Source organism: Durio zibethinus, chromosome 12 (assembly GCF_047325235.1).
Source record: "Durio zibethinus cultivar Kanyao isolate XHJ-2024 chromosome 12, ASM4732523v1, whole genome shotgun sequence".
Taxonomy (NCBI): Eukaryota; Viridiplantae; Streptophyta; class Magnoliopsida; order Malvales; family Malvaceae; genus Durio; species Durio zibethinus.
Genome location: NC_143173.1, coordinates 1,676,889 through 1,748,977, shown reverse-complemented (window position 1 = coordinate 1,748,977; position 72,089 = coordinate 1,676,889). Strand labels below are relative to the sequence as shown.

The window sequence follows — 72,089 nt, the reverse complement described above, 5'->3', positions numbered from 1 at the left end:
GAAGAAATCCAAACAAGGAAATTGTAACCGCTCTCATGGTTGCATATCGATCCTTGCTACCGACACCGAATATATAAAGTTAAAGAAAAATATTTTCCACCACATCAAGTGCTAGGAATTTTCTTCAAAGGCCTCCAATTTAAAATTCCAGCTTGAATTTTCCTCAAAAGCAATCATACGTATAAATTCGACAAGTGTAGAAAGAATATAAAAAGAACTTGACAAGAACTTTAAGTCAACCAAGTCTATGGAGCAAGTCTCACGGCCAGCTAATTAACTCTTTAGGTTTTAGAAAACAGGAAAAAATGAAATAAAAAATGAAAAGTTTAGAAAAAAAATAAAATTACATCAACTTTAGAAAAAAGTTAAATACTCTTTATCTTTATTTTTTTCTATAGTTATTGCTTTTTTTTGTTAAATCAAATTTTGCTAATATTTTTAGCTAAAATTAAGCAAAATTGTTGAAAAAAGATAATTCAAGTACAACACTGGTTTTATATAAAAATAAAGTTATAATAATTTATGTACATGACTTTAAACATTTAATTTTGTAAATTTTTAATATATCTTTTATAGTTAACACAGTTATTATTTTTTTATTAATTTTTAATATAATTTTAATCACCGTTCATTAGCATCATTTTCTCAATTCATGGCTAAATCTTAAACACGTAAATGATAAGACGAATGCATAAAAAAGTAACGAACACGGAGCACAAATAAGCCAGCTGATCTAACCCTTGAGGAAGAAAACTTGTGACCGTTGCTTTCAACTTTTGATAGTAGGCTAACCACCATGATTTGACGAAACACAAAGAAAGCTTGTGACCTCCAATTTCCCACTTGAATTTTCCACAAAAAGCATTTTATAGTCCATTAAAATTCAACAATTGTAGAAAGAACAAAAGACTTGATAAAGTAGTCAAGTCCACCAAGTCTATGGAGTAAGTTGCACGGCCCAGCAATTAACTCTTTAGGTCTTAGAAAAGAGAAAAAATAAATAAAAAATAAAAATTGAGAAAAAAATAAACTTACAAAAAATTTAGAGAAGTAAAACTCTTTTTCTTTATTATTTTTTTGCTATAGGCTTTTTTTTTAAATCAAAATTTGCTATATATGTTTAGCTAAAATTAATGTAAAATAAGTGATGATGGTAATAATTAATGGTTAAAATAAGATATGATAATGTAAACTATATATATTTTTTTTGGTCAGTAAAAGTAAAATTAATGGTTAATAAGTGATGATGTTTATAATTAATTTAATATTATCAAGTTCAACTAATTTAAAAATAATATTTTTATGAATTATAATAAAGAAATTAAAATTTATATTTCGTGTTATCAGGGAGAACTGAAAACCTCCCACTACTAACCCAATCAACACGCACACGTTCTTCATCCTTACCACCTTCATTTGTAACAACTTTTCTGTTGTAGTTTACACTGACCGGAGGTCCACAAAGTTGATTGCCAATGTAAGAGAACTCGTCAAAAGTTTGGAGTTAGGTACTTGATGGGATTCTTCCCCTCAAAATCAAGAGATTTTAGTATCCTCATTGTCACGCTCCAAACCTGAAGATTTAGAGCTTAATAATGCCGCATAATTATGAGACGAATCTTATAAGCGTATAAGACAACAGATATCTAACTAAATTAAAATCTTCAATAATCTTCAAAATAATACTTTACAGAATCTCAAGTCTATAAAATTATACTCTTTGTAAATTAGTCGAATATACTAAAATTCTTACTAATAAATCTTTTAGAATCAATAATAAAATACTCACTTCAAAAGTAATACCAAATTAAAGATAGATTCTAATCTTGCTAATCAAAGTAGTTGTCAAGATTAAGTCTCCTATGACGCAAACATTGAAATTTGAAAAAGTAAAGAAAAATAAAGGAATGAGTACGATGACTCGGCAAGTAACTGATATCCCCTCAGTTGGATTAAGCATGTCATAAAACATTTAGGCCAAAACATTAACTAAGTGATTCAAAAATATTTTGGGTAATCTTGTGTTCAAACACATTTTCACAAATCATATTCTCAAAATCAAATTCTCAGATTACAAAATGAAATAAATATCACAAAATTATAAAATTTATTAGTCTCCCGTAACATACTACGATCACCTTAACCCTTGTAGTGTAGGTTAGAATCATAATTTTTCCTTTAGTGCAATGAGACAAAAATATATCAGAAACAACTAAATTGTTGCACTGACAATCATAATTAACCCGTTAGTGCAATAGGATAGAACAAAATTCATAGTAACCCCTTTAATGCAATGGGATAAAAGCATATCACTGATGGTACGATGAACAAAAACTACTATTCTCAACCGATGACACGGTGAACAAAAATCACTATTCTTAATCGGTTGCATGGTTTGAAACCAATATCAATATCACAAAATACATGTCGACATGGCCAACAATTAACCCTTATTGGCAGAGTTAGAACATAGTCATACTATGAGACAAAAACCACAATATATTTTCAGATTAGCTAAAATATACAAATTCAATATTTATAAATTTTTGCAAAACATAATCCATACATATTAAATTCCATAATCATTCCAAAGCAACATTTCATATCCCAACAAACAATAGTTATATAAATATATTATTACGAAATCATATTTGAAAATCAAAACAATGTCAAACCATATTCCAAACTCATAACAAAGAAATCATATATATATTTTGCATACTCAACCTGATTTACAAAATAAACAAACAAAACTATATATATTATATATTTCAACTCTAAATATATTGAATTCAAAGGGATATCAAGTCACTTACCTGATGTACTAAACCAAAACTTAAGCTGTAAATCACTCAATTCTTTTAATATCCTAATAATTCAAAAAATATTCAAAAATCAAAATTTAACCCAAAAACATAAATTTAACAAGGTAAACCTTTCGCATGTTATTCTAAGCAAATTGGGTTATGTGGCAACCTTTTCAACAATTCGAAACTATTTGAAAATATTTTTTTTAGCATATAAAACAAATTTTCTTTTAATATAGCAAAATGCCTAAAATTGAGTATAAATATGAAATTAAGGATTAAAACAAAAAAAAATCAGTAGGAATTTAAATTTTTACAAATATTTAATTTTTAACATTTAATAGTAATCATTTTTTTATAAATCTGAATATAATTTAATAGTTCTTTAACAATGCTAATAACATGAAATTAATACAATAAAAATATATTAAAATAAGTAAAAATTCATTAAAAATAATATAACTAAAATTCAAGTAATTTATAACTAAGTACATCAAATATTGGCTAAAAATAATTTTTAAAATAATTAAAAATGAGACTTTCTAAATTCTAAAATTTTCACATTCCATGATCATTTGATTTATTTTGAGCCACAAAATCTTAAATATACTACAGTTTTTAGTGACAAAGAAAAGCATTAATTTAAAGAAAAAATGTAATACTACAACTTAGAATTTCGTTTTGGCAAAAATGATTTTTAGAAGCCTAAGTTTTGAAGTCTAAAACTTGACAAATTATCACAAACAGCCAAGATTTTTTGAGTTTTTTATTTATGAAACCTATTTTGGGGCTTTGATTCTCTTAGCCTATAAATAATTTGAACAAACTAGTTATATCACTAGAAAGTTCACATTTCGTACTATCAAAAGCACCTAAATTTTGACCAAATCGGCCATTGGAGTAAGGAGTTTTTGTGGCTCAAAATTAGGCATTTGTAATTACAAGAAACCCCAAAAATCAGAAACTTGAAACATTAAATTCTCCTAAATTACTCAACTAAGGGAAGTGCCACACATACAATTAGAAAGATCTTGAAGAGACATTTCCATTGGTACCATAATTTTGTCAGATTGTCACCAAAAAATTGTCGGAATATTTTTGAAATTGAAAAAATATAAAAATATAAGTTGGAGTTTGTAGAAAATTACATAAAACATGAAAATTCTAAAAATTTTAAGCAAAATCTTACCTAAATCAGTGATTTCTAAGATTGATTTGCCCTATCTCTTCCTCTATTCTTCTTCTCAAGTATTTCTTAAAGTTTTCCCTTTTTTTCTATCAGAGAAAACTATCAACAAAAGTTGTTGATAAGTTTTCTTTTTATTTTCTTCTCCTTTATTTTTTTTAACCAATGATACTTATGGGTTGGGTCACTGATATAATAACATGGGCTTGGGTATTGCACTTATGTTGTCAATGTGGTCAGGTATCTTTCCTCCCAAGGAATTTCTTGATAAATTTAACGATTGTAATCCTGTGAGACTAGCTTGTTCTTTAGGGATCTCTCCAACGAGACTGTTGTACCCAAAAAAGAGTAATGTCATAAAAAAATAGTACTAGGGAAAAAAACACAAAAGGTGAGTTTGGTGCAAATTTCATATGAAATGATCCTCTTATATATATAAGTAGACCTATTCAAGGATCGAGTTATCTGTCCAAACTCGAAGGTTTGCTCAAGTTTTGAAAGGGTTTGGACAAAAAATTAAAACCTGTTAAACATGGTTTGGACATAATTTTTAGATCCGCTTAAATTTTGAATTGAATTTTAGACAAAAGATTTAAAACCCAAGTCCAGCCCGATCGAATTCACATAAATAGAAATTTTTTATTTTTATATATATGTAAATTATATATAAATTAATTTACATATGTATAAAAATTATAAATATTTTATTAAACTTAATTGTTACTTTTATATAATTTTTATTTTTAATTTTTATAAATATAAATATATATTTTAATTTATATATATATGTGAATTAAATATAATTTCATTGAACTTAATTTAATCACATTTTTTTTTCAAATTTTTGTTATAAAAAAAAGTTTAATGAGTGTATTTGGGATTTATTTTCTTAATTTAAGTCAGGTTTGAAAAAATTTTGAGATTCGAATTTCTAGTCTACTAGGTCTAGACAAGCATATAAGCTATTAATATCGAACTTGACCTAAAACCAAACCGGTCTGACCCATGAACACCTTTATACATGAGTCTTGGATATTGTGTAAAAAAAACACAATAGTAGGGGTTAGTTTTATCTAAATTAAAGCATAAAAGATGTCATCTTGTGCAAATAACTAAAAAGAAAAAAGATCATATAACAAATTAATTGGATATTCAAATTTATAAGGTATTAGCTAATATTATTTCAATTTCAGTAATCAAAATTAAAATTCCAACAAACTCAAATAAAAAATATTATCTTAAATTGGCAATATTTTAATTTGTGGAGATAAATTTCAAGGATAAATTTGCTATGTGATTTTGGACTAGTTATAGATTATTATTTGGTTTGAATCATATAACATTTCTGGTAATTATAATGTATGGTCTTACTTAACTCCTAAGAAGAGATTTAAACATTCCACCATAGAATGTCTACGTTTTCCAATTCTTTATCAAAGCAACTCCTTTCTTTATCAATTATTTGTTAGACAAAAATAAATAAGCAAAAAAAAAAAAATAGAAAAGAATTTTGGCTTTGAGGCATGGAGAACACTTTTTTAAAGTCAATTATACCTTTAGGATACAACAAAGCCTCAAACTCTCCAATAAGAAGTAGTTAAAATAGTCATACTAAAAGATTTATTTATAATGAATGAACAGACATAAACTTATATTCAGATAGTTACGACCTTTTGTATAATCATGACCTTTATGAATAATAATCTATTCATATTCAAATAGTTATGACCATTTGTCATATGATATTTGTTTCTGTTCAAACATAATTATTTAAAATATGAAAAAAATTAATACAAAAATTAATTTTATTCATCAATAATTAAATCTTTCTATCCAATATGAAATGTACCATATTCTAAACTACCAACAATCCCCCACTAGTTTGGAATGTGGTGTTTAATTTTTACCTTTCACATAAATAAATATTATGAATACAAGAAGATATCTCTCGATTTAAACCTTCAATTAGCATATATATCTTACAATGCTAACAAAGCTGATAGTGTCCGCAGATTAAACCTTAACTTCTAGTGTTAGAATTGAAAATGTAATACACATAATATTTATTTATTCTTCTGTTAGAGGTTTATAACTGCTTTTAGCACTATTATGGTCATGTGCTTATCCTATTTATAAATATTTACAAAAGAAACCCCAATTCTTCTTGTTAAAGTGGCACCACTTCTATGTTTATATAGGTAGAGTTTCCATTATGTCTCAATTGCTTTAGACATTTAAAACTCCATTAAGAGTATAAAAACTCATCCTCCCCACGCAATAGATCACACTAGTTTCTAAAATTTGAATGGATTTTATTAATGTTTAATAGATACATAACAATAACTTGTTTTTATCTATTAAACTTTGTAATTAGAGGTTACTAATTCAAAGTTGGGTTCCTATTATTGGTGTCTAATAATAAGGGTTTAAATCCATTCTACTTGTAGTACTACTAACCAAATATCTTGGAATTTAATTTTTTTTTATGGTAATTACCCCAAATTGAGATTGAATCTTTAATATAATCACTTCAAGCTAATATGTCCAAATTTTTCATTTTGCATATCATTTATATGCTCCAAACATTATTACCTCATTCTTATCATTTTAAGAAATAGTTAGTTTTGGTTGTGGCCACAACTCTATATTCATAACTTTCAACCATTTTATCTCCATACTTTTATACATCCTTAATACAATTATAATTCTAGTACAATTCCTTTTAATATATTTTTTAAGGACCTTTTTATGACTTTAATTTAATAAGTGTTTAAACTTATTAGCTTGTACAATTTGCTCATAAAATTATACTAAAATCTTATAACACGGTGGTAATTTTTTTTATTTCTTTTGATTCTTATCACCCCCACCATATGCAAGTATGCATTCCTTTATTAAAGAATATCTCATTCAACTATCAAGATATCATATATATACTTAATCAATTTGCCATTTCATTTATCTTTTTACTATTTAGTGGTTTTTTTTTTTTTTTAAGTAGGAGGCCTCCAAATCCACCCTTAATGAAAGATAACTAGCCGATATCTTAATATTTCAATAAAAGTTTCAAAACTTTTATATTTTAACTCATTATAAGAGTTTACATCAATAAGCTGATTTTAAATATAATCATGCTTCTATAGTTTCTTTTTAAGACTTTTATGTCAATTCATCTTATATGAATCTATTTCATCATGGACAAAATTTTTTTTTATTACCATGAACAAAACCATTTCCATCAACCAAATGGATTAAATAGCATTCCTTTTGCTATTATAAAAGTTTTCAAAATTAAAAGATTTTTGAATCACTCATGGCTTCCAAAGTAAATATACTTCGAAATTTTCACTATATAAAACCATAGATGATAAATCATTTCTACAATCTATGAATTAGACCATATACATAACAAAAAATTACCACAATGTGATCAAGATTGTGGCATCAATTTTGGCTTATGGCTTTTCTAAGCCAACCATAATAATCTACCTCATACCTACAAATCATTTAGATTTGGCTATTAAAATTATCTCATTTATAATGATAACTTTTAATGAAAACCAACTATCTCAAATGTTATCATGAGTTTTCAATGCATATAGTAATGGTCCAATGGCCAATTCCAAGTTCATGATTATTGAAACCTCTAAACTTGACTTTAAACTTTTATGAGAACTTTATTTCTCCACCATTGTGCAACTTATATATCTCTGTTATTTACCACTTTTAATTGGTTATAACATTTTTTCGATATATAATGAATTCAAACTTTACTCATAGAACCAATATACCTATGTAAAATAAGAGTCCATAATATATTTAATTCCAATTTTAATTACTTTCACAATCATTTTGTGATTAATACGTTCATATCGAGATCACCACTCTCAACAATAGTAGGAATTTTGATAGAACTTGGAGGTGAGCCAATATTTAAAGATGCTGAATTCTTGGACTCCTCCACAGAACTTCCTTTGGGATTAGAGTTACCACTGCGATGTCTGTAATGCCTGGAACACGATGACGTTCCAGATACAGAGTCATTATCCTTCTCAACAGAAAATGCTTGAACAGGAGTGGTATTTTGATTACCAATTAAGACAAGTTGGTCCACAGCATGAACCACACCCTCTCTAACAAACATTTTGGAGAAGGTTCCAGGAAGCTTCTCCATAAGGATCTCAGCAATTTGGAGGGAAAGAACCAGGACATATGGATCTTTCCATGCTATAACACCAGCCAAGAAACTTGATATGTTTGTCCCACTCAACAGCTTCTGAAGCATCTTTGCACTGCTGAAGTACATCAGTTTTCCAATAACTGAAAGACATTTGTAGCGAACAGTGCTATTGACACTACAACTATAGTTATGTATGAGAACAGGAAAGAGATCCATTCCAAACTGCTGAAGAAGTTTGGGTTGATCATTCAACAATTTTCACTTGGGCTGAAACCTCAGTAGCGTTTCCATTGGTGTCTTCTTGCTTGCCAGAGCTACTAGCAGAAGACTTCTTCACAATAGATCCTTTCAAAAATATATTTAAGCTGGCAGGGAGGGAGATGGTTCCTTGTGGCAATGGAGGAAGAAGCTCATTTACTAGATTGTCAATCTAAAAAATCTTCTCTGCTGGTCTACTTAAAACTGGCGGAACAGATGAGTTAGAGGAAACGCCAGAACCTCATAGTATATCTTTAAGTATGCCACTGATCCCAAGCAAAAGTAAAGTTTTTTGTTTTTTAGAGGAGACCCGCTTGCACATGTTGAAAAAAGTCAAATTAAGCCCGTATATGTTGGTGTGCTCAGCGATCCCTGTCCACCTCCAGAATTACTTGTGGAAATGAGAGATGCAGCCTGAGTAACAAGTCCATGATTGCACAACTCATCTAATTTATCAGGGGAAGATGCAAAGGTTTCAGCAATGCGAGTCAAAAACATAAGTGTTTCTTTTGTAGAGAATCAATCCGTGAAGCCACATTAACTTAGAAATCTCTCCAGTAGCCACACTAGCAAGCAAATTCATTCCAGCATCATTCCTAACGGGTACGCATGCATTTGCTTCAGAGTACTTGACACAACTTTCAATTAAAGCATTAATGGAGCTGAAAGAAGCCTCCAGCAGTTTCCCTGATTTAAGTTCATTTCCAAAGATGGGGAAGCCATTTTTGTAACTTCAGTTGTTTTCCTGGCATCTTCTCCAGTTTTACAATTTTTATTTTATTTTATATGGAACAGCCGTGGGTGAACCATCTCCCTCATCAGACCCAATCAGCATATCTTTGAAGTTATTGTTCTGCCAAGATTCAGTATTCACATCAGCGATAATATTTGTCCAGGAAGTATCACTTTTCTCCTTCATGTTACAATCTAATTGTTCAGACTTCTCTGAAAGCATAGGAGAAGAAGCTCTGCTCTGACAGAATGATCTTCAAGAGATCCTCCACTGGCACTTTGTGCCGGACTTCTACCTCGATTTGGGATGTCAACAATGAACTTATGACTATTACCCTCAGCCATAAGAGCATCCATGGCCTTTTCACATGTTAAACCAGACTGATATTTTATGCAAAAGCAGACTTGCTTGCGGTCTCTCCTTGAGCAAGCTTAACCGAACCAGTTTTAGAAACAGAAAGTTAAGTTACTGAACTCTTCATGGCAACCTCAGATGACCCAGAGTGCTTGCTTTCACTGTGAGAAACTTCAGTAAAACAAGGTCTTGCAGACCAGGTAACAGCCTGATTTGAACCAGACTTAGCATCCATCTCAGCATCAACTCATTTTTTTTTATATATATCAACTAAACTCGCTTTCTTCTGTATTTTTATATTCTTGTGACTACGCAAATGATTCACAGACTTACCAATGTTACACATCTGTAGAGCTGTAAGATTTATAGGTAGCTTATCTAGTGCTCTTAGTAAGGTTAAAAGAAAATCGTCAACTGATCTATCACCCTTGGCCTCATAGGTTGTTCTGTTTCCATTACCGTGGATAATGCCTTACAAGGAGACGCTCCACCATATGGTTCATGACCTTCACTACCTTCTAAACTCTCCACGTGCTCACCTTTCTTTGGGGCAGTGACAGTTTCCCACATTATGACTGGCATGACTACGTGCATCAGTCTCAACATCCTTTTCATCTTTCACTGCATCAACATTTTCCAAAACCATATCTTTAGCAGAAGCATGCTTCAGCACCTTTGACACATTTAGCCTTTTCTAATATTAATCTCCAAATCATGCCAATTTCTTTTCTTTATATCTTCCTTAGGCAAAATTAAATTTTCTTATATAATTGCCTTTAAATTGTTAGACAAAAATACATAAGAGAAAAAAAATAATAGAAAAGAATTTTGGCTTTGAGATATAAAGAACATTTTCTTAAAGACAATTATACCTTTAGGATACAACAAAGCCTCAAACTCTCCAATCAAAAATAGTAAAAATGATCATACTGAAAGATTTGTTTATAATGAATAAATAGACATAAACTTATATTCAAATAGTTATGACCTTCTGTATAATCATTACCTTTATGAATAATAATTTATTTATATTCAAATAGTTATGACCATTTATCATATGATATTTATTTTTGTTCAAACATGATTATTTAAAATATGAATAAAATTAATACAAAAATTAATTTTATTCATAAATAATTAAATCTTTCTATTCAATGTGAAATGTACCATATTCTAAACTACCGACGTTATTCCTTTCGTCTATATCTGGTTATCTCCATATGTTTAGAGTCTCCATAAACTGAAGCCTTTATTTTCTACGATAAACAATCCTTATGAATTTGATTAATATGTAAATGTTACATATTATAATTATTTATCATTCAAAAACAAAAGAATAAATAAATAAATAACAAAAATAGTCAAGAATGATTCGGTTCTTTTTATTTGTTCAATATGAAATCATGGATTTGTATGCAAAATTATTATTGACCAATATTTTCCAGGCCTGAAAATTTTGCAACAATCATGTTCCATTTGGACGGCCTCTTGGACGTCAAAATGAATAGTTTCAATGTGATTCGATGAAAATCTTTATTATTATTCATTCAAATGAAGCATTATTTTATGATGGTTTAATTGGTACAGGTCAACTATTTTCTACATTTGGTCTTGTAAAATTATAGTAGGGCATTCAGTTACCCCTAAAGGTTTCCAAATTTCAAGTTTCAACCTATCAATTACCAGATAAGCAAGCAAATTAATCAGTGAATCTTCTATTTCTATAGTTTCTGGTTTCAGAAAAGCTCGTCAAAAAATGATTAATATAACAGGGCTTTAAAGTTTAAACTTCACCCCCCCCCCCCCCCCCCACAAAAAAAAAAAAAAAACTTGGTCAAAAGTTTTAAGTGAGAGTTCTTAAGTATTCAATTTTAATAAAATGCTACTTGCTTTTTCTACTGTGTAGAGTTTAAGGTAGTGTGTAATTTGAACCTTTATTCTAAAATCTTGTTATTGTTCATAATTTTTGGATAAAAGTAATGATCGGTGAAAATTTATCCATTAATTTGTAAATAATATATATAATTCTTATAACTTTTATAACAAATTCAAATACAAATTTATTCTTTTAAATTTATTTTTCAAAACAATTAAAAATAATAAAAATGATTTAAAATATGCTAAAAAAAAAGAAATAAAAATGCATAAGCAAAAGGATAAAAATGAAAATAGCCAAATAGGGATAGCACATAAAGACCTCCACTTAAAGACGGCAAAGGCTCGAGTAAAGACTAGTTTATATTCGTTTTAACTTTGATCATATTATTATTTTTTATACTCGATGCCAACCTGATATATATATATATATATAATCTGTATTAGGTTTACCTTGACCAAGAATCAATTCAATAATATAACATTAATAATTATAATTTTTAATATAAATTATATCTTAATTATTAACATAAATTATTAATATAACAAATAAAAATAAAATAAAATAATATATATTCTTATATATATATACCTTGAGAGAGGTAGAATAAAGTATCTTAAACCTGGTTTCGACTCGATTTTGATCTTCAAAAAAAAAAAAAAAATCATCCTACTTCGATCCGATTTTGATTTTAAAAATTGTCCCTATTATATTGATGGATTGAAACCAATCAAATATGTGTTATTTTGACATCTCAACCTCCAATGACTTCATTTTTTACAAAATTTATTTTATTAAAAAAAGAAAAAATAATAAAATAAAACAAAGGAAAGGAAAGGAAAGGGCTGAAAAAAAAAGAAAAAAAAAAACTAAATGGGATGCCACATGAACACTTCTACTGCCAATTTAGTTCTCCAAACATAGATAAAAAAAATAGATAATTAAAAACAAAAAAAAAAGCCAAAACTTAAAAAAACAACCCAAAAAAAAAAAAAAACAAATTAATAGGGGTGCCTAATGAATACATCCATTTAAGGATGACAACTTGTCATGACATGTTTTTATTCACCCTGACTTTGATTTATCTTTTTAATAATTCAATCCAACTAAAAGGATTTATAAAAAAAATTGTACCTTCCACCCAATTTAAATAAAACTTGAATACACATCTATGAGTCAAATACATTAACACACATAATTTTATTTCATTTCAATAAATTATAACATAGAATACCACATCCAAACCCGAATACATGGATTAAGTAAAGAGCATACAAATAAAATTATTATATTACCAAACACACCAAAATGAGCTACCATTTCAAATAATTACATACCAATAGTAGCCCAAAACACGTATAGCTTGTCACCAATTTGCTCCAATTTTTGATAATAAGCAAACCTCCAAGACCTGATGAAAAACAAGGGAGCCACTACTCCCCAAAACCCTATCACAAATCCAAGCACTATGCTTACATAAAGCCAATTCAACTTAGACCTTTTCTTTCCTCCACTGCTACCTCCATTTGTGACATCAGGTGTTTCACCATTTCTGCTACAAGTTTTAGTGACAGGAGGTCCGCAAAGATGATTGCCAATGTAAGAAAACTTGTCAAAGCTTTGGAGTTGGGTGCTTAATGGGATTTGTCCTGTCAAGTTGTTGTAGGACAAGTTGAAGTGATTTAAGAAATTCAAATTGGAGAAACTTGAAGGGATTTCACCATGGAATCGGTTCATGGACAAGTCAAGAGTTTCCAAAACCTCCATACTGTTGGGATTTGCCTTGAATCTCAAAATCTCACATTGAAAGTTAAGTGAGTTTGATTTTGTCTTGTATCCCACATCGAGAGTTTAGTAAAGGTATAAAGGGTTTTACCCTTATAAATAAGATGTTTTGGTTTTAGTTTGGTAATCCCAGAGAGTTAGACACCAAGAGAATAGCTAAGTGAGTAGGCTATTAAAGGGTGTAATTGGGTTTTGGGTTAAGTTTTGAGTAAGGAGTTTTAGGAGACTTTTCTCATTCTAAAAGTCTCACAATTGTAAAGATTTATTTGATAGTGGATTAGGTTTGGAGTAGCCATTTTGAGTTGGGCCTAACCAAATATATTTATGTGTTTTTATTCTTGATTTGAGCTTGTTATTTTGTGTGTGGTTGTTGCGCGTGGGTGTTGTTTTTCCCAACAAGTGGTATCAGAGCAAGGTTCGAGGTTCGACGTTTAAGGTTCGCGGGTTCAAGAGATCGTGAAGCAGTGTTTGAAGATGTCTGAAGAAGGTATGTCTGGTATGTCTATGCCTAAGTTTGAGATTCCGTTATTTGATGGAAAAAGTAATTTTATGTTATGGCAAAGTACGATTCAAGATCTATTAGTACAACAAGGGTTGGATCAGGCATTAGAGAGTAGTAAGCCTGAGGGAATGTCTGATGCTAATTGGAATAGGATTCAGAAGAAGGCTGTTAGTACTATTAGATTGACGTTAGCTCCAGAAGTAAAGTACAGTGTGTTGACTGAGAGTACTCCGAAGAGTTTGTGGGATAAACTTGAAGGTATTTATGCTTCGAAGTCGTTGACTAATAGATTATGTTTGAAGATGGATCTGTATTCTTTCAAGATGAAAGAAGGTATGAGTCTTCATAATCACCTGAATGAGTTTAATAGATTGGTTTCTCAATTGCTAGCGATTTCTGTTGATGAGTTAAAAGATGAAGAAAAGGCTTTAATTTTGCTGGCATCTTTGCCCAAGTCTTATAGGCTTTTAGTTCAGACTGTGTTGGTAGGTAGGTCTACTTTAAAGTTGGATGATGTGACTGCTCTATTGCGTGAGAACGAAAGGTTTATGGGAGCTCAGAACTCATCACCTGGGGGAGTACACTAGCTGTAGAGGGTTTTGATCAAGGGAGGACTCAAAAGAGGATTGATGGATCGAGATGGAGATCCAAGTCAAGAGACAGAGATTACAGTGATGTAGAATGTTATTATTATGGTGAGAAGGGACATATCCAAGTGCGCTGCAGGAAGCTGAGAAGGGATATGGCTGTTTTCAAAAGGGCGAATAATGAGAAGAAATCAAATGAAGAAAAGAGTGATACTGTTGCTGTCGTGTCTGATGATGATGATGTTGTTTTGACAACTTGTGTGGATGAGACTCAGACTTTGAAAAGTGATAAAGGTTGGGTTTTAGATTCAGCTGCTACAGTTCATGTTTGCAATGATAGGAGCTGCTTTGTGGAGTTGAATGAGAATGAAAAGTATAGGGATATTGTGGTTGCTAACAAAGAAAAGGTACAGATTCAAGGCATTGGGAGTGTTCGCCTTAGATCTCATAATGGTGTTATTAGGACACTTCGTCATGTAAGGTATGTACCAAATTGTCACTACAATTTGATTACTTTGGGTGAGTTAGCTTCTCGGGGGTACACATTTTATGATAGTAATGATTGGTTGAAAGTGTATAAGAATGATAGTGTGATTCTACAAGGGAATAGGGTCAATCACTTGTACATGTTTGATGGAGGCTCAGTTGCTGGAATGCCTGTGATGAAAGAAAAGAAGAAAGGTAAGCATGTTAGCTTTACAGATACTGTTGAAGTGTTTGGAGATTCAAGTCAAGGGAGGATTTGTTGGGATTTACCTTGAATCTCAGAATCTCACATTGAAAGTTAAGTGAGTTTGATTTTGTCTTGTATCCCACATCGAGAGTTTAGTAAAGGTATAAAGGGTTTTACCCTTATAAATAAGATGTTTTGGTTTTAGTTTAGTAATCCCAGAAAGTTATGTCATAACGTCTAGATCCGGGGATCTATCGCTAGATATTGACTTTAGGGAGTCGCCACCAATCTTTTTTTATCTAGGTGCGATTGGCCACCTAAGGAATCTGCCCTTTTAGGGAACACCTAAGTTTAAGGGTCCCTAAAAGAATAGGTTCGGGTCTGCTAACCAGAACAGGGTTCGAGAGTTCGGTTACGTGTGAGGAAGGTTATAGCACCCTCACAACGCCCATCAAAAGATGGTACCAGCTTAAATTTGTGTTATCCAAAAGCCTTAAAATTTTACCGAGTAATTAATTATTGAAAATCATTCTCAATTGACTCTAATACTTTTAGCAGAAAATTGAGAAAATTCCCTCACCTCAAGAGTATGCAAGAAAAACTACTGTTTCACTTGCAGAGGCTCCGTCGTCGGATTATTTAAAGAAAAAAAATCAAAATCAAAATAAAAAGAAAGAAAAAAATGATTTTTTTTTGTGTAGGGAAAATTGATACTTTCAACTTTTCCCCAGAAAATATTTTTTTGGAAATTTATTTTTAAGGAAAATTGATACTTTCAACTTTTCCCCAAAACATTTTTTTGGAAATTTATTTTTAAGGAAAATTGATACTTTCAACTTTTCCTCAAAACATTTTTTGGAAACTTATTTTCAAGGAAAATTGATACTTTCAACTTTTCCTCAAAAAAACCTTTTTTTGAAATTTTATTTTTCGAGGAAAATTGATACTTTCAACTTTTCCCTAAAAATATTTTTTTTTTGGAAATTTTGATTTTCAAGGAAAATTGGTACTTTCAACTTTTCCTCAAAAATCCTTTTTTGAAAATTTATTTTTAAGGAAAATTGATACTTTCAACTTTTCCCTAAAAATATTTTTTTTTTGGAAATTTTGATTTTCAAGGAAAATTGGTACTTTCAACTTTTCCTCAAAAATCCTTTTTTGAAAATTTATTTTTAAGGAAAATTGATACTTTCAACTTTTCCTCAAAAATATCTTTTTTGAAAATTTTGATTTTCTTATTTAAAAAAAATAGAATAATAAAAAAGTGAAAATAAATAAAGATAAAAAATAAAGGAAAGTAAAACCAAAATAAAGATAAAAAGAATATTAAATAAACCTAATCTAATAAATAAAAAAATAAAAAAACAAATAAATGAAAATAAAAAAAAATTCAAAAAAATTCAAAAAAAAAACCCGGAGCGGCTCGGATCGCGGCTCGGCTCGGCTCGGCTCAAGGAAGAGAAAACGGCTCGGAGAAGCGGCTCGGGAAGAACTGCTCGGCTCGGCTCGGCTCGGAAAGGGCTGGGCACGCGCGGGTCAGAATCGGGTCGACGCTCGGGTCGGGTCGGGTTCGGCAAAACGCGCGGATCCTCTGATTAACTTAAAGCCAAAACGACGTCGTTTTGGGAGGGTATAAAAGGCACCTTCCTCCATTTTTCGACAGAACACTCCTCCCCCTCTCTCTCTTCTTCCCTTTTTCTCTCCCTTCTCTCTAGAAAATGAAGAACACCGGTGCCGGATTCTGGAAAAATTCATCAGAATCTGGAAATTTCACCGGAAGTTCACCGGAAGTGGGCCGGAAGATCACCGGTTTCTGGGATTTTTCGTCGAAAACTGGGCTGGTCACCGGAAACTTCAAGGTTCGCCGGAATTGTTGCCGAAAAATTCAAATTTTTCGGAATTTTCGCCGGGGAAATTTCCAGAAAATTTTTTTTGCCAAAATTTTCTAAAAATTTTTTCTCACTCCCAGAACACTCCTAAACTTTTTCTTAGCTCTCTATACGCCCGTATTCTCTCAATCAGTAGCTTTTGCTTCTGTTTTCTATGTGTTTTCTCTGTTCCAGGGGGTCCCTTTTATAGGGATTGATCAGGAGTTCCTGATCAATCCCAATTCCTCCTTGGACGGGAATTCAGTCTTTGAATCCAACTGGACTCTTCTGATTGAATTCCCCTCCAGAGTGAGATTCTTCAACTTTGAATCTTAGCCATCCAGAATTAAAATCAAAATAAATAAAAAAAATACTAGATAATCAAAAGATATGATAGTATAAAAATAAAAAAATAATATCAGATAATTCGAAAAAAAAATCAGATAAAATTAACAGATAATAATAAAAAAAAATAACATAAGATAAACCCAAAAATATATTACAAAAAAAAAGATAATAATAATAATAAATATATAACTATATACATACAATACATATAAATCTAATCTAAATAAAAATAAATAAACAAAGATATACATAATAATAATAATAATAAAATACATAAAATACAAAAGAAGAAAAAGAAAAGAAAAAAAAATACAGGATTGAAATGGGCCTTACCCATTTGGGCCAGGCCCAATTGATTTGGGCCCGGACCCAATTGGGTGTCTACAGCTGCCCCTCTTTGCACATTTTCTGTGAAACAGAAATTGCGCAAAGACGTAGACACCCAATCAAGACTCAACTCAACATTTTTTGATTTTTTTTTTTTGATTTTTTTTATTTTTGTTTTTATTTTTTGATTTTTTTTTATTTTTTTTTGATTTTTTTTTTTTTGATTTTTTTGATTTTTTTTTGTTTTTTTTGTTTTTTTTGTTTTTTTGTTTTTTTTGTTTTTTGTTTTTTGTTTTTTTTTTTTGCCGAAGCTCCTCTAAACAGAGACTCAACGACTTTTGAAAGTAAATTGCTCCTCTAAACAGAGGCAACGGACTTTGGAAAGTAAATTGCTCCTCTCAACAGAGGCACCACGACTTTGAAAAAATAAATTGCTCCTCTCAACAGAGGCACCACGACTTTGAAAAGTAAATTGCTCCTCTCAACAGAGGCACCACGACTTTGAAAAAATAGGTGACTTTGAAAAAATAAATTGCTCCTCTCAACAGAGGCACCACGACTTTGGAAAGTAAATTGCTCCTCTAAACAGAAGCAACGAAACTTTGAAAAATAAATTGCTCCTCTCAACAGAGGCACCACGACTTTGGAAAAATAAATTACTCCTTGACAATCATGTCCAAAGGAGTTAAAAGTTGTGTTTGAAGGTATTTCAGGAGATTATGCCCAAAGGTCTTATAAATCAACCCTGATACCAAAAGACATCCTATTTCAAGGATTAGGAAACTTACCTGACAAGCTTTCTTTTTTTCAGTTTTGCAAAATATCTTCATATTTGTCTTCTCCATGTGGGATGTTGGAACACCCCTGCTTTTTGAATTTATACACTATACTTTCCTGAAAGTAGTGTATGCTGTGCAAATGCATATGAATTTCAATGCATGCTATGCAAATGTTGACCAATTAATTCATGTTCAATGTATGGTACTCAAGTTTCTCAAGCTCTTTTTTTCTTGGGTGTCAAGCCCTTTGATTCTTCAGAGATCTAATTACACTGCTCTTCTAAGATCGAACCAGTGTAGCTCTCAATTTGTCTTTTTTCCACTCACATTCTTCCTTGTTCAGTTTCTCAATACTTTGGAATAAGCTTCATCAATTGATCATCACTTGACCATCATTCAATGAATTTCTCAACACTGACAAATTTTAAAACAAGTTTTATCCACCATTCCTGGGTCATTGTCTCAGCATTTACCATTCCAAAACAGACTTTGTCCACTGATCGTTCTCATCATTCAATCATAACTTGCAAGTCATATCGATCAATTCATCACTTTTCAAGATTTGCCCCATTATATCATATACCTTTTCAAATCATCTCCTTTAGGTTTCTACCATTTCTTCATCATCTTAGATTTTTTTTCAAATGAATGCAGACTCTTTTAAGCACATATTCATTCATTTATTATCATTTCAATTTTTGACAAATACAATGCAACCAAGCATTTTCTCAATTCATTCTAGGGGTGAAACAATAAGAGAATGCAAGGTGAATTATGGTGAAGATAATCAATGAAGATCTGTTTTAGTACAAAGCAAATGGGAAAGGAAATGAATTGGATATATGTCATTGGGATGGATGGTACGTCCAAATGATGAATATTCAGACAATTCTCAACATTAATCTAGGATTCTTTTTCAAAAACTCATTCCATTTACAGTGGAAGTCATCTTGAGTTTGGTAAACTTTGCCCCAGTCTTTGAGGGATCTTCAGATGTCTTTGATCTTCCATTCATGTGAGCCATTTGACCTGGATATTTTTTTTTGTCTATCAAAATCACCCTTTCAGGTTTTCAATTTGAATCTCTTTTTTTTATTTTCTCATTTTTTCCTTTTTCCTTCCTTTTTCTTTCTTTTTTTTTTCTTTTTTTCTTTTTTCATCATCTTCTTTTTTTTTCTCATTTTTCATCCATTGTTGATATCTTTCATACATCCAACTTTAGAGCAATATAGCATGATTCCATTGCTTCATCATGAGCATACATTCGCTCAACATATGATCATTCAAGTTGAGTATTCACACTTGATCCAAATAGACTTTTCAAGGTTATAATGTAGGCCAAGGTGAAGGGTCATAAAAAAAATAGATATAATAGGCTCAAAACATGTGTTAAAAAGGTTCAAAACCAAAGGATCATTCGATACAACTTGGCATTTTGCCCCACATCGTTTCATTATTTTTTCTTTCTTCACACAAAAGATTCTCATTACTTTGCCCCAAGTCATGTGTGGCATTATTTTTTCTTTTCTTTTTTTTTCATTTTTGAGACCTTTTGTGGTGTTTTTTTTTTTTTTTTTTCAAAAATTACCCTCCAGTGTAGAGGGTGATCCTTGGTTGGGGTTCTTCAAAAAAAAAAAATCATGATTGGCTCAAAGGGGTAGCAATAAATGGTTTTTTCAATGGTAAAAAAAAGATGGCCATTTTTCATCTCAATTGTGAATACCTTTCTTGAACATCATCTATTGAACAAAGCTCATGATCCTGTATAAAAGATTGCACATCTTCAAGACATATCTCTTTCACCTCTGGTAATGGCTTACCCTCTTTTTTGCTTAAATCATTTCCTCATATTAATGTGGATGAGTTCTCAAAATTAAATCTCAGAATTACTGTTATCATTGTCTAAATATTCATCATCTGAAATTTAAGAATGAGAATGTGAAGTTATGAAAGGTAACAGGGCATGGAATAATGGTCAAGTGAAAGAGAAAATGTAATGAAATGCATTAACTTGCCCTTATTAAGATGATCACAAGTGAAGTCATATTGCAAAAAAGAAATCTAACATTACTTGAAAAGAAATCTTAAAATGACAAAAAAACCTTCAACTCGCCTAATCTCCATTAAAAATTAGCCCCCTATATGATCAGGTGAAGAAATCCCCATTGACGTCTTGCCCCTCAATTCATTGTGACTCTCCGGACCCTTTCTGTTCTTGACTTTCACTCAGGGCGCTAACATTGGATGTTGTTGCTTTTCCCTGATCAAAACTTACCATTCCATCATTGATCAACCGTTGCACCTTATGCTTTAAAGCAGTACAATTTTCAGTAGAATGGCCAGTAATTCCATAATGGTAGTCACAACGGGCTGTAGGATCATACCACTTTGGATAGGGTGATTTAAGAGGTTCCACATGGCTAGGGGCAATCAAGTGGCTATTATAGAGTTCTCGATATAACTCTGTATAAGTCATAGGGATTGGATCAAATACAGGTTTTTCTCGAGTAGTCCGTTGTTCTCGCGAGCCACTGGTTGGGTTAGTAGGGCGGATTTGGGTTCTTACAGGAGCTTGAATGTTAAGGCGATAAGTGGATGAATAAGATTGTTGAGGAGCTAGCTGGTATGGGTAGGATGAGGCATTATTCACAGCGGGATAGTATGGAGAGTAGCCTTGGGATGGATAGGGTTGATAACCCCTGAATTGTTGTCTATCAAAGCTCACAGCTTGAGCTTCAGCTTCTTTCTTTTCTGATGCCTTCTTGGTTTCTCCTCCTTTCAACTTGCCATTTTTTATGGCACTTTCAATAATTTCTCCAGAGATCACCATGTCAGCAAAATTTTTTGTTGCATTTCCTATCATCTTTTCATAATAGGGAGGTTTCAAAGTGCTAACAAACAGCACTGTGGTCTCTTTTTCTGTCAGAGGAGGTTGTACCTGTGAAGCTATATCTCTCCATCTCTGGGCGTACTCTTTAAAAGACTCGTTTGCCTTTTTCTCCAGGTTCTATAAAGACAAACGATCTGGGGCCAAATCGATGATATGTCGATATTGACTGATAAAGGTATGTGCCATATCGCTCCAAGAGCGAATACGAGTCCTATCCAACTGAACATACCATCTGGCGGCAGAGCCAGTAAGACTGTCCTGGAAAACATGCATCAAGAGTTTTTCATCATGAGCATGAGCTGCCATCTTCCTGCAATACATGGTGATGTGGGTTTTGGGGCACTTGGTACCATCATATTTTTCAAATTTTGGTACTTTGAACTTATAAGGAATAATCACATCAGGGACTAGACAGAGCCCAGTAGCATCTACTGACCCATAAAAGCTAAATCCTTCCACAGCCCTTAGCCTCTGCTCTAGCATACTAATCTTGGAACTTTCTTCAGCTTCCACTCTCATCTTTTCCTTCTCTTTTTCTTTTAAATCATCTAGATCAGGAATTGGTTCTGCTACCTTTTCAGTGAAGACAGGATTTATGTAGCTATTATACTGTCCCGGGTTGAAAGCTGATGGCATTCCAGGATATATTGGTTGTAGCGAGACCTCTTGGGCAGACTGGGCTTGAGGTGGGCCAAAACCTGGAGGGTATAAAGGGTCAGCCACTTCTTGCTGGCTTGTATTTCCTTCAACTCCTTTTCCTTTGTTCATGTTATTAAGAGCCTCCAGAATCTTGCTTAGTTCACTTTCAGTCTTCTCCTGAGCTTTTTCTAGCTTTTCAAATCTATGAGAACTTTCTTCCTCCATTTGCCTTGCTATGGATCTTGTGTTGTATGGATGAGCAGGGTTTTCGCTAGATGGAGCTATTCTGGGACCTTGAGTACCATACTTATGATTAGAAATGTTATGCTGTGCCTTATGTATGATGCTTTGATACACAAATGAAATGTACATTTCTCTGAATGAAATCTAGTATGAAATGGGTGCAAATGATTATGTTAGAACATGGTCATGAAAGTAATGTGGATGCATACAATCAGACAAACAACATAGTTAGTTTCATGAATGAAATAAAAGTGATGCTGATGCATAACGTTACATATGATAAAAATATTACACAAAGTTAAGCAATCAAAATGATTAGATAAACACCCTTTTGTGTCCTAATTTCTGGGTATATCTATCATTGGGTAGAAAGGGCTCTATCCTAGGTGTAGGCACTCTTAAGGTTCACTACATGCGGTTTTAAGGTCAGAGTCTAAAGGTCCTCAAATCGTTCCTTACATCTTTGTCCATCACAGACTAGTAAGGCACCCTAATCCTCACCCATTACAGGTTACAAGCGGAAAAGGTTCAATTTGAGTGGGAGTATTTCGCTAGCCACTGCGGAGGCATTAGACCTCACGAAAGCAATAGGTACTTTACTCCCTCCTAGAGGGACGGAGCTCGGGTATAGAGCTCATGTTATGCACATGCATATGAATGACATAATTAACAAGGTAAATATACATGAATGAATAACAACACATATATACAACAAGGTTCAATTTTATTAAGCTTTTGGATAACACAAATTATTTGCTGGCCTGACTCTCAAAGTCCCCAGCGGAGTCGCCAAGCTGTCATAACGTCTAGATCCGGGGATCTATCGCTAGACATTGACTTTAGGGAGTCGCCACCAATCTTTTTTTATCTAGGTGCGATTGGCCACCTAAGGAATCTGCCCTTTTAGGGAACACCTAAGTTTAAGGGTCCCTAAAAGAATAGGTTCGGGTCTGCTAACCAGAACAGAGTTCGAGAGTTCGGTTACGTGTGGGGAAAGTTATAGCACCCTCACAACGCCCATCAAAAGATGGTACCAGCTTAAATTTGTGTTATCCAAAAGCCTTAAAATTTTACCGAGTAATTAATTATTGAAAATCATTCTCAATTGACTCTAATACTTTTATCAGAAAATTGAAAAAATTCCCTCACCTCAAGAGTATGCAAGAAAAACTACTGTTTCACTTGCAGAGGCTCCGTCGTCGGATTATTTAAAGAAAAAAAAATCAAAATCAAAATAAAAAGAAAGAAAAGAATGATTTTTTTTTTGTGTGGGGAAAATTGATACTTTCAACTTTTCCCCAGAAAATATTTTTTTGGAAATTTATTTTTAAGGAAAATTGATACTTTCAACTTTTCCCCAAAACATTTTTTTGGAAATTTATTTTTAAGGAAAATTGATACTTTCAACTTTTCCTCAAAACATTTTTTGGAAACTTATTTTCAAGGAAAATTGATACTTTCAACTTTTCCTCAAAAAAACCTTTTTTTGAAATTTTATTTTTCGAAGAAAATTGATACTTTCAACTTTTCCCCAAAGACTTTTTTTTGAAAATTTATTTTTAAGGAAAATTGATACTTTCAACTTTTCCCTAAAAATATTTTTTTTTGGAAATTTTGATTTTCAAGGAAAATTGGTACTTTCAACTTTTCCTCAAAAATCCTTTTTTGAAAATTTATTTTTAAGGAAAATTGATACTTTCAACTTTTCCCTAAAAATATTTTTTTTTTGGAAATTTTGATTTTCAAGGAAAATTGGTACTTTCAACTTTTCCTCAAAAATCCTTTTTTGAAAATTTATTTTTAAGGAAAATTGATACTTTCAACTTTTCCTCAAAAATATCTTTTTTGAAAATTTTGATTTTCTTATTTAAAAAAAATAGAATAATAAAAAAGTGAAAATAAATAAAGATAAAAAATAAAGGAAAGTAAAACCAAAATAAAGATAAAAAGAATATTAAATAAACCTAATCTAATAAATAAAAAAACAAAAAAACAAATAAATGAAAATAAAAAAAAATTCAAAAAAATTCAAAAAAAAAACCTGGAGCGGCTCGGATCGCGGCTCGGCTCGGCTCGGCTCAAGGAAGAGAAAACGGCTCGGAGAAGCGGCTCGGGAAGAACGGCTCGGCTCGGCTCAGAAAGGGCTGGGCACGCGCAGGTCAGAATCGGGTCGACGCTCGGGTCGGGTCGGGTTCGGCAAAATGCGCGGATCCTCTGATTAACTTAAAGCCAAAACGACGTCGTTTTGGAAGGGTATAAAAGGCACCTTCCTCCGTTTTTCGGCAGAACACTCCTCCCCCTCTCTCTCTTCTTCCCTTTTTCTCTCTCTTCTCTCTAGAAAATGAAGAACACCGGTGCCGGATTCTGGAAAAATTCGCCGGAATCTGGAAATTTCGTCGGAAGTTCACCGGAAGTGGGCCGGAAGATCATCGGTTTCTGGGATTTTTCGTCGAAAACTGGGCTGGTCACCGGAAACTTCAAGGTTCGCCGGAATTGTTGCCGGAAAATTCAAATTTTTCGGAATTTTCGCCGGGGAAATTTCCAGAAAATTTTTTTCGCCAAAATTTTTTAAAAATTTTTTCTCACTCCCAGAACACTCCTAAACTTTTTCTTAGCTCTCTATACGCCCGTATTCTCTCAATCAGTAGCTTTTGCTTCTGTTTTCTGTGTGTTTTCTCTGTTCCAGGGGGGTCCCTTTTATAGGGATTGATCAGGAGTTCCTGATCAATCCCAATTCCTCCTTGGACGGGAATTCAGTCTTTGAATCCAACTGGACTCTTCTGATTGAATTCCCCTCCAGAGTGGGATTCTTTAACTTTGAATCTTAGCCATCCAGAATTAAAATCAAAATAAATAAAAAAAATACTAGATAATCAAAAGATATGATAGTATAAAAATAAAAAAATAATATCAGATAATTCAGAAAAAAAATCAGATAAAATTAACAGATAATAATAAAAAAAAATAACATAAGATAAACCCAAAAATATATTACAAAAAAAAAAGATAATAATAATAATAAATATATAACTATATACATACAATACATATAAATCTAATCTAAATAAAAATAAATAAACAAAGATATACATAATAATAATAATAATAAAATACATAAAATACAAAAGAAGAAAAAGAAAAGAAAAAAAAATACAGGATTGAAATGGGCCTTACCCATTTGGGCCAGGCCCAATTGATCTGGGCCCGGACCCAATTGGGTGTCTACAAGTTAGACACCAAGAGAATAGCTAAGTGAGTAGGCTATTAAAGGGTGTAATTGGGTTTTGGGTTAAGTTTTGAGTAAGGAGTTTTAGGAGATTTTTCTCATTCTAAAAGTCTCACAATTGTAAAGATTTATTTGATAGTGGATTAGGTTTAGAGTAGGCCATTTTGAGTTGGGCCTAACCAAATATATTTGTGTTTTTATTCTTGATTTGAGCTTGTTATTTTGTGTGTGGTTGTTGCGCGTGGGTGTTGTTTTTCCCAACAAATACTGCCAATGTTCTCTGGTATTTTTCTTGTTAGAAAATTCCCCGACAAATTTAATGACCGCAGCCCCATAAGACTACCAAGTTCTTTGGGGATCTCTCCTGTGAGATTGTTAACTGAAAGGTCTATGATGGTAACAAGTCCTAGTGTGTTACTGTATGCATCTTCTCTTCCTTTCATCACCAATAATGCAGCCAAAGGAATCAAGTTAATACGGTCGAGTTCCCAGGCGAAGTTACCCACATATTGGTAGAGGGTTTTTGTGGCCATGGCACTTAGGTTACTAAAACATTTTGGAATAACTCCTGAAATGTTGTTATAACCAAGATCCAAAACTTGAAGAGAATTAATAGCACAAATTTGATCAGGAATATAGGCTTGAAAGTTATTTGAACGAAGGTTTAGAACCACAAGGTTTAAAAGCTTGTCTCCAATCCATGCTGAAATACTTCCCGTTAATTGATTTTCACTAAGATCAAGAATAATCACCTCAACTAAATGCTACAATGTGGATGGTACTTCTCCAAACAGGTTATCGTTTCGAAGGTTTAATGACCTAATGCTACGCATAGATCCCAAAGATCTATGAATTTTCCCAGTTAGATTATTGTTTCCTAAATTTAAGACTTGCAACATTTGCCAATTTTCCCAACAATTTGGAATTTCACCTGACAGAAGATTTGATTCAATGTCAAGAATGGTCAAAGCTTCCAGTTTAGTTGAGGAATTACAAAGAAAATTGGAAAGTGATCCTGAAAATAGGTTCTTAGACAAAAATAAAAACCTCAAATATGAGATTGTCAGTGGCAATGGACCTATGAATAGGTTGGAACTCAAGTCAACCGTCCTCTTCATCGGTAAATATGAAATCTCTCCAATTAGTTGGTTATGGGAAAGGTTTAGATATTCCAACTGAGTCGAAATGTTCCAAAACCAAATGGGAATGACGACTGAAATTTCAGCATGGGAGATATCCAAACGAGACAAGTTTTTTTGGAATTGTAGCCACTGAGGAAATTGCGGACCAAGATGCCAGTTACGTAATTCAATACTTTCACAGTGGAAAGGAGGAATCCAACTTGGATTTGGTTTAAACGTTAACATGTTGTTAGATGCCCTAAAAAATCTCAACCTCGTGAGATTAGAAAAGTGCATTTCTGATATATGTCCTTCCAACATATTGTTGCAAACATCTAAATGTTCCAAATTCCCAAGTTGTCCTAAACTTTGAGGAAGAGTTGCATTCAATCGATTGTTTAAAACATCAAGAAATTTCAATGATGACAACTTCCCTATTGAGAATGGAATGGGACCAGAAATGAAGTTTCCAGAAAGGGAAAGGTATGCCAAATTTTTAAATTGGCCAAGTTTATCAGGTAAATGGCCAGAAAGTTTGTTAAATCCCATGTTTAATGACTCTAATCGATCCAAACTACATCTAGACAAACTTTCTATGATTTCTGATACCTCATGAACAATTCCATTATTTGACAAATCCAACTCCCTCAGATTGCAAAGACTTTCCAAATATTTTGGTACTATAATTTCAAGCAAGTTACCTGAAAGATCAAGATGAGTAAGAGAGCTCAAGTTTCCAATGGCACTTGAAAAATTACCTTGCAGACCGACGCTACGAAGACCAAGAAATTGAAACTGGTTTAAATTAGACAGCCAGTTGAGTGTCGATGATGAAGAGAATGAATTCCAACTAAGATCAAGAAATTTGAGAGAAGACATGTTTTGAAAACCATTGGGAATCACACCTTCAACTCCATTAAGGGTAAGATCAATGGACACAAGACTACGAAGACTGAATATCCATGTAGGCACCAAAGACAACTTGTTGGCAGACAGATCGAGAACAGCAAGAGATGTGTAATTAACACTGATTGGAGATGGATCATTATATAGATAGCATCCTGACAAGTGTAACTCTGCCAATAAAGGAAGTTTATTTGTTATCTGCAGCCAATCAGTTGCTTTACCAAGATCTGCATGACTCAAATCAAGATACTGCAGAGACGACAGACCAGAAACCCATTGAAGAGTTTTATCTTCAAATAGGGAATTGTGTCCAAGATCAAGATAATGCAGTTTTGAGAGATTTCCAAGATTATGGGGAATTGCTCCTTGGAAATTTGCCCAAGAGAGGTTAAGATATATCAAACTCTTCATGGAACCAATGAATTCGGGAATTGCCAAGCCTCCAAAGTCGTTGTTGCTTAATTCTAGAAAACTGAGATGTTTCTGTTGGGATTTGACTTGAATCTCAGAATCCCACATCAAAAGTTAAGTGAGTTTGAGTTTGTCTTGTATCGCACATCGGGAGTTTAGTAAAGGTATAAAGGGTTTCACCCTTTATAAATAAGATGTTTTGGTTTTAGTTTAGTAACCCCAGAGAGTTAGACACCAGGAGAATAGCTAAGTGAGTAGGCTATTAAAATGGTATAATTGGGTTTTGGGTTAAGTTTTGAGTAAGGAGTTTTAGGAGACTTTTCTCATTCTAAAAGTCTCACAATTGTAAAGATTTATTTGATAGTGGATTAGGTTTGGAGTAGGCCATTTTGAGTTGGGCCGAACCAAATATATTTGTGTATTCTTATTCTTGATTTGAGCTTGTTATTTTGTGTGTGTGGTTGCTGCGCGTGGGATGCCAGTTTGGAAGCTTGGAAGGGTCAATGAAAATTGAGGCTACAGCCCATCGCAAGTCCTTTTTCTTTTCAAGTAAAAGACAGACCAGACAGAGCTTAGCCCCTCTCTTTTACTTTTATTGATTCTATCTCTGATCCCGATCCTTAGCTTAGTACAGTCCAGCCAGCCTGATAGTAAGTCATTCGGAAAGATAGGGAAGCGTGTTGTAAGACAATCAATCAATTCCTCACCTCAAGTGTGGTGCGTTTCAATATGCATCCAAACCTAAGGCCTATGTCCTATAGTTAGTATGTTTCGATCTAGAGTTATCATTCTTCGCTCAATGGTTTCGAAATGAAAGCAAGTTCTGAAGCCAACGAGTTACATAAAAGGAACGACTGACTAAGAGTAAGAGAGGAAAGATCATTTGTGTGTTCTTATTCTTGATTTGAGCTTGTTATTTTGTGTGTGTGGTTGCTGCACGTGGGTATTGTGGTATTTCCCAACAAGTGGTATTAGAGCGAGGTTCGAGGTTCGTGGGTCCAAGAGATCGTGAAGCAGTGTTTGAAGATGTCTGAAGAAGGTATGTCTGGTATGTCTATGCCTAAGTTTGAGATTCCGTTATTTGATGGAAAGAGTAATTTTATATTATGGCAAAGTACGATTCAAGATCTGTTAGTACAACAAGGGTTGGATCAGGTATTAGAGAGTAGTAAGCCTGAGGGAATGTCTGATGCTAATTGGAATAGGATTCAGAAGAAGGCTGTTAGTACTATTAGATTGGTGTTAGCTCCAGAAGTAAAGTACAATGTGTTGACTAAGAGTACTCCAAAGAGTTTGTGGGATAAGCTTGAAGGTATTTATGCTTCGAAGTCGTTGACTAATAGATTATGTTTGAAGATGGATCTGTATTCTCTGAAGATGGAAGAAGGTATGAGTCTTCATAATTACTTGAATGAGTTTAATAAATTGGTTTCTCAATTGCTAGCGATTTTTGTTGATGAGTTAAAAGATGAAGAGAAGGCTTTAATTTTACTGTCATCTTTACCCAAGTCTTATAGGCCTTTAGTTCAGACTGTGTTGGTAGGCAGGTCTACTTTGAAGTTGGATGATGTGACTACCCTGTTGCGTGAGAATGAAAGGTTTATGGGAGCTCAGAACTCATCACCTGGGGGGAGTACACTAGCTATAGAGGGTTTTGATCAAGGGAGGACTCAAAAGAGGACTGATGGATCGAGATGGAGATCTAAGTCAAGAGACAGAGATTACAGTGATGTAGAATGTTATTATTGTGGTGAGAAGGGACATATCCAAGTATGCTGCAGGAAGCTGAGAAGGGATATGGCTGCTTTCAAAAGGGCGAATGATGAGAAGAAATCAGATGAAGAAAAGAGTGATACTGCTGCTGTCATGTCTGATGATGATGATGTTGTTTTGACAACTTGTATGGATGAGACTCAGACTTTGAAAAGTGATAAAGGTTGGGTTTTAAATTCAGCTGCTACAGTTCATGTTTGCAATGATAGGAGCTGCTTTGTGGAGTTGAATGAGAATGAAAAGTATGGGGATATTGTGGTTGCTAACGAAGAAAAGGTGCAGATTCAAGGCATTGGGAGTGTTCGCCTTAGATCTCACAATGGTGTTATTAGGACACTTCGTCATGTAAGGTACCAAATTGTCACTACAATTTGATTGCTTTTGGTGAGTTAGCTTCTCGGGGGTACACATTTTATGGTAGTAATGATTGGTTGAAAGTGTATAAGAATGATAGTGTGATTCTACAAGGGAATAGGGTCAATCACTTGTACATGTTTGATGGAGGCTCAGTTGCTGGAATGCCTGTGATGAAAGAAAAGAAGAAAGGTAAGCATGTTAGCTTTGCAGATACTGTTGAAGTGTTTGGAGATTCAAGTCAAGGGAGGATTTGTTGGGATTTACCTTGAATCTCAGAATCCCACATCAAAAGTTAAGTGAGTTTGAGTTTATCTTGTATCCCACATCGGAAGTTTAGTAAAGGTATAAAGGGTTTCACCCTTTATAAATAAGATGTTTTGGTTTTAGTTTAGTAACCCCAGAGAGTTAGACACCAAGAGAATAGCTAAGTGAGTAGGCTATTAAAAGGGTGTAATTGGGTTTTGGGTTAAGTTTTGAGTAAGGAGTTTTAGGAGACTTTTCTCATTCTAAAAGTCTCACAATTGTAAAGATTTATTTGATAGTGGATTAGGTTTGGAGTCAGCCATTTTGAGTTGGGCCGAACCAAATATATTTGTGTGTTCTTATTCTTGATTTGAGCTTGTTATTTTGTGTGTGTGGTTGCTGCGCGTAGGTATTGTGGTATTTCCCAACAGTTTCAACTCAATCAAAGAAGGATTTATTTTGCCTCCTAGTTTTGACCGAATGTAAACATCCCATTCAACATCCCATTCAGCATGCGGTGCATGCACATCAGGTCTACTTGAAAGAAGCCCCAAATGCAGCTCTTTGACATGGCCAGTCAAGTTATTGCAGAAAACACCAAGCCATTCACAGCAATCCTCACCTTCAACCCAAGAAGATAGCCGGTTTGATTGATCAATAAGGTCTTGCTTGAACTTCAAAAGGGCTTGTCTCTCACTTTCAATGCAAAGCACATTGCAATTCCCATCGCAAAAGCTAATAATGGTGACTGCGATGACAAGAAGAAATCCAAATGAGGAAATTGTAACCGCTCTCATGGTTGCATACCGATCATTGCTACCAACACCTAATATATAAAGTTAAAGGAAAATATCTTCCATCACATCAAGTCAAGTCAAGCAAGTCTATGGAGTTTGAATTTTCCACAAAAACCAATTTCCAGCTTGAATTTTCCACGGAAAGCATTTATGGTCCGTTTAAATTCTACTATTGTAGACAGAAGAACAAAAAAAACTAGACAAATAAATCAACTCTATGGAGTTAGAATTTTCCACAAAAACCAATTTCCAACTTGACTTTTTCACGGGAAGCATTTATGGTCCATTTAAATTGCATTTATGGTCCATTTAAATTCTACAATTGTAGAAAGAACAAAAAAGACTTAACAAGTAAGTCAAGTCAACCAAGTCTATGGAGAATTTTCCACAAAAACCAACTTGAATTTTCCACGGAAAGCATTTACGGTCCATTTAAATTCTACAATTGTAGAAAGAAGAACAAAAAAAGACTTGACAAGTAAGTCAAGTTCACGGTCAAACAATTAACTCTTTATGTCTTAGAAAACAGAAAAAATAAAAAAAAATGAAAATTTAGAAAAAAATAAAATTACAAAAAATTTAGAGAAGCTAAGACTCTTTTTCCTTATTATTTTTATGCTATAGTTACTTTCTTTTTTTCTTTTAAATCAAGTTTTAATGTATGTATGGCGCCTAAAATTAAGAAATTTGTCAAAAAAAGAATATTAATTGAAATATAAAAGTGGTTTTATATAAAAATCTATGAAAGTAAAACGTTTAATTTTGCAAATTACAATTTCAGTTTTATCTTTCATAGTTAACACAATTATTTTTTTATCCATTAACCTTTAATACAATTTTAATTACCAAATATTAGTATGATTTTCACAATTCATAATTATAGGTGTTAAAATTTAAATTTTAAATTTATTGAATGTTATATTTTAAAAATAATTATATAAATCAATTAAATTAAATTTTAAATTTTTAAAACAAGATTTCAATGCGTGATTTCATTGTACTTAGTATGATCATATAGTATCACCAAACCCTTTTTTTTATATCCAACTAGCAATGGAACTAACCCCTCATAGAAGCCATGGGAAAAAAATTCTTTTAAATTATATAAAGAGAGAATTTACAAATTTTAATAACGTGTTGTATTTTGATTGATTGAATCTACATTTGATGTAATAAAAAATGTAATAATTTTTTTACATAATTGAACGATATTAATTTAAGTAATTATAATTTTATTATTTCGTATTAAATGATATATGAACTCGAGTTGTATAATTTAAATGATATATATTTAAATATAAAAGTGTTAGGCTAGTTTTGTTTTGCCTTATACCACCAAGCAAATGGGGTATTAGAATTTTGACAGGCCTAAACAACCCTGCTGCTGCTAATAAACAAAATAAAGCCTTCCCCTTCTCCCTCCTTCCTACAAATATCTTCTACATCTATTTTTCCTCGCCATGCTCTCATCAACCTCTCTTAAACCCATCGCCAATTGCCAAAATCCTTTATTTTCTTCATTTTTGAACCAAAACCATCTCTTTTTTTCCTTCACCTCCCTTTCCCATCTTCTAAAACACATCTCAGCGATTCTAATCCCCAGCAACCCCCCAAACCTCTACAGCAACAACTTTACTAACCTTTTCGGCCACCCCCATCTCCATTGCCTGCCCGATTCCGTTCGCTTGACCCATGAATAAGAGTCCTCGACTATGTTCTGTTAATTGTGATCAAGTATAATTCAAGTATCATGCTATGGAAATAAAATTGTGATCCAAGTATAATATAAATGAAATTGATCAGTTCCTCTCCTAACCAAAAATGTATAATCTGATAAAACATGACACTGAAGCAATTTTTCCTTCAGGAGTGCCTCAAATTTCTATTGTAACGTACATTAGCAGTGACTAACAAAGTGGACAGAGTCCAAATTGCCATGTAGAAACATAAAAAAAAAAATACAGTACTTCATCATTCCCAGGTTCTCCATCAATTTCTTTTGGCTGACCACAGTCATCGATCACAACTGGTTGCAAAGTCCTCCCACTGTCTGAGCCAGCTTTTTCCATCTCCTTGACAACGCTTATCCATCCACTACTTTACCAAACACAACTTGCTTTCCATCAAGCCATGGAGTCTTCTCCGTGCGTATAAAGAATTGGGAGCCATTGGTGTTTGGTCCTGCATTGGCCATTGACAAACAACCAGGTCCAGTATGTGTAAGCTTGAAATTCTCATCTGCAAATTTCATGCCATAGATTGCTTCTCCTCCAGGGCCATTCCCCTTTGTGAAATCTCCACCTTGACACCTGAAGCTCGGGATGGTTCGGTGAAATGCTGAGCCTTTACAGTGCAATGGCTTCCCAGACATTCCGTAACCCTTTTCCCCAGTGCAGAGTGTTTGTAATTATATCGTGGGCTAACACAGTCAGTCAATTAATCCGGATTTAGGTCAATTAATGTCAAATTACAAATAATTATAGTGGTATCATATTGTAATATATTCAAACATATAGTACGATATTAATTAAGTATGATCCCAATTTAATTTTGTATTTGAATCATAATGTGATGGATCAATTTTGACTAATATATATATATATATATATATGAAGCCGGTCCATTAGATTTTATAACTTTAATTTGATAGGTAAATAGCAGTTCTCTCTTTTTTTATTATGCAAGTCGTTGATTGAGCTCGATAGGCAGCATAAAAAAGCTCATGATGGTAAAAACACATCCATGGGCTTGGATTTAGGGGGATTGAGTTCTCTTCCACATTAAAAACAGTGTTAGTTATAAATTACGATAGTGATTCGGTGAGTTTTCAGCCACATTCAATTAGAGCTTCATCTGATTCAAAATTGGGTCCAAATTGCCTTGGCAATGGCACATATTGCTCAAGGAAAAGCTGGTTAATATTCTACTTTCACGAAAAAGGATGTGGTGAGATATGGACAGAAATCTTATAAATTCGAAAAAAATATTTTCTTTTATACCAAGAAAAAAAGAAATGAGAATACAATTTGGCGCAACGACCTTTATTTTCAAGTGTTCTTTTAAGCAAAAAGGAAAATAAAACTACTACTAATATATGATTAACATAGATGATAACTCTTTATGAATTCAAAATAACTAGAAATTGTTATCATATATATATGTATGTATAGAAGAATGAAAATTTGTAGAAATGTTCAACTAGTATGTAATATTATTGTTGGCTAAAATTATGCATAGCACTAAACTTTGATTGTACATCATCTCAAAGATTTACAAATTCACAGACGATATCCAACAAAAAATTTGGTCCTCCTCCACTATCTCAATTGAAAAGGGAGAAGAAACAAAAAAGAGAAGAAAAAATGTTGGTGTTTGAACTCAATTATTCACCAATAAGGAGTTGCACTCTCAGATATACTTAGAAGCTTCTCCAAATAATCAGCTCCTAAATCCTCAAACACCAGGATATTTTCCCTCCCCATTTCCTTCTTTCTTGATCTTCGTGTTCCCTGATCTTTTGCTCTTCATGGAGTACCTTTTCTAAATTGTCAAAGTAGGTGAACAACTTTCTTCAAGTCCATAGTTCATTTCTTGAAGTGAATCATAAACTGTATCCATTGGAAAACCGAGTATCACCATCGGACCTCGCATTGCGAGTGTAGCTTGATCATACACTAGCTGTAGCCTCAGCTATATCCAAGGTTCCAGGCCAAAGCCCAACACCATTCCTTATGGAATCCCTTATCTCAGCTGCCTATTTTCCCCATGGCCTCTTCCTAACTCCTCTATACTAAACCTCCTTTCCTGTCTCATCTTCATTTGCATTCAAGTTCACTTAATGATCCTTTCTAAAACTATTAACAGATGTGGTATCAAAAGTGTTTTCCTATGCTTGATTTAGGACTCCCAAAGGAACATTACACGGGAGTCATTTCCATTGAAAGGGTTTGGTTATGGAGATAATTGAATGATTCTAGTGAGAAATTTTTTGAGAAATATAGGAAGAAGAGGATTCAAGAGACAATTGGAGATTTGGGTATTGAAAAAATGAAGAGTCCATGTATGAAAATCAAGTCATTCTTATTATGGAAACGATTCTTCTTCGATCTTATAATTAATTCTCTTTGATTTTGCTTTTTGGTTTTGGTCATAGGAAATGAAATTTGAAGCTCAGTGTTATATATACAGTAATTACAAGCAAGGGAGGGAAAGGCTATATTATTCAAATATTTATTTTAAAAACGTTAAAAAAAAAGAAAGAAAGAAAGAATAAATTAAAGAAACGATGGAAAGAGAGTAAAATTATATGAACAAGTTATTAGCGTCGAACATCATTATTTAGTCGTTAATAGTAGAATCAACAGCTGAGTCAAAAGGAATACTTGTCGGGGCATTGTGGCCAGATCAAGTTACAATTCTCTTACATCACCCATGATGTTTCACTTTTATGTCCTGCCTATAACTTATATTTTTAGCTAATTAAAATAGTAAATCACTATGCTTAGAATGATCAATTACAATGTTAATTACCTTATATTGATGAACAAGATTTGATTAATATAGTCAGGTTATAGTTGAGTTTGTCGTAATTTTATTTTTATACAAAATAAATTAAATTTGAGAATTAAGAAAAGAATTACAAGTGCATAAATTTAAATTTTAATCCGATTAGAAGTACTTTTTAAAATATCTATATAAATCAATTAGGTTAGACTTTGAGTTTATAAAAAGATTGCTTTATCTATATATATATATATATGTTTTCATTTAAATTATATGATATAATCATATTGTTGACAAGGATTAATTTTAATTTTTCAAGTATCACTAATAAGTGAATGCTGTTAAAATAAAAATTTACCTATCTAATAATAACGTATAATATAAAAGAAATAATCAACATTTTTTAAAAATATTATTTTATGGTGTGATTTTAATAAAATAAAAAAGATATATTTTTTCATTGAATAATTATTTCATATAATCCTTTGTTTATTAATTTTGCCAAAATTTATCATAAATAAGTTTCTTAAACCAGCATAATTGATGTTATACTAACTTTTTGAATTGATAATAAGATGTAAAAAGTCTGTGGTCACTTTCTAGGTGAGATTATAGGTTGGTTTTACCTCTTCACTCAAGGGCTACCTTTTTTCATGTTATTTCTTCAAATTCACACCCTACATAAGCATAACCTTCCAGCCTTAATTGGATGATTTGCCACTCTTTAATTAGTCTCTAATATTTTATTGGCCAAAACTTTGATTGTTCATATATACATTGGTCATTATTTTATATGTTTTTATCCAATACTAGAATTTGATCCCACTATTTATAATTATTTTTAATAAAAATAAAATAAAATTTTAACTTACATATTGAATCTTATAAATATATCAAAACTAAAAATATTTAATTTATTATGGTATCGTTTTTTATTGTTGGCTTTTTTTGCTATGATGTGTACTTTTATTTTTTATTTTCAAATTATAAATTATTTGATCAAATCCAAGATTTTTTTAATTTATTTTAAATCATAAACATTTTTTAAAACTTTTAGAAAAAGAGAAAGAAAAATGCGATTAAATTTTTTTATGATGATTTAGATTTAAAAGAAAAATACGACTAAAATTTTTTATGATGATTTAGATTTGATTTTTAATTTTTTAATTTTTTTTGCCTTTTTATATTTTTATATTTATTATTATTTTCAAATTTTTGATAAATAGAACTAAAAAAATACATAAAATAGGGTAAAAAGTATTAGGCTTGATTCACTAATGGGTTCGTAAGGTGGGGTGAATTGACAAAAACGGGTTGGTTAAATCCGGCCCATTTCGCATGCTTTTTTTTTTTTTTTTTTTCTGTAAACCAATATCCTCCAATTTTTGCATAGTTACAATAAAAGCTTTCAATTCATTTGGATTTATAAAAATCTGTAGTTTTTGAAATTTTACTTTTGAATAACCAAAATCATAAATAAGACTAGAATAAGAAATATTTCAAAATAAAAGATTTATAAAAAATTATACCTTCAACTCATATTTAATTAAATTCAAACACACACATATGAGTCAAATACATTAACACAATTTTATTTCCTTTCGATAAATTACATGTAATGCTACTTCCAAATCCGAATACACGGATTAAGTTAAGAACATGCAAATCAAGTTACTGCATTATCAAACACACCAAAATGAGCTGCCATTACAAATAATTACATACCAATAGTAGCCCAAAACACGTATAGCTTATCACCAATTTGCTCCAGTTTTTTATAATAAGCAAACCTCCAAGACCTGATGAAAAACAGGGGAGCCACAACTCCCCAAAACCCCATCACAAAACCAAGCACTATGCTCACATAAAGCCAATTCACCTTAGATCTTTTCTTTCCTCCACTGCTACCTCCATTTGTAAAATCAGGTGTTTCGCCATTTCCGCTGCAATTTTTAGTGACTGGAGGTCCGCAAAGATGATTGCCAATGTAAGAAGACCTGTCAAAGCTTTGGAGCTGGGTGCCTAATGGGATTTGTCCTGTCAAGTTGTTGTAGGACAAGTTGAAGTGATTCAAGAAATTCAAATTGGAGAAACTTGAAGGGATTTCACCATGGAGTCGGTTAATCGACAAGTCAAGAGATTCCAACACCTCCATATTGCCAATATTCTCTGGTATCTTTCCTGTTTGGAGATTCTTTGACAAATTTAATGACCGCAGCCCCATAAGATTTCCAAGTTCTTTGGGGATCTCTCCTGTGAGACTATTAACTGAAAGGTCTATGCTAGTAACAAGTCTAAGTGTGGTACTGTATTCATCCTCCCTTCCTCTTGTCACCAATAACGCACCCAAATAAAACAGGTTATCAAAGTCTAATTCGAAAGCCCAATAACTTAGGTGTTGGTCGGAGGGTTTTGTGGCCATGGCACTTAAGTTACTAAAACATTTTGGAATAGCTCCTGAAATGTTGTTATAACCAAGATCCAAGACCTGAAGAGAATTAAGAGTACATATTTGATCAGGAATATAGCCTTGAAAGTTATTTGAACGGAGGTTTAGCACCACGAGTTTTGAGAGCTTGTCTCCAATCCATGCTGGAATACTCCCCGTTAATTGGTTTTCACTAAGATCAAGAATAAGCGTAACATTTAAATGCTGCAATGAGGATGGTACTTCTCCAAATAAGTTATTGTTACGAAGGTTTAATAACTCAATATGAACCATACATCCCAAGGATATAGGAATTGTCCCAGTTAGATCGTTATTTCCTAAATTTAAGACTTGCAAACTTCCCAAAATTTTCCAACAATCTGGAATTGCACCTGACAGAAGATTTGATTCAATGTCAAGAATGCTCAAAGTTTCCAGTTTAGTTTGGGAATTACAAAGAAAATTAGATAAGGATCCTGAAATTAGATTGTTAGTCAAAAATAAATACTCCAAATCAGAGGATGCCTGCGGCAATGGACCTGTGAATTGGTTGGATCTCAAGTCAACCATCGAACTCATCAATAAATATGAAATCTCCCCGCCTAGTTGGTTATGGGAAAGGTTTAGACATTCAAATTGAGTTGAAAGGTTCCAAAACCAAGTGGGAATGACACCTGAAATTTCAGCACAGGAGATATCTAAAAAAGACAAGTTCTTTTGGAATTGTAACCACTGAGGAAATTGCGGACCAAGATGCCAGTTACCCAATCCAATACTTTTACAGTGAAAAGGAGGAATCCAACTTGGGTTTGGTTTAAACGTTAACAAGTTGTTACATGCCCAAAAAAATTTCAATCTCGTGAGATTAGAAAAGTGCGTTTCTGATATATTTCCTTCCAACACATTATAGCTAACGTCTAAATCTTCCAAATTCCCAAGTTATCCTAAACTTTGAGGAAGAGTTGCATTCAATCGATTGTATGAAACATCAAGAACTTTCAATGATGACAACTTCCCTATTGAGGATGGAATGGGACCAGAAATGGAGTTTCTAGAAAGGAAAAGGTATGCCAAATTTTTAAATTGGCCAAGTTGATCAGGTAAATGGCCAGAAAGTTTGTTAGATGCAATATTTAATGACTCTAATCGATCCAAACTACATCTAGACAAACTCTCTATGATTTCTGATACCTCTTGATCAATTCCATTATTTGACAAATCCATCTCCCTCATAGTGCAAAGACTTTCCAAACATTTAGGTTCTATAATTTCAAGCTGGTTATGTGAAACATCAAGATGAGTAAGAGAGCTTAAGTTTCCAATGGCACTTGAAAAATTACCTTGCAGGCCGGCACTGCTGAGACCAAGGAATTGAAGTCGGTTTAAATTAGACAACCAGCTGAGTGTCGATGAAGAGAAGGCATTCCTACTAAGATCAAGAAATTTGAGAGAAGACATGTTTTGAAAACCATTGGGAATCACACCTTCAACTCCATTAGACCTCAGATCAATGGACACAAGACTACGGAGACTGAATATCCGTGTAGGCACCGAAGACAACGTGTTTCTCGAAAGATCAAGAACAGCAAGAGATGTGTAATTAACACTGACTGGAGATGGATCATTATTTAGAGAGCATCTTGACAAGTGTAACTCCACCAAAGAAGGAAGTTTTTGTGTTGATTGCAGCCAATCAGTTGCTTGACGAAGATCTACTTCACTCAAATCAAGGTAATGCAGAGACGAAAGACCAGAAACCCATTGAAGAGTTTTAGTTTCAAATAGGGGATTGTGTCCAAGATCAAGATAAAGCAATTTTGAAAGATTTCCAATATTATGGGGAATTTCTCCTTGGAAATTTGCTAGAGAAAGGTTAAGATATGTCAAACTCTTCATCGAACCAATGAATTCGGGAATTGTCAGGCTTCCAAAGTCGTTGTTGCTTAAGTCTAGGAAACTGATATGCTTCAACTCGATCAAAGAAGGATTTATTTTGCCTCCTAGCTTTGACCGAAGGTAAGCATCCCATTCAGCAACCGGCTCATCCGCATCAGGTCCTCTTGAAAGAAGACCCAAGTGCAGCTCTTTGACATGGCCAGTCAAGTTATTGCAGAAAACACCAACCCACTCACAGCAATCCTCACCTTCAACCCAAGAAGATAGCCTGTTTGATTGATCAATGAGGTCTTGCTTGAACTTCAAAAGGGCTTGCCCCTCACTTTCAATGCAAAGCACATTGGAATTCCCATCACAAAAGCTAATAACAGTGGCTGCGATGACAAGAAGAAATACAAACAAGGAAATTGTAACCACTTTCATGGTTGCATACTGATCATTGCTACCAACACATAATATATAAAGTTAAAGAAAAATGTTTTCCAGCACATCAAGCGTAGGAAATTTCTTCGACGACCTCCAATTTAAATTTCCGACTTGAATTTTCCACAAAAAGCATTCATATGTATGAATGAAATTCAACGTGTAGAAAAAACATAAAAAGAACTTGACTAGGATATCAAGCCAATCAACTCTATGGAGTAAGTCTCACGGTCAGCCAATTAACTCTTTAGGTCTTAGAAAAGAGGGAAAAAATGAAATAAAAAATGAAAAATTTAGAAAAAAAATATAAAATTACATAAAATTTAGAGAAGTTAAGACTCCTTTTCCTTTTTTTTTTGCTATAGTATTTTTCTTTTTTTTTTTTGTTAAATCAAATTTTGCTATATATGTTTGGCTAAAATTAAGCAAATTGTTGAAAAAAATATTAATTCAAATACAACACAGGTTTTATATAAAAATGAAGTTAAAATACTTTATGTATGTGATTTCAAACGTTTAGTTTTGCAAAAATTTTAATTTATCTTTAGTAGTTAACACAATTATTATTTTTTATTAATTTTTAATATAATTTTAGTCACCGTTCATTAGCATCATTTTCTTAATTTATGACTAAATCTTAAACACGTAATGATAATGATAAATGTATTGAAAAGTAACAAACACGAAACATAAATTGGCCAGTTGATCTACCCCGTAAGGAAGAAAGCATGTGACCTATGCTTTCCAACTTTTCATAGTAAGCTAACCACCATGATTTGAAAGAAAATTTGTGACCTCCAATTTCCAGCTTGAATTTTCCACAAAATCCTTTTTTATGGTCCATTGAAATTCGACAATTCTAGAAAGAAGAAAAAAAAAAACAGGAGAAGTAAATCAAGTCCACCGAGTCCATGGAATACGTCCCACAGCCAGGCAATTAACTTTTTAGGTCTTAGAAAAGAGGAAAATAAATAAATTAAAAATAAAAATTTAGAAAAAATAAAATTACAAAAAATTTAAAGAAGCTAAGACCCTTTTTTCTTATTATTATAGTTTTTTTTTTTGTTACATCAAAATTTTGCTCTATATGTTTGGTGCCTAAAATTAAGAAAATTGTTGAGAAAAGAATTTAATTCAAATATAAACATGATTTTATATAAAAATGAAGTTATATAAAAATCTATGAACGTAAAATGTTTAATTTTGCAAATTAAAATTTCAGTTTATCTTTCATAGTTAACACAATTATTTTTAGCTAATTAAAAATTGTGTCAATCACTATGCTTGTTCAATTACATAGTTAATTAACTTATATTGATGAACATGATTTGATTAATATAGTTGGGTTATAGTTAAGTTTCCGGTAATTTTATTTTTTATGCCAGCTAATTAACTTTTTCGGTCTTAGAAACGAGGAAAAAATGAAATGAAAAATGAAAAATTTTGAACAAAAATAAAATTACATAAAATTTAGAGAGATTAAGACTCTTTTTGCTTATTATTTTTGCTATAGTTATTTTCTTTTTTTTTTTGTTTAATTCAAATTTTGATATATATGCTTGACTAAAATTAAGCAAATTGTTGAAAAAGAATATTAATTCAAATACAACACTGGTTTTATATAAAAATGAAGTTATAATAACTTTATATATATATATATATATGTCATTTTAAACATTTAATTTTGCAAAATTTTAATATATCTTTCATAATTAACGCAATTATTATTTTTTATTAATTTTTAATATAACTTTAATCACCGTTCATCAGCATCATTTTTTTCAATTCATGACAAAGTCTTAAACAAGTAATGATAATGATAAATACATTGAAAAGTAATGAAGGAGCCTAAACCAACTTATCTACTCTGTATGAAAGAAATCTGGTAACCAATGCTTTCCATCTTTTCATCGTAAGCTAACCACCTTAATTTGTTGAATTACAAAGAAAACTTGTGACCTCCAGTTTTCAACTTGAATTTTCCACAAAAGGCATTTGATGGTCCATTGAAATTTGATAATTCTAGAAAGAAGAACAAAAAAGACTTGGCAAGTTACGTCCATCAATTTTATGGGAGTAAATCCCACGGCTAGACTATTAACTCTTTAGGTCTTAGAAATGATAATAAATAAATAAATAAATACATATTTTTTTAAAAAGTAAAATTACAAAAAATTTAGAGAAGCTAAGACTTTTTTCCTTATTATTTTTTGCTATAGTTACTTTTTTTTTTGGTTAAATCAAGTTTTACAATATATGTTAGACGCTTAAAATTAAGAAAATTATTGAAAAAACAATATTAATTCAAATATAAAACATGATTTTATATAAAAATGAAGTTATATAAAAATCTATGAAAGTCAAACGTTTAATTTTGCAAAAATTAAAATTTAGGTTTATCTTTCCTAGTTAACATAATCAATTTTTTTATCCACTACAACTTTAATCAGTAATATTAGTTTGATTTTCACAATTCCTAGTTACAGATATTAAGATTTGAATTCTAAATTTATTAAATGTTACTTTTTAAATGTGATTATATAAATTTGAAATGCAAGGGTACCAAGGCATTTATAATTTGGAAAAAAGGTAATCACATGGAAAAAGTTATGAGTGATGGTTTATCTCGTTTTGCTTTGAATAAATCCTTTCTCCTTGAAGCCAAGATCTATTCTTGCGTCCTTTCTATTGGGAATAGTGATTGAAATCCTATAAGAGATTTATTTGGGATTGATTAGATATTGTTTGATAGACAAAAAAACTTGTAGAAAAAGAATTTTAAGAGAAAAGAGATTCTTAATAGACAAGTTTGACTTGTAGAATAAGAATTCCAAGAGAAAAAGGATTCTTAATAGGCAAGCTTTTATACTTATAAATGGGTAAAGTCTTTATAAGGTTAAGGATGAGAAAAATATACAAGAGAGTTATAGGTTTTTATAGGATAAACACCCCATAAGACTACTAAAGATTTACATCTTATGGGTATGTATGTTTGAATGTTTATAAGTGGACTAGAGGAGACTGAGAGGGTCCACATAAGTATGATGCATGAAAGTGGATTAGAGGAGATTAAGAGGGTCCATATAGGTATGATGTATGGATACATATGGGTATGTGTTTGTTTGTTTTGAAATGGTGCACATGGCTTTGTATTTGTTTAGGTTGAGAATACTCTATAGCACTAAAAAAGATTGAGAGGGCCTATGTGTATTAATTGTTGAGTGCTTGATTTGATGTATGTTTGTAATTCTCTACAACTAGTGAATTTTTTTCTTATCCATGAATGTAAGTCAATTAGGTCGAACTACGTTAAATTATTACCTTTTGTGTGATTGATTAATCATTTGATTTTGTTTCTGCTAGTGGGATTGGATTAGAATTGAAGGTTCAAGACGTGAGAAGAGCTGAAAGTTCAAGCCATGGGAAAAGGCACGCCTAGAGGAGCTCGATTTAAGAGAAGAGTTCGAGTTTAAATTTTGAGGATTGAGGATCGATGTGCGTGAAGCGTAAGGACACATAAGAGAAGATGATTGTGAGACTTTCATTGCAGGTAGAGCCAAGCATGTCTAGTATGAAGACAGATGATTTGATGGAATATAAGTCAAGGTTGAGATTGTTGGGAATAGTGACTCAAATCTCTAAGAGATTTGTTTGGGATTGATTAAATATTACTTGATGGACAAGAAGACTTGCAAAAGAAGAATTCTAAGAGAAAATGGATTATTAATAGGCAAGTTTGACTTGTAGAAGAAGAATTCTAAGAGGAAAGGGATTTCTAATAGGCAAGTTTGTATACTTATAAATAGGTAAATTTTTCATAGGGTTAAGTATGAGAAAAATATGTAAGATAGCTATAGGATTTTATGGGATAGACACCCTATAAGACTACTGGAGATTTACATTTTATGGGTGTGTATATTTAAATGTTTATGAGTAGATTAGAAGAGACTGAGAGAGTTCAAATAGGTATGATGCATAGGTACATATAGGTACGTGTTTGTTTGTGTTGAAAGCAAGCACTTGTGTTTGTGTTTGTTTGGTTAAGAATACTCCATAAGACTAGAAGAGATTGAGAGGGCTTATGGGTATTGATTGTTGAGTGCTTGATTTAATGTATGTCTGTAATTCTCTACAATTAGTGAATTTTTTTCTCATCCATAAATGTAGGTCAATTGAGTCGAACCACGTTAAATTACTATTTTTTATGTTATTGATTAATTGTTTGATTTTACTTCCATTATTGTGATTGGATTGGGGTTTTTAGCCCAACACTTTCCTGATTTAAAAGCATCTGCTATTGAGAAATCATCTAGCCTTAGTGCAGCGATAGCTGGTACATGAGCAGCAGTTAAACAGTTCTCTTAAGGCCAAAATCTTCGTACAAATACCATCCACAATAGTACACCTGATTCGACATCAAGTACAATGCAGACGATATTTGTAGAACAATAAAATACCTGATAGTAACTTAAAGGAAGGATCTATAAAGTCAAATTCAGCCTTAGAACAAAGCAACTACTTTGAGGAAGAGGGAAGCAGTAGCTACAATCAACTTCCTGCACATCAGAAACATCATCCTGATTCCCTTTCTATTCCATTGCTTGATTAAAGTCCATGATGTAGGTGTTCTACCGGCCCATCAGCCGTATAATTGAACATTGAATGGGGGTGAGGTGGAAGAGGATATATAGAATGGTAATTGGCATTCTTAATATATTGTCATTTTCTTATTAATTTTATCAATGTCTTAAATAATAAAATATTTAAGACATTCAAAACAATATAATATTCAAAGATCTCAACTGCCCTCTCAAAGCTACCAAAATTGAAAGTAGTAAAACTATTAGAACAATATAAAACTACTCTTCATATTCAGGGTTGCTTGATTGTAGATGAACCACTTTTTCCTTCAAAACCAGCATGTGCAAATGCCCTGTAACAGAAATGCTTATAATCTTCTGAATTTTTCGAAGTTTATAATTCTCATGCATGGCATTGAACTGTATATGATTTCAAACTTCAATTAGAGCCATGTCTCAATCCACAATGAACAGAAAAAATTAATAAAAAATGCATTATTTTGATGCTTTCAAATTTTCTGAGTTATATTCTAGAACTTAAGGGAGGTGATTGTAAAAATCCAGTCTATATGATTGTTGTGGCAGAAAAACTGGGAAACCAATCCCAATCAAAAGGCCTTCCCCAATGCCGAGCGGACCCGTTCATATGTCTGTTCCTCCAGCACCGTCTGACTGTTCAAGAGTTCTGCTGCTGCTTCCACCACCCACCAACACCACCTTATAATTCATGAATTCCACACATTACCTTTTTATTATTATATTTTTATTTTTTCCTCTACCTGATGAATAGTTTTGTGTAATTGTTAAATCTTCGATTTTTTTTTTAATGTTTTCCTGGTAATATCTGCTATTTGGACTTTATATATAAAATGTTTTCAGCAGTGTGATTGGCTGATTGCTGTTGGTCAAAGAAACAAATACCTTTATCTTTATAATCAATGAAATAATGAAAAATGGAATTGAAGTTTCCAAAGGCTCCAATAAAAAATAGTTAGATTAGAATTGAACTCTCGAATATTAAACTTTCAATCTGATATTTTGGAAAGATCTTATATTTATGTGTTTAGAATGGTCCAGACCACTTCAACACTTCCCATCACATCTATCACATGATATAAACTTTACGTGTAATGTTAATAGGCCCATCACGAAAGGGTCAACAAACGGAGATTCAATTCTTTATAGAAATGAAATGGAAAAGATACATCCATTCAATTCCACTTCCACTTCCATAAGTAATTAACTTCTTCCATGTGTTTTTTTTTATTTGAAATTATCAAAAATTAAATTTTAATAATTGAAAATAAGAGTTTAACACTTTATCATCATCTACTACCTTATATAATTCAGCCATTAAAAACCAAAATTAGCGAAGAAAGTAAAATCATGATTCCTTGGCATCCAACCAATTAACAGTTGGCAATTTGACTAATGGGGTTTTCAAACAATGACCAATTGGAGAACTTAGGATAGGAAAGGAGAAAAATAAGATACAAATTAATTAACACCAACATGTCTTAAAAAAGTATGGAATGTATTATCTAGAGGTGGAAATACCCTATGTATTAGGGGTAGACTTTCAAACATGTTTCCCTTCCTTCTTTGTTTAAGAAAAAAGAAAAAAAAAATATAAACATATAACAAAAACCTAAAATTTAATTAGCTCAAACTATTTCTCATTTTCCGTGTTTTTTTATACATAAAGAAGTCGTAATTTATGTATAAAAAAATAGGTTGTAGATGATAAGATTTGAATATTATATTTACTGAATATTATATTTTAAAAATGATTATATAAATTAACTAAATTAAGTTGTAAGTTTTCGTTTTTCTTTTTTATTCTTCTCCGAGGCCTATAGTTAAGTTTTGCTCAAAAGTATAGTTGGCAACGGCAGCACTCCCTAGAAGTATCTCCCCTGTAAAGGCGGTTTGAGATTGAACATAAGAAATGTTAACTTTGCTAATAGATTAATAAAAAAAGCTATTAAAGTCATCTCTTCTATCTTCTACAAGATACACATTATTCAATAGATATGAATTATGCTTACCGCGTAATTGAATCAACACTTGACATCATAAAATAATTAGTTATCAATTTTGAAGAAAATCGTTAGGGGCATTTGATGGTCAAGAGGCATAATGGTTTTTTTTTTCTTTGAAGCTTTCAGTAAATAATTAGAGATACTTTTGTCATTTGTGTTAATTTAATATATCAAATTAATTGTATACGTTCAGTGTCACATCAGCCCAGTATTATCCTTATTGTCCTCTAATGATCTCTCATAATTTACTTATAAATATGAAGGTGCCAGCATCATTAAGACAACTTGATACTATTTCATTTTCTCTCATTCCCACTTCATTTCCAACGTGAATCTTTTTGACATACATGTCGGAGTGCAAATGCAAGAAATTTATCCTACATTTGCCTCTAACCGCCCTTTTCTTCCCCATTGCCTTTCCAAAAAACACCCCAAGGTGGGAGCTCAGCCATAACAAAAATATTAAGAACTTTCTAATTAAGCTTAATAATTTACAATTTAATTAAAAAAATCCATCTATTCCTATATATATAAGAGCCAAAATGGTAATAGGCTTCCACAATCAGAATGAAGGCATCCTTATCCATGATTGTAACTCCGTTGCTCTTAGTAGTTATTGATGGAATCAGTGCTAGAATGTGTTACGGCAGGGATATTCTGCTGCATTTTCATCAAATCCACCGTGAAAGAATGGCTTTGCAAGCTGTCACACGGTTGAAATCCACAGGGTTTCCATCGAACACCATATATCCACCACCAGCGGCCATTATAGAAAAGTTCAAACTGCACCAATTCCAAAGATATGGCTACTACAACTGCCACCATCACCGCCGCCACCATCCTCCTTTGGGATCAGCTTAGGTGATGAAAGAAGTGGTGTCAGAGGAGGCTGAAAGTGTAATCTATTTTCTATGAAGTGAACTTTCATTTTTTAATTTTAAATTTATAAACTATTTGATCAAATCTATGACCTTTTTTCAATTTATTTTAAATTATGAACATTTGAATCTTATAAATATATCAAAACTAAAAATAATTAATATATTATGAATACGTTTTTGTTGTTGGCTTTTCTTGTGCGATGATGTGAACTTTTATTTTTTATTTTTAAATTTATAAATGATTTGATCAAATCTATGATGTTTTTTCAATTTAGTTTAAATTATAAACATTTTTAAAACTTTTAGAAAAAGAGAAAGGAAAATACGACACTCTCTAATTTCCATATAAGAAATTAGGGGATTTATAAAAAAAAGCACCCAACTCATATTGAATAAAACTCCAACACATATTTATGAGTCTAATACATTAACACACATAATTTTATTTCATTTTAATAAATTATAACATGAAATACCACTTCCAAATCAGAATACATGGATAAAGTCAAGAGCATGCAAATCAAATTATTACATTACCAAACACACCGACATGAGCTGCCATTACAAATAATTACATACCAATAGTAGCCCAAAACATGCATAGCTTGTCACCAATTTGCTCCAATTTTTTATAATAAGCAAACCTCCAAGACCTGATTAAAACCAAGGGAGCCACTACTCCCCAAAACCCCATCGCAAATCCAAGCACTATGCTTTCATAAAGCCAATTCACCTCTGATGTTTTCTTTCCTCCACTACTACCTCCATTTGTACCATCAGGTGCTTCGCCTTTTTTGTTGCAATTTTTAGTGATTGGAAGTCCGCAAAGATGATTGCCAATGTAAGAAGACTTGTCAAAGCTTTGGAGTTGGGTGCTTGATGGGATTTGTCCTGTCAAGTTGTTGTAGGACAAGTTGAAGTGATTCAAGAAATTCAAATTGGAAAAACTTGAAGGGATTTCACCATGGAGTCGGTTCATCGACAAGTCAAGAGATTCCAACATCTCCATATTACCAATGGTCCCTGGTATCTTTCCAGTTAGGAGATTCCCTGACAAATTTAATGACAGCAGTCCCATGAGATAACCAAGTTCTTTGGGGATCTCTCCTGTGAGACTGTTAACTGAAAGGTCTATGCCGGTAACAAGTCCGAGTGTGGTGCTGTATTCATCCACTCTTCCTTTCATCACCAATAATGCACCAAAATAAAACGAGTTGTCAGGGTAGAATCTCGAGAACCAATTAGCCACGTGTGGGTTGAGGTTTGTGGCCATGGCACTTAGGTTACTAAAACATTTTGGAATAGCTCCTGAAATGTTGTTATAACCAAGATCCAAGACATGAAGAGAATTAAGAGCACAAATCTGATCAGGAATATAGTCTTGAAAGTTATTTGAACGGAGGTTTAGAATCACAAGGTTTGAGAGCTTGTCTCCAATCCATGCTGGAATACTTCCCATCAATTGATTTTCACTAAGATCAAGAACAAGCATATTAACTAAATGCTGCAATATGGATGGTACTTCTCCAAACAGGTTATTGTTACGAAAGCTTAATGACTTAATAAGACGCACAGATCCCAAGGATCTAGGAATTTTCCCAGTTAGATTGTTGTTTCCTAAATTTAGGACTTCCAACATTGGCATATTTTCCCAACAGTCTGGAATTTCACCTGACAAAAGATTTGATTCAACGTGAAGAATGTTCAAAACTTCCAGTTTATTTGAGGAATTACAAAGAAAATTAGAAAGTGATCCTGAAAAAAAGTTCTTGGACAAAAATAAATGCCCAAAATCTGAGAATATTGCCTGTGGCAATGGACCTGTGAATAGGTTGGAACTCAAGTCAGCCGTCCAACTTATTGGTAAATATGAAAACTCCCCGACTAGTTGGTTATGGGAAAGGTTTAGATATTCAAAAAAAGTCGAAAGGTTCCAAAACCAAATGGGAATGACACCTGAAATTCCAGCATGGGAGATATCTAAATTATCCATGTTCCCTTGGAATTGTAGCCACTGAGGAAATTGCAGACCAAGACGCCAGTTACCTAATCCAATACTTTCACAGTGAAAAGGGGGAATCCAACTTGGGTTTGGTATAAACGTTAACATGTTGTTAGATGCCCAAAAATATCTCAATATCGTGAGATTAGAAAAATGCGTTTCTGAGATATTTCCTTCCAACATATTATTGCTAACGTCTAAATCTTCCAAATTCCCAAGTTGTCCTAAAATTTGAGGAAGAGTTCCATTCAATCTGTTGTATGAAACATCAAGAAATTTCAATGATGACAACTTCCCTATCGAGAATGGAATGGGACCAGAAATGGAGTTTCGGTAAAGGGAAAGGTATGCCAAATTTTTAAATTGGCCAAGTTGATCAGGCAAATTGCCAGAAAGTTTGTTAGATGCAATATTTAATGACTCTAATCGATCCAAACTACATCTAGACAAACTCTCTATGATTTCTGAGACCTCATGATTAATTGTATTATTTGACAAATCCATCTCCCTCATATTGCAAAAACTTTCCAAATATTTGGGTTCAATCTCAAGCTGGTTATTTGAAAAATCAAGATGAGTAAGAGAGCTTAAGTTTTCAATGGCACTTGAAAAATTACCTTGCAGGCCGACACTGTTAAGACTAAGGAATTGAAGTTGGTTTAAATCAGACAACCAGTTGAGTGTCGATGATGAAGAGAATGAATTCCAACTAAGATCAAGAAATTTGAGAGAAGACATGTTTTGAAAGCCACTGGGAATCATACCTTCAACTCCACTAGAGCTAAGATCAATGGACACAAGACTACGAAGACTGAATATCCATGTCACCGAAGACAACAGGTTTTGAGAAAGATCAAGAACAGCAAGAGATGTGCAATTAACACTGATTGGAGATGGACCATTATTTAGAGAGCATCCTGACAAGTGTAACTCCACCAAAGAAGGAAGATTGTGTGTTGCCTGCAGCCAATCAGTTGCTTTACTAAGATTTGCAAGGCTCAAACCAAGATACTGCAGAGATGAAAGACCAGAAACCCATTGAAGAGTTTTAGCTTCAAATAAGGAATTGTGTCCAAGATCAAGATAATGCAGTTTTGAGAGATTTCCAAGATTATGGGGAATTGCTCCTTGGAAATTTGCCCAAGAGAGGTTAAGATACGTCAAACTCTTCATCGAACCAATGAATTGGGGAATTGCCAGGCCTCCAAATTCATTATTATTTAAGTCTAGGAAACTGAGATGTTTCAAATCGACCAAAGATGGATTTATTTTGCCTCCTAACTTTGATCGAAAGTAAGCATCCCATTCAGCAACCGGTGCATAAGCATCAGGACTAGTTGAAAGAAGCCCCAAATGCAGCTCTTTAACATGGCCAGTCAGGCTATTGCAGAAAACACCATGCCATTTACAGCAATCATCACCTTCAACCCAAGAAGATAGCTTGTTTGATCGATCAATGAGGTCTTGCTTGAACGTCAAAAGGGCTTGCCCCTCACTTCCAATGCAAAGCACATTGGAATTCCCATCACAAAAGCTAATAATAGCGGCTGCGATGACAAGAAGAAACCCAAACAAGGAAATTGTAACTGCTTTCATGGTTGCGTACTGATCATTGCTACCAACACCTAATATATAAAGTTAAAGAAAAATGTTTTCTACCACATCAAGCATTAGGAAATTTCTTCGAAGACTCCAATTTAAATTTCCAACTTGAAAATTTTCCACAGAAAGGATTCATATGTATGAATGAAATTCGACGTGTAGAAAGAACATCAAAAGAACTTGAAAAGGAGGTCAAGTCAAGTCAAGTCAACCAAGTATATGGAGTTAAAAATTTCCAGAAAATCCAATTTCCAACTTGAATTTTCCACGGAAAGCATTTATGGTCCATTTAAATTCTACAATTCTAGAAAGAAGAACAAAAAAGACTTGAAAAGTAAGTCAAGTCCACCAAATCTATGAAGTAAGTTCCACGGCCAAACAATTAACTCTTTAAGTCTTAAAAAAGAGAAAAAATATAAATAAAAATGAAAATGTAGAGAAAAAAAAAAACTACAAAAAATCTAGAGAAGCTAAGACTCTTTTTTCTTTTCTTTTTTTTTTTTTTGCTATAGTTACTTACTTTTTTTTAATATATGTATGGCGCCTAAAATTAAGAAATTTGTCGAAACAAGAATATTAATTCAAATTTAAAAAGTGGTTTTATATAAAAGTCTATGAGAGTAAAATGCTTAATTTTGCAAATTAAAATTTCAGTTTATTTTTGTCATAACGGTTTTGGCACTATTAGACGTAAGATGAGTTTTAAAATCGAGAAAATAAAATAGAGTTGCCACCAATCTTTGTTAGGGTGTGATTGGTCATCCAAAAGTTTATCTTTTTAATAAAACTATAAAAACGGGTTTAAAGTTTATCAACAAGATAGATTTCAGTTTACGAAAAACCGGGTTGGGTTCGAGAGTCGGTTACGCGCGGGGAAGGATTAGCACCCCCACAACGCCCATAAATTGGTACCATTCAACTATGCGCTATTTTCGGTGTTGGATAAAAATGATTTTAATTTAAAATTTAATACTAATTTCCTTCGTTTTAAAAAATATTTTTGCTAAAATTTTTATTTAGAAATATTGAGAAAATCTTTAAGTTAAAGAATTATCTTAAAATTCTCCAACATCTAGGCAGAATTTGAAATAACTCTTTTCGCTTAAGATTTAACACAACAATCCTTAAAATGAAATAACACTTCTTTATAGAAAATTATCGGTGACTCTCCAACATCTAGACAGAGTATCAAGAATTATTTCTTTTGGAATGTTATTTCTATTTTATTTTGTAATATCACAATTCTTTTTTAAAAGTATTATTCTTTTTCTTTTATTATAAAATATTTTATAACCAAGTAGTAAATAAAAATTAAAGACAGAATAGTGCAAATAATTACTGATAATAACATGCTAACGTATGTATGCAAATGAATGTTATGTAAAATGAAATGCAATTTAAGAGTTGGATTCTTAAGTATAATGAGACCACCCCGACTCTCCAATATCTAGGCAGAGCTTAGGTGCGACTGTTTATATTTAAGATCTCAATTTTTTATTATACTTTTTGTTTATTAATTCTATTATTAATGTGAATTACGAAATTGTGTGAAAACACTTAATGAAATAAAATTTTCTAAATACCCCATCATCTAGGCGGCATTCGGGAACAAATTGCTTCAAATAGAATTTTCACACGCGTCCTTAGGACTTTTAAGAGGTTTTGAGTAAAGGCTTGAGTAGAGGTCTTGAAGGTTTGGTTTTAAGGTTTAGAGGGTTTTAAAGCTTGAATTTTAGGATATAGAAGGTTTAGGGTTTTGATTTTAGAGTTTGGAGATTTTAGGGTTTGGAGATTTTAGGGTTTGGGGTTTTGATTTAAGGGTTTGGATTTTAGGGATTTTGGATTTTGGGATTTGGATTTTATGGGTTTCGAATTTTAGGGGTTTGGATTTAAAAGATTTTAGAGGGTTTGGATTTAAGAGATTTTGGATTTTTAGGGGGTTTGGATTTAAGAGATTTTGGATTTTTAGGGGTTTTAAAAACTTAGGATTTTGAAAATTAAAAATTAGTGTTTAAGGTTTAAGTAAAACGCGAACATCTCTAAAAATCCTCATCATCTAGGCGAACTTTCGGAGCAGGTTCAATTTTTTATAATTTTTGAAAACTAATTAAAAATTTCTTATGTGTTTTTTTTTATGAAAATTTATTCATAATAATTTTCCAATATCTAGACGGAATTATTTTTTTAGAAAAATATTTTTTATTCCCTCCAACATCTAGGCAGGGAAAATAATAATAATAGTAGATTTTTTTGAGCATTTTTAATATATATTTTTAATTATTATTTGTTTTCAATTTTATTATTATTATTTAAACAATTATTCTAACAAATTTAGAAATTTATCATGTATAAATATAAAAATATACTTAAAATAACAAAAATAATAATATAAAAAAAATTCAAAAATTCAAAAAAAATTTTTTTTTTTTACCTGAACTGGATTGGTTAATGGTCCAGTCAACGACCGGTTTGGCTGGACCGAAAAGGGGTCGGTTCGGCGCGCGATTCGACTGAGCTTGAGGGTTTTTCAGAAAGTAGGTTGAACGAGTATTCTTTTTTTCTTTAGAGAGCCTTCCAGCCAGTTGAAGGGGAAAATCGATGGGGATTTTAAAGAGCTTCAATTAGGGGAGATCTGGGTGGCTGTAGGCTAGTGAGAGTGGGTAGATAAAGGGCTAGTTAGAAGGCTGTAGGGTGGCTGGTCGGGGGGCGGCAGCAGCACCAGCCACCCTACCTTCTGTTTTTCTATTTTTTGTTTTTTTATAATTATTTTATTTTATATTAAATTATTATTATTATTATTATCGTTATTATTAATATTATAGTGAAATAAAAACAGTAGACCCGAACAAAATCGATGTCTACAATCTTTCATAGTTAACATAATTATTTTTTATCCGTTAACTTTCAATACAACTTTAATCACCAAATATTAGTATAATTTTCACAATTCATAATTACAGATGCTAAATTTTGAATTTTAAATTTACTAAATATCATATTTTAAAAATATTTGTATGAATTAATTAAGTTAAATTTAAAATTTTTAAAACAAGATTTCAATGCGTGATTTGATTGTATTTAGTATAAGTCATATAGTATCACCTAACTTCTTTTTTTTATATATCCAACAAGCAATGGAACTAACCCCTCATATAAGCCATGGAAAAAAAGTTCTTTTAAAAGTATAAGGAGGGAATTTATAAATTTTAATGAAATATTGTATTTTGATTGATTGAATCTACAACTGATGTAATAAAAAATGTAATAATTTTTTTGAATAATTGAACGATATTAACTTAAGTAATTATAATTTTATTATTTCGTATTAAATTTTATATAAACTCTAGTTGTATAATTTAAATATAAAAGTGTTGGGCTAGTTTTGTTTTGCCTTCTACCTCCAAGCAAATGGGGTATTAGAATCTTTACAGGCCCAAACAACCCTGCTGCTGCTAATATACAAAACAAAGTCTTCCCCTGCTGCCTCCTCCCTATAAATATCTTCTATCTCTATTTTTCCTCACCATTCTCTCATCAACCTCTCTCAAACCCATCACCAATTGCCAAAATCCTTTCTTTTCTTCGTGTTTGAACCAAAACCTATCTCTTTTTTCCTTTCAGCCCCCTTTCCCACCTTCTAAAACCCTCCTAAAACCCATATAAGCTATTCCAATACCCAGCAACCCCAACCTCTACAGCAACAACTTTACTAACCTTTTAGGCCACCCCCATCTCCATTGCCTGCCCAATTCCATTCCTTTGACCCATGAATAAGAGTCCTATGTATTGTTAATTGTGGTCATGAATAATAAAAGTATCATGTGTTGGAAATAAAATTGTGACCCAAGCATAATAAGGTAATCAAATATATCATAAAAGAAAGGTATGGGGGTAAAAAAATAAAACCCATGAACTAAAATTGAACATTTTTGTTATCAATTAAGCCCTTGTTAAAGAAAAAATGATTAATTGTTTTCATCCAATAAAGAGCGTAATTGAATGAAAATAGATGTATAAGAGTTTAATTGAGTGAAAATATTTATTCAAAGGTTCAATTGATTTGAAATAAAAGATTTAGAGCTTGGTTGATTGCAATAAAATATCAGAGACTTAAATGATTATTATTTAAGAGATTCCTTTTTGCTTATTATTTTTTGTTATAGTTATTTTCTTTTTTTTTTTGTTAAATCAAATTTTACTATATTTGTTTGATTAAAATTAAGTAAATTATTGAAAAAGAATATTAACTCAAATACAACACTGGTTTTATATAAAAATGATGGTATAATACTTTATATATATTAATGTGATTTCAAACATTTAATTTTGCAAAATTTTAATATATCATTCACATTTAACTTAATTAATTTTTTTTCATTGATTTTCAATATAATTTTAGTCTCCATTCATTTGTATTATTTTCTCAATTCATGACCAAGTCTTAAATACGCAAATGATAATGATAAGTGCATTGAAAAGTAACAAACACGAAGCCTACTTTGCAAGAAAGAAAGCTTGTAACCAATGCTTTCCACCTTTCTTAAGCTAACCACAATGATTTGTTGAAATACAAAGAAAAATTGTGACCTCCAATTTTCAGCTTGAATTTTCCAAACAAGCATTTTATGGTCCATTGAAATTCGACAATTGTAGAAAGAAGAACAAAAAAGACTTGACAAGTAAGTCAAGTCAACCAAGTCTATGGAGTTAAAATTTTCCAGAAAAACCAATTTCCAACTTGAATTTTTTTATGGTCCATTTCTAGAACAAAAAAGACTTGACAAGTAGTTCAAGTCCGCATTGTCTATGAAGTAAGTCCCACGGTCAAATAATTAACTCTTTAAGTCTTAGAAAAGAGAAAAAATATAAATAAAAATGAAAATTTAGAGAAACAATAAAATTACAAAAAATTTAGAGAAGCTAACACTCTTTTTCCTTATTATTTTTTTGCTATAGTTACTTTTTTTTTTTGTTAAATCAAGTTTTAATATATGTGTGGCGCCTAAAATTAAGAAATTTATCAAAAAAAGAATATTAATTCAAATATAAAAAGTAGTTTTATATAAAAATCTATGAAAATAAAACGCTTACAGTTTATCTTTCATAGTTAACACAATTATTTTTTATCCATTACCTTTTAATACAACTTTAATCACCAAATATTAGTATAATTTTTACAATTCATAATTATAAATATTGAGATTTAAATTTTAAATTTATTGAATATCATATTTAAAAAATATTTGTATGAATCAATTAAGTGAAATTTTAAAATTTTAAAACAAGATTTCAGGTTTGATTGTACTTAGTATGATTTCTATAGTATCACCAAGCTTTTTTTTTTTTTAATATCCAACAAGCAATGGAACTAACCCCTCATATAAGTCATGGAAAAAAATTCTTTTGAAATTATAAGGAGAAAATTTACAAATTTTAATGATGTGTTGTATTTTGATTGATTGAATCTACAATTGCTGTAATAAAAAATGTAATAATTTTTTTAAATAATTGAATGATATTAATTTAAGTAATTATAATTTTATTATTTCGTATTAAATGATACATAAACTCAAGTTGTATAATTTAAATGATATACACTTAAATATAAAAGTGTTGGGCTAGTTTTTTTTGCCTTATGGCACTAAGCAAATGGGGTATTAAAATCTTGACATGCCTAAACAACCCTGCTGCTGCTAATGAACAAAATAAAGCCTTCCCCTTCTCCCTCCTCCCTACAAGTATCTTCTAACTCTATTTTTCCTCACCATGCTCTCATCAACCTCTCTCAAACCCATCACCAATTGCCAAAATCCTTTCTTTTCTTCATTTTTGAACCAAAACCTATCTCTTTTTTCCTTTCACCCCCTTTTCCCACCTTCTAAAATCCTCCTAAAACCCATCTAAGCTATTCCAATCCCCAGCAACCCCAACCTCTACAGCAACAACTTTACTAAACTTTTAGGCCACCCCCATCTCATTGCCTGCCCAATTCCATTCCTTTGACCCGTGAATAAGAGTCCTATGTTTTGCTAATTGTGGTCATGAATAACAAAAGTATCATGTGTTGAAAATAAAATTGTGATGCAAGTATAATAAGGTAATCAAATATATCATAAAAGAAAGGTAAATGGGTGAAAAAAAAAAACCCCATGAACTAAAATTCAACATTTTTTTTATCAATTAAGCCCTTGTTAGAGAAAAGCCAGTTAATTGTTTTCGTCCAATAAAGAGCTTAATTGAATGAAAACAGATGTATAAAAGTTTAATTGAGTGAAAAAATATATGTAAAGGTTTACTTGATTTGAAATAGAAGATTTAGAGCTTGATTAATTGCAATTAAATATTAGGAACTTAAATGATTGTTAAATTTTTGTCTAAGATTTTTTTTAAACCTTATCCCTAAAAAATTCATAAAAAAATTTACATAAAATTTAGAGAAGTTAAGACTCTTTTTTCTTATTATTCTTTGCTATAGTTTTAAATCAAATTTTGCTATATATGTTTGGCTAAAATTAAGCAAATTGTTGAAAAAGAATATTAATTCAAATACAACACTAGTTTTATATAAAAATGAAGTTATAATACTTTATGTACGTGATTTCAAACGTTTAATTTTGCAAAATTTTAATATATCTTTCGTAGTTAACATAATTATTATTTTTTCACTAACTTTTAATAAATTTTAATCACCGTTCACTAGCATCATTTTCTCAATTCGTGACTAAGTCTTAAGCACGTAAATAATAATGATAAATATATTGAAAAGTAACAAACACGGCGCATAAACATGCCAATTGATCTACCCCGTAAGGAAGAAAGCTTGTGACCTATGCTTTCCAACTTTTCATAGTATGCTAACCACCATGATTTGATGAAATACAAAGCAAGCTTGTGACCTCCAATTTCCAACCTGAATTTTCCACAAATAGCATTTTGTGATTCATTGAAATTCGATAATTGTAGAAAGAAGAACAAAAAACTTGACAAAGGAGTCAAATCCACCAAGTCTGTGGAGTAAGTCCCACGGCCCGGTAATTAACACTTTAGGTCTTAGAAAAGAAAAAAAATTACAAAAAAATTACAAAAAATTTAGAGAAACTAAGACTCTTTTTCCTTATTATTATTTTTTTAGTTATAGTTATTTTATTTATTTTTTTTTTGTATATTGTTGGAGCCTAAAATTAAGAAAATTGATGAAAAAAGAATATTAATTCAAATATAAAACGTGATTTTATATAAAAATGAAGTTGTATAAAAATCTATGAAAGAAAAACGTTTAATTTGCAAATTAAAATTTCGTATATCTTTCGTAGTTTAGGTGGGTTTGAAAATATAAGGGAAGTTTTTGATTGGAAACATTTGAAGCTTGAAGTAGATGAGACTCAGTATGAATTTGTTACTTGTTATAATGTCGAATGTGAGATTTATACATTTTAGAGAAGTTAAAAGATTCCTTTTTGTTTATTATTTTTTGTTATAGTTATTTTCTTTTTTTTTTACTATATTTGTTTGACTAAAATTAAGTAAATTATTGAAAAAGAATATTAATTCAAATACAACACTGGTTTTATATAAAAATGATGCTATAATACTTCATATATATTAATGTGATTTCAAACATTTAATTTTGCAAATTTTTAATATATTATTCACAGTTAACGCAATTAGTATATTTTTTTATTAATTTTCAATATAATTTTAGTTACCGTTCTTTTGTATTATTTTCTCAATTCATGACTAAGTCTTAAATACGTAAATGATAATGATAAGTGCATTGAAAAGTGACAAACACGAAGCCCACTTTGCAAGAAAGAAAGCTTGTAACCAATGCTTTCCACCTTTTCTTAGTAAGCTAACCACAATGATTTGTTGAAATACAAAGAAAATTTGTGACCTCCAATTTTCAGTTTGAATTTTCCAAAAAAGCATTTTTATGGTCCATTGAAATTCGACAATTGTAGACAGAAGAACCAAAAAGACATGACAAGTAAGTCAAGTCCACCAAATCTATGAAGTAAGTCTCACGGCCAGGTAATTAACTCTTTAGGTCTTTGAAAAGAGAAAAAAAATTAAATAATGAAAAATTAGAAAAAAATATAATTACAAAAAATTTAGAGAAGCTAAGATTCGTTTTTCTTGTTATTTTTTGCTATAGTTATTTTCTTTTTTCATTTTTGCCATATCAAATTTTGCTATATATGTTTAAACGCCTAAAATTAAAAAATTGTTGAAAAAAGATTATTAATTCAAATATAAAATAAGATTTTATTTAAAAATGAAGTTATATAAAATTCTATGAATGTAAAACGTTTAATTTTGCAAATTGAAATTTTAGTTTATCTGTCATAGTTACCACAATTATTTTTTTATCCATTAATTTTTAATACAATTTTAATCACAAAATATTAGTATGATTTTCATAAGTCCTAATTATAGATATTAGGATTTGAATCTTAAATTGAATGTCACCTCTTATAGGTGACTGTATAAATTAATTAAATTAAATATGTTGATTTGATTGTACTTGGTATAATTCATATAGTATCACCAAACTTTTTCTTTATATAACCAACAAGCAATTGAACTAGCCCCTCACATAAGCCATGGAAAAAATTTTCTCTTCAAACTATAAGAAGAGAATTTACTTAATGACGTATTATATTTTGATTGATTGAATTTACAATAGACGTGATAAAAAATATAATAATTTTTTATTATTTTGATGAGTTTTTTTTTTAATTTTTATATACAAATTGACATAATTGAACGATATTAATTTAAGTAATTATGTTTTTATTATTTCATATTAAATGTTATATAAATTCAGTTTGTATAATTTAAAAACTCTGGGTGATATATACATATATATATATTAAATATAAAAGTGCTGGGCTAGTTGAGTTTTGCCTTATGCCACCAAGCAAACGGGGAATTATTAGAATCTTGACAGGCCTAAACAAAATAGAGTCTTCCCCTTCTCCCTCCTTCCTGCAAATATCTTCTACCTCTATTTTTCCTCACCATGCTCCCATCATCCTCTCTTAAACCCATCACCAATTGCCAAAATCCTTTCTTTTCTTCATTTTTGAACCAAAACCCATCTGTTTTTTCCCTTCACCTCCCTTTCTCACCTTCTAAAACCCAACTCAGCTATTCTAGTCCCCAGCAACCCCCCAAACCTCTGCAGCAACAACTTTACTAACCTTTTAGGCACCCCCATCTCCATTGCCTGCCCAATTCCGTTCCCTTGACCCATGACTAAGTGTCCTCGTATATGTTCTGTTAATTGTGATCAAGCATAGTTAAAGTATCATGTGTTGAAAATAAAATTGTGATCCAACTATAATATAAATGAAATTGATCAGTTCCTCTCCTAACCAAAATGTATAATATGATAAAACATGACACTGAAGCAATTTTTCCTTCAGGAGTGTCTCAAATTTCTATTGAAACGTACATTATCAGTGACTAACAAAGTGGATAGAGTCCAAATTGCCATGTAGAAACATAAAAAAAATACATTACTTCATCATTCCCAGCTTTTCCATCAATTTTCTTTTGGTTGACCACGGTCTTCGATCACAACTGGTTGCAAAGTCCTCCCACTTTCTGAGCCAGCTTTTTCCATCTCCTTGACAACGCTTATCCATCCACTTCTTTACCAAACACAACATGCTTTCCATCAAGCCATGGAGTCTTCTCAGTGCATATAAAGAATTGGGAACCATTGGTGTTTGGTCCAGCATTGGCCTTTGACAAGCAACGAGGTCCGATATGTTTGAGCTTGAAATTCTCATCTGCAAATTTCATGCCATAGATTGATTCTCCACCAGTGCCATTCCCCCTTGTGAAATCTCCACCTTGACACATGAAGCTCGGGATGATTCGGTGAAATGCTGATCCTTTATGGTGCAATGGCTTCCCAGACATTCCGAAACCCTTGTCCCCAGTGCAGAGTATTTGCAATTATATTGTGGGCTAACACAGTCAAGTAATCCAGATTTAGGTCAATTAATGTCAAATTACAAATAATTATAGTGGTATCATATTCGAACATGTAGTATGATATTAATTAAGTATGATCCTAGTTTAATTCTGTATTTAAATCCATAATATGATTGGTCAATTTTGATTAATTTATATATCGAAAAGCTCATGATGGTAACAACACATCCATGGGCTTGGATTTAGGGGGATTGATTTCTTTTCCACATTAAAAACAGTTTTAGTTATAAATTATGATAGTGATTCGGTTAGCCTTCAGCCAAATTGGTTATAGTTCAATTAGAGCTTCATCTAATTCAAAATTGTGTCCAAATTGCCTTGGCAATTGCACATATTGCTCAAGGAAAAAGTGGTTAATATTCTTCTTTCCCGAAAAGAAAATAAAAAACCTCAATTGAAAAGAAAATAGAATGGCTTTACTGATAAGGATATGGTGAGATATGGACAGAAATCTTATAAATTAGAAAACATATTTTCTTTTATACCAAGAAAAAAAGAAATGAGAATACAAATTGGCGCAACGACCTTTATTTTCAAGTGTTCTTTTAAGCAAAAAAGAAAATAAAACTACTGCTAATATATGATTAATATAGATGATAACTCTTCATGAATTCAAAATAACTAGAAATTGTTATCATATATATATGTATGTATATATAGAAGAACGAAAATTTGTAGAAATGTTCAACTAGTATGTAATATAATTGTTGGCGAAAATTATACATAGCACTAAACTTTGATTGTACATCATCTCAAAGATTTACAAATTCACAGACAATATCCAACAAAAAATTTGGTCCTCCTCCACTATCTCAATTGAAAAGGGAGAAGAAACAAAAAAGGGAAGAAAAAATGTTGGTGTTTGACTCAAATATTCACCAATAAGGAGTTGCACTCTCAGATTTACTTAGAAGCTCCTCCAAATAATCAGCTCCTAAATCCTTAAACACCAGGATAATTTCCATCCCCATTTCCTTCTTTCTTGATCTTCATGTTCCCTGATCTTTTGCTCTTCATGGAGTACCTTTTCTCAATTGTCAAAGTAGGTGAACAACTTTCTTCAAATCCATAGTTCATTTCTTGAAGTGAATCATAAACTGTATCCATTGGAAAATTGATTATCACCATCGGACCTCGCATTGCGAGTGTAGCTTGATCATACGCTAGCTGTAGCCTCATCTATATCCAAGGTTCCAGGCCAAAGTCTAACACCATTCCTTATGGAATCCCTTATCTCAACTGCATATTTTCCCCATGGCCTCTTCCTAACTCCTCTATACGAAACCTCCTTTCCTGTCTCATCTTCATTTGCATTCAACTTCACTTAATGATCCTTTCTAAAACTATTACGGATGTGGTATCAAAAGTGTTTTCCTATGCTTGATTTAGGACTCCCAAAGGAACATTTCTTGGGAGTCATTTCCATTGAAAGGAAGGGTTTGGTTATGGAGATAATTGAATGATTCTGGTGAGAATTTTTTTGAGAAATATAGCAAGAAGAGGATTCAAGAGACAATTGGAGATTTGGGTAATGAAAAAATGAAGAGTCCATGCATGAAAATCAAGTAATTCTTATAATGGAAACGATTATTCTTCTTCGATCTTTTAATTAATTCACTTTGATTTTGCTTTTTGGTTTTGGTCATGGGAAATGAAATTTGAAGCTTAGTGATATATATATATATATATATATATATAGTAATTACAAGCTAGGGAGGGAAAGGCTACATTATTCAAATATTTATTTTAAAAATGTAAAAAAAAAAGAAGAAGGAACAAATTAAAGAAACGATGGAAAGAGAGTAAAATTGTATGAAGATGTTATTAGCGTCCAACATCATTATTTGGTCGCAGAATCGACAGGTGAGTCAAAAGGAATACTCGTCGGGGCATGACGGCCAGGTCAAGTCAAAATTCTCTTACATCACCCGTGATGTTTCGCTTTTATGTCCTACCTATAACTCATATTTTTAGCTAATTAAAATTGTAAATCATTATGCTTAGAGTGATCAATTACAATGTTAATTACCTTATATTGATGAACATGATTTGATTAATATAGTCGGGTTATAGTTAAAGTTTGTCATAATTTTATTTTTTATGCAAGAAAGATTATAATTTGAGAATTAAAAAAAGAATTATAGATGCATAAATTTAAATTTTAATCTAATCTAAAGTACTTTTTAAAATATTTATATAAATCAATTAGACTAGACTTTGAATTTATAAAAAGATTACTTTATATATATATATATATATATACACTTTTCATTTAAATTATATGATATAATCATATTATTGAAAGGGGTTAATTTTAATTTTTCAAGTATCACTAATAAGTGAATGCTGATGAAATAAAAATTTACCTATCTAATAATAATGTATAATATAGAATAAATAATCAATATATTTTTAAAAATATTATTTTATGGTGTGATTTTAATAAAACAAAAAAATATATTTTTTCATTGAATAATTATTTCATATAATCCTTCTTTTATTAATTATGTCAAAATTTATCGTAAATGAGTTTCTTAAACTAGCATAATTGATGTTATACTAATTTTTTGAATAGAAAATAAGATGTTATACTAATTGTTAATACATACATTGGTCATTATTTTAAATGTTTTTATCCATTACTAGAATTTCATCCCACTATTTTAGGTAAGTTACTTTTCATTGTTTTTAATATATTTATAATTATTTTTAATAAAAAAATAATAATAATTTTAACTCACTTGTTGAATCTTATAAATATATCAAAATTAAAAAATAATAATAATTTTAACTCACATGTTACGCTTTTGTTGTTGGCTCTTTTGCTATGACATGAACTTTTATTTTTTATTTTCAAATTTATAAATTATTTGTTCAAATCTATGACGTTTTTCCAATTTAGTTTAAATTATAAACATTTTAAAACTTGTAGAAAAAAGAAAAAGAAAAATACAACTATATTTTTTTATGATGACTTACGTTTGATTTTTAATTTTTTGAATTTTTTTTCTTTTTATATTTCTTTATTTATTATTATTTCGATTAAAATTTTTCAAAATTACATAAATTTGGATAAAAAAGACTATTTTGCTTGATTCATTCATGGGTTAGTAATGTGAAGTGAATTGACAAAATCAGGTTGATCAGATTCGGCCAGCTTTTATATATATATTTTTTCTCGTAAACCGACATTCTCCAATTTCTATATAATTGCAATAAAAGCTTTCACTTCCTTTGGATTTATAAAAAATTGTAGTTTTTGAAATTTTCTTTTGAACAACAAATCAAAATCATAACGAAGACTAGTATAAGAAATATTTCAAATTAGAGGATTTATAAAAAAATTTTACCTTCAAGCCATATTGCATAAAAACTTGAACATAGGTCTACGAATCAAATACATTAACACACACAATTTTATTTCATTTCAATAAATTATAACATGGAATACTACATCCATAAACCGAATACATGGATTAAATAAAAAGCTTGCAAATCAAGTTATTACATTACCAAACACACCGAAATGAGCTTCAATTACAAATAATTACATACCAATAGTAGCCCAAAACACATATAGCTTATCACCAATTTGCTCCAGTTTTTGATAATAAGCAAACCTCCAAGACCTGACGAAAACCAGGGGAGCCACTACCCCCCAAAACCCCATCACAAATCCAAGTACTACGCTTACATAAAGCCAATTCACATTAGACCTTTTCTTTCCTCCACTCCTACCTCCATTTGTAACATCAGGTGTTTCGCCATTTCTGCTGCAATTTTTAGTGACTGGAGGTCCACAAAGATGATTGCCAATGTACGAAAACCTGTCAAAGCTTTGCAGCTGGGTGCCTGATGGGATTTGTCCTGTCAAGTTGTTGTAGGACAAGTTCAAGTGATTCAAGAAATTCAAATTGGAGAAACTTGAAGGGATTTCACCATGGAGTTGGTTCATCGATAAGTCAAGAGATTCCAACACCTCCATATTGCCAATGTTCTCTGGTATCTTTCCTGTTAGGAGATTCCCTGACAAATTTAATGACCGCAGTCCTATGAGATTACCAAGTTCTTCGGGGATCTCTCCTCTGAGACTGTTAACTGAAAGGTCTATGCCGACAACAAGTCCTAGTATGGTACTGTAATCATCCTCTCTTCCTTTCATCACCAATAATGCACCCAAAAGAAACAGGTTATTAGACTCGAATGACCAGGTACTGTTTCCCACGTGTATCTTGAGGGGTTTTATGGCCATGGCACTTAGGTTACTAAAACATTTTGGAATTGCTCCTGAAATGTTGTTATAACCAAGATCCAAGAACTGAAGAGAATTATGAGCACAAATTTGATCAGGAATATAGGCTTGGAAGTTATTTGAACGGAGGTTTAGAACCACAAGGTTTAAGAGGTTGTCTCCAATCCATGCTGGAATACTTCCCGTCAATTGATTTTCACTAAGATCAAGAATAAGCATGTCAACCAAATTCTGCAGTGTAGATGGTACTTCTCCAAGTAGGTTATTGTTACGAAGGTTTAATGACAGAACACGGCGCAAAAATCCCAAGGATCTAGGAATTTTCCCAGTTAGATTGTTGTTTCCCAAATTTAAGACTTTCAAAAATTGCCAATTTTCCCAACAATTTGGAATTTCACCAGATAGAAGATTTGATTCAATGTCAAGAATGGTCAAGGGTTCCAATTTAGTTGAGGAATTGCAAAGAAAATTGGAAAGTGTTCCTGAAAATAGATTCTTAGACAAAAATAAAAACATCAAATCTGAGGGTGCCTGTAGCAATGGACCTGTGAATAGGTTGGAACTCAAGTCAACAACCAAACTCCTAGGAAAATATGAAATCTTCCCCACTAGTTGGTTGTTAGAAAGATTTAGATATTCAAATTGAGTCGAAAGGTTCCAAAACCAAGTGGGAATGACACCTGAAATTTCAGCATGGGAGATATCTAAATGAAACAAGTTCTTTTGGAATTGTAGCCACTGAGGAAATTTCGGACCAAGATGACAGTTACCTAATTCAATATTTTCACAGTGGAAAGGAGGAATCCAACTTGGATTTGGTTTAAACGTTAACATGTTGTTAGATGCCCTGAAAATTCTCAATCTTGTGAGATTAGAGAAGTGCATTTCTGATATATTTCCTTCCAACATATTATTGCTAACGTCTAAATGTTCCAAATTCCCAAGTTGTCCTAAACTTTGAGGAAGAGTTGCATTCAATTGATTGTTTGAAACATCAAGCAACTTCAAAGATAATAGCTCCCCTACCGGAAGAGGTCCGGTTAATTGATTGTACGAAACATCAAGAACTTTCAATGATGACAACTTCCCTATTGAGAATGGAATGGGACCAGAAATGGAGTTTTCAGAAAGGGAAAGGTATGCCAGATTTTTAAATTGGCTGAGTTGATCAGGTAAATGGCCAGAAACTTTGTTAGATTCAATATTTAATGACTCTAATCGATCCAAACTACATCTAGACAAACTCTCTATGATTTCTGATACCTTATGATCAATTCCGTTATTTGACAAATCCATCTCTCTCAGATTACAAAGACTCTCCAAACATTTGGGTTCTATAATTTCAAGCTGATTATGTGAAACATCAAGATGAGTAAGAGAGCTTAAGTTTCTAATGGCACATGAAAAATTACCTTGCAGGCCGACACTGCTAAGACCAAGGAATTGAAGTTGGTTGAAATTAGACAACCAGCTGAGTGTCGATGAAGAAGAGAATGAATTCCTACTAAGATCAAGAAATTTGAGAGAAGACATATTTTGAAAACCATTGGGAATCACACCTTCAACTTCATTGGAGCTAAGATCAATGGACACAAGACTACGAAGACTGAATATCCATGTAGGCACCGAAGACAATGTATTTGTGGAAAGATCAAGAACAGCAAGAGATTTGTAATTAACACTGATTGGAGATGAATCATTATTTAGATTGCAGCCTGACAAGTGTAACTCTACCAAAGAAGGAAGTTTGTGTGTTGCCTGCAGCCAATCAGTTGCTTTACCAAGATCTGCAGAACTCAAATCAAGATACTGCAGAGAAGAAAGACCAGAAACCCACTGAAGAGTTTTAGCTTCAAATAGGGAATTGTATCCAAGATCAAGGCAATGCAAATTTGAGAGATTTCCAAGCATATGGGGAATTGTTCCTCGAAAATTTGCCCGAGAAAGGTTAAGATATGTCAAACTCTTCATCGAACCAATGAATTCGGGAATTGCCAGACCTCCAAAGTCGTTATTGCTTAAGTCTAGGAAATTGAAACATTTCAACTCGATCAAAGAAGGATTTACTCTGCCCCCTAGCTTTGAGCGAAAGTAAGCATCCCATTCAGCTGACCGAAAATAAGCATCCCACAGAGCAATTGGCTTATCCTCATGAGCATCCCTTTCAACGACTGGCACATCTTCAGCAGGACTTCTTGAAAGAAGCCCCAAGTGCAGCTCTTTGACGTGGCCAGTCAAGTTATTGCAGAAAACACCAAGCCACTCACAGCAATTCTCACCTTCAACCCAAGAAGATAGCCTGTTTGATTGATCAATGAGGTCTTGCTTGAACTTCAAAAGGGCTTGTCTCTCACGTTCAATGCAAAGCGCATTGGAATTCCCATTACAAAAGCCAATATCGATGGCTGCGATGGCAAGAAGAAATCCAAACAAGGAAATTGTAACCGCTCTCATGGTTGCATATCGATCCTTGCTACCAACACCGAATATATAAAGTTAAAGAAAAATATTTTCCACCACATCAAGTGCTAGGAATTTTCTTCAAAGGCCTCCAATTTAAAATTCCAGCTTGAATTTTCCTCAAAAGCAATCATACGTATAAATTCGACAAGTGTAGAAAGAATATAAAAAGAACTTGACAAGAACTTTAAGTAAACCAAGTCTATGGAGCAAGTCTCACGGCCAGCTAATTAACTCTTTAGGTTTTAGAAAACAGGAAAAAATGAAAAGTTTAGAAAAAAAATAAAATTACATCAACTTTAGAAAAAAGTTAAATACTCTTTATCTTTATTTGTTTTCTGTAGTTATTGCTTTTTTTTGTTAAATCAAATTTTGCTATATATTTTTAGCTAAAATTAAGCAAAATTGTTGAAAAAAGATAATTCAAGTACAACACTGGTTTTATATAAAAATAAAGTTATAATAATTTATGTACATGACTTTAAACATTTAATTTTGTAAATTTTTAATATATCTTTTATAGTTAACACAGTTATTATTTTTTCATTAATTTTTAATATAATTTTAATCACCGTTCATTAGCATCATTTTCTCAATTCATGGCTAAGTCTTAAACACGTAAATGATAAGACGAATGCATAAAAAAGTAACGAACACGGAGCACAAATAAGCCAGCTGATCTAACCCTTGAGGAAGAAAACTTGTGACCGTTGCTTTCAACTTTTGATAGTAGGCCAACCACCGTGATTTGACGAAACACAAAGAAAGCTTGTGACCTCCAATTTCCCACTTGAATTTTCCACAAAAAGCATTTTATAGTCCATTAAAATTCAACAATTGTAGAAAGAACAAAAGACTTGATAAAGGAGTCAAGTCCACCAAGTCTATGGAGTAAGTTGCACGGCCCAGCAATTAACTCTTTAGGTCTTAGAAAAGAGAAAAAATAAATAAAAAATAAAAATTGAGAAAAAAATAAAATTACAAAAAATTTAGAGAAGTAAAACTCTTTTTCTTTATTATTTTTTTGCTATAGGCTTTTTTTTTTTTAAATCAAAATTTGCTATATATGTTTAGCTAAAATTAATGTAAAATAAGTGATGATGGTAATAATTAATGGTTAAAATAAGATATGATAATGTAAACTATATATATTTTTTTGGTCAGTAAAAGTAAAATTAATGGTAAATAAGTGATGATGTTTATAATTAATTTAATATTATCAAGTTCAACTAATTTAAAAATAATATTTTTATGAATTATAATAAAGAAATTAAAATTTATATTAACTGAAAACCTCCCACCACTAACCCAATCAACACGCACACGTTCTTCATCCTTACCACCTTCATTTGTAACAACTTTTCTGTTGTAGTTTACACTGACCGGAGGTCCACAAAGTTGATTGCCAATGTAAGAGAACTCGTCAAAAGTTTGGAGTTAGGTACTTGATGGGATTCTTCCCCTCAAAATCAAGAGATTTTAGTATCCTCATTGTCACGCTCCAAACCCGAAGATTTAGAACTTAATAATACCGCATACTTATGAGACGAATCTTATAAGCGTATAAGGCAACAGATATCTAACTAAATTAAAATCTCCAATAATCTTCAAAATAATACTTTACAGAATCTCAAGTCTATAAAATTATACTCTTTGTAAATTAGTCGAATATACTAAAGTTTTTATTAATAAATCTTTTAGAATCAATAATAAAATACTCACTTCAAAAGTAATACCAAATTAAAGACAAATTCTAATCTTGTTAATCAAAGTAGTTGTCAAGATTAAGTTTCCTATAACGCAAATATTGAAATTTGAAAAAGTAAAGAAAAATAAAGGAATGAGTACAATGACTCAGCAAATAACTGATATTCCCTCAGTTGGATTAAGCATGCCACAAAACATTTAGGCCAAAACATTAACTAAGTGATTCAAAAATATTTTGGATAATCTTGTGTTCAAACACATTTTCACAAATCATATTCTCAAAATCAAATTCTCAGATTACAAAATGAAATAAATATCACAAAATTATAAAATTTATTAGTCTCCTGTAACATACTACATCACCTTAACCCTTGTAGTGTAGGTTAGAATCAGAAATTTTCCTTTAGTGCAATGAGACAAAAATATATCAGAAACAACTAGATCATTGCACTGACAATCATAATTAACCCGTTAGTGCAATAGGATAGAACAAAAATTATAGTAACCCCTTTAATGCAGTGGGATAGAAGTATATCACTGATGGTACGATGAACAAAAACTACTATTCTCAACCGATGGCATGGTGAACAAAAACCACTATTCTTAATTGGTGGCATGGTTTGAAACCAATATCAATATCACAAAATACATGTCGACATGGCCAACAATTAGCCCCTATTGGCAGAGTCAAAATATAGTCATACTATGAGATAAAAACCACAATATATTTTCAGATTAGCCAAAATATACAAATTCAATATTTATAAATTTTTGCAAAACATAATCCATACATAGTAAATTCCATAATCATTCCAAAGCAACATTTCATATTCCAACAAACAACAGTTATATAAATATATTATTATGAAATCATATTTGAAAATCAAAACAATGTCAAACCATATTCCAAACTCATAACAAAGAAATCATATATATATTTTGCATACTCAACCCGATTTACAAAATAAACAAACAAAACTATATATATTATATATTTCAACTCTAAATATATTGAAGCTAACATTTATAGACATAAATTTCAAAGGGATATCAAATTACTTACCTGATGTGCTAAACCAAAACTTAAGCGGTAAATCACTCAATTTTTTTAATATCCTAACAATTCAAGAAATATTTAAAAATCAAAATTTAACCCAAAAACATAAATTTAACAAGGTAAACCTTCCACAGATTATTCTAAGCAAATTGGGTTATGTGGCAACCTTTTCGATAATTCGAAACTATTTGAAAATATTTTTTTTAGTATATAAAACAAATTTTCTTTTAATATAGCAAAATGCCTAAAATTGAGTATAAATATGAAATTAAGGATTAAAACATAAAAAAAATCAGTAGGAATTTAAATTTTTACAAATATTTAATTTTTAACATTTAATAGTAATCATTTTTTTTTATAAATCTAAATATAATTTAATAGTTCTTTAACAATGCCAATAACATGAAATTAATACAATAAAAATATATTAAAATAAGTAAAAATTCATTAAAAATAATATAACTAAACTTAAAGTAATTTATAACTAAGTACATCAAATATTGGCTAAAAATAATTTTTAAAATAATTAAAAATGAGAATTTCTAAATTCTAAAATTTTCACATTCCATGATCATTTGACTTAATTTGAGCCACAAAATCTTGAATATACTACAGTTCCTAGTGACAAAGAAAAGCATTAATTTAAAGAAAAAATGTAATACTACAACTTAGAATTTTGTTTTGGCAAAAATGATTTTTAGAAGCCTAAGTTTTGAAGTCTAAAACTTGACAAATTATCACAAACAGCCCAGATTTTTTGAGTTTTTTTATTCATGAAACCTATTTTGGGGCTTTGATTCTCTTAGCCTATAAATAATTTGAACAAACCAATTATATCACTAGAAAGTTCACATTTCGTACTATCAAAAGCACCTAACTTTTGACCAAATTGGCCATTGGAGTAGGGAATTCTGGTGGCTCAAAATTAGGCATTTGTAATTGCAAGAAACCTCAAAAATCAGAAACTTGAAACATTAAATTCTCCTACATTACTCAACTAACACACATACAATTAGAAAGATCTTGAAGAGACATTTCCATTGGTATCACAATTTTGTAGGATTGTCACCAAAAAATTGTCGGAATATTTTTGAAATTGAAAAAATATAAAAATATAAGTTGGAGTTTGTAGAAAATTACATAAAACATGAAAATTCTAAAAATTTTAAGCAAAATCTTACCTAAATCAGTGATTTCTAAGATTGATTTGCCCTATCTCTTCCTCTATTCTTCTTCTCAAGTATTTCTTAAAGTTTTCCCTTCTTTTCTATCAGAGAAAACTATCAACAAAAGTTGTTGATAAGTTTTCTTTTTATTTTCTTCTCCTTTATTTTTTTTTAACCAATGATACTTATGGGTTGGGTCACTGATATAATAACTTG

At 31.6% G+C, this 72,089-nt stretch overlaps 3 protein-coding genes and 7 pseudogenes across 3 annotated transcripts in view; all 10 read right to left on the bottom strand.

The window, feature by feature from the left end:
* LOC111284084 (receptor-like protein EIX2) overlaps positions 1–41 on the bottom strand; it is a 3,269-nt gene extending 3,228 nt beyond the window's left edge. The window contains exon 1 of the mRNA XM_022872819.2: positions 1–41. This exon is cut by the window's left edge and continues 3,228 nt beyond it. Within this exon, the coding sequence (XP_022728554.2) occupies positions 1–37 (37 nt within the window). The 5' untranslated portion in view covers positions 38–41.
* Positions 42–876: 835 nt separating this feature from the next.
* LOC149515538 (E3 ubiquitin-protein ligase UPL3-like) lies at positions 877–9,246 on the bottom strand (annotated as a pseudogene).
* Positions 9,247–12,723: 3,477 nt separating this feature from the next.
* Positions 12,724–30,911, bottom strand: LOC111284082 (receptor-like protein EIX2; annotated as a pseudogene).
* A 1,724-nt stretch (positions 30,912–32,635) lies between these two features.
* On the bottom strand, positions 32,636–33,471 carry LOC149515537 (peptidyl-prolyl cis-trans isomerase 1-like; annotated as a pseudogene).
* A 602-nt stretch (positions 33,472–34,073) lies between these two features.
* LOC149515536 (ethylene-response factor C3 pseudogene) lies at positions 34,074–35,054 on the bottom strand (annotated as a pseudogene).
* Positions 35,055–36,561: 1,507 nt separating this feature from the next.
* LOC111297382 (receptor-like protein EIX1) lies at positions 36,562–40,343 on the bottom strand (annotated as a pseudogene).
* A 7,850-nt stretch (positions 40,344–48,193) lies between these two features.
* Positions 48,194–51,220, bottom strand: LOC149515535 (receptor-like protein EIX2). Its single transcript, XM_089741708.1, has one exon. The coding sequence runs from the start codon at positions 51,218–51,220 to the stop codon at positions 48,194–48,196; it is 3,027 nt and encodes a 1,008-aa protein (XP_089597834.1).
* A 9,553-nt stretch (positions 51,221–60,773) lies between these two features.
* LOC149515534 (peptidyl-prolyl cis-trans isomerase 1-like) lies at positions 60,774–61,192 on the bottom strand (annotated as a pseudogene).
* A 652-nt stretch (positions 61,193–61,844) lies between these two features.
* Positions 61,845–62,867, bottom strand: LOC149515533 (ethylene-response factor C3 pseudogene; annotated as a pseudogene).
* Positions 62,868–64,629: 1,762 nt separating this feature from the next.
* LOC149515532 (receptor-like protein EIX2) lies at positions 64,630–68,080 on the bottom strand. Its single transcript, XM_089768950.1, has one exon. The coding sequence runs from the start codon at positions 67,935–67,937 to the stop codon at positions 64,779–64,781; it is 3,159 nt and encodes a 1,052-aa protein (XP_089625076.1). The 5' UTR covers positions 67,938–68,080; the 3' UTR covers positions 64,630–64,778.
* Positions 68,081–72,089: the final 4,009 nt, after the last annotated feature.

Excerpts from the sequence above, each read along its gene's own strand:
- LOC149515535 (XM_089741708.1), bottom strand. The coding sequence starts at position 51,220 with ATGAAAGCAGTTACAATTTCCTTGTTTGGGTTTCTTCTTGTCATCGCA.
- LOC149515532 (XM_089768950.1), bottom strand. The coding sequence starts at position 67,937 with ATGAGAGCGGTTACAATTTCCTTGTTTGGATTTCTTCTTGCCATCGCA.